The sequence below is a fragment of the Citrus sinensis genome, chromosome 7 (genome assembly GCF_022201045.2).
Source record: "Citrus sinensis cultivar Valencia sweet orange chromosome 7, DVS_A1.0, whole genome shotgun sequence".
NCBI classification, from domain to species: Eukaryota; Viridiplantae; Streptophyta; class Magnoliopsida; order Sapindales; family Rutaceae; genus Citrus; species Citrus sinensis.
Genome location: NC_068562.1, coordinates 21,744,986 through 21,817,074, shown reverse-complemented (window position 1 = coordinate 21,817,074; position 72,089 = coordinate 21,744,986). Strand labels below are relative to the sequence as shown.

Here is a 72,089-nt window from a genome sequence, read left to right as displayed (position 1 = left end):
GCTTGCTGCTCCCTCTTGTTCAGTAAATTCCTTTTGATGTCAATGACAATTCACCTACCTGACATTTTGGGTATGTTTTATAACCTTTTCTACCCTTAACATGGTGAAATCTCCATGCCATTTTGATATGTAGAGAACTTGGTATAAGCTAACCTCCTCCCGGTCACTTTTCAATTATTAAGTATTATTGAGACATGGAATTCTCCTATTTGCCTTCTATTTCTTCTTTAAACAAAATCCCCTTAGTTTCTTTATAACGAAAATATTTTAGGCATAAAAAACTCTCGGGGGAGCTATAAGTGACTTCTAGTAATACATGATTGTTTTTCTGTTAACGATTGATAACAAAATAGGGGTACCTCACTTATTCTTTTCCTGAGACAACCGTTTAAGCTTTTATGCTTGAAAAACTTGTCCCTATTTATTTGTATTGTGGGTAGTAACTATCTTAGCTTTTTGACTAACGGGCCTTTGGAAGTAGGATATACATGTGGGCCATTATTTGGCACACATCTCTCTCTTTCTCTTTTTTTTTTTTAATTGCGATTGTTGCCTGCGTGGTTTTATGGGCATTAATCTTTTTAGAAGAGATAAAGTGGGGTAACTATCCACACGCTCCTTTAATTTCTCTCTTTTTTATTTTAAGGGGGATATTATCATTTTTTCACCAAAGTTATTTTAACATATCACGTCAGTACCACAGTTTGGTAAAAGCAGCATTTTATTACTAAACGTTTAAATTGTTAGAATTTTCCCACCAATCCATTAAAACTCAGTTAATATTTAACGAAAAATGCATAAAAAGTTAATTTTACCCTTAGAGCGTAAAAGACGATTTTATCCTTTAAAAAAAAGACGAAACAACAAAAGACGATTTAATTATAAAATTACCCCCACAAAGTAGTCGTTACATTCAAGTAACAAATACTTTTGTGCTTATAAAAGTTGGCTACTATGACCTTTTTAAGCCATTTTAACACTACTGCACCAGCAACCCCAATTCAAAGATTAGCAACCCCATTTGAGCACCAGCAACCCCAGCTGAAAAAGAAAGAAAATGGCAACCCAACAACTCAAATTTTAACGCACAACTACAAGCCATTATAAACATTTCAATACCACAACACTAGCAAGCCCAAGCCATTTTTAAACACCAAGAAGCTCATTTTAACACTAGCTTCAAGCCATTTCAACAGTGGCAACCCCATTTCAAAGAAGTCAGAAAATGACACGCCCAGTTCAAAGATAGCAAAACCAAACATACTTTATCATTCAAAGACAACAGCAATAAGCCATTGTGAACACTACATTTCATCCAAGCTAAAAAAATCTAGCTATTCTCAATCTTCGTTCAAAACCAAACATACTTTCAGCCTTCATACACATAAATTCAAACAAAACAATGGCCTCCAGTAGTAACTTAAGTGTTAATACCAGGGATCGAGCATGTTGAAGTTACCTGCTACCCTAAATACTGCAATTGTGGAGTGCAGGCATGTGCGATGGTATGTACTACCTCGGAAATGGGCAGCAAAAGAAGATATGGAAATGCGTAACACTACATTCGGTCATGGCATGAACCTAAATGAAGATGTAGTGAAGATGAATGAACGGCTACGATGCATTGAAGCGATGCTAAAATTGGTCATAGTTTTTATTTGTGGCCTTGTGATAGGCTTATTTATGAGGAAGTAATGTAATAAACATGAAAAAATATTGTAGCAATCAATCATTGTAGTTGAAGATGTAATGAAGCATTATAGTTTAAGATGTAATGAAAATCGAAAGTAATCAAAACAGTTTGTTCATTCAAAATACATAATAGAACAATAGTGAATACACCAAAAACATTTTGTGGATTCTAAAAACATAACAACAACTTAATGCACTAATATAAAGTCTGTGCATCCAAAATACATAATAGCACCCTAATGCTAATATTTCACAAAGCATCTAATATCTGTGAAGCTTGTGAGTCTTGAGTTGGATTCGAAGAAACATTATCAGCTTTATATTGGCTTGGACAAAAATATTATTACCTTATTATCTAAGACAGCAATAGCTATTTGCAGACATCAATCATTAATTTGAAACAATAACATTATCTCTTGTACCTCTAGTTGTCATTCCTCTATTACCTCCTCTTACTCCATCACCTCTTCCTCTTGCTCTATTACCCCTTTAGCCCCTTCGGCCTCTATTCCCTCATCTTCCTCTATTACCAGTACCTCATTTTCCTCTATTAGCAATAAAGCTCTCTTGTGAACCATCAGCAGCCTATTTAAATTGAAATATATAAATAATCGAATTATCAATATTTGCAACAAACTAAAAATTATTCAATGAATAACAATAAACGAATTACCATTTTCTTTGTCCTTTTCGAAGTACTTGCTACATTAGAACTTTCTCCCAGCCCACTAACTTCCTATTTAAAATTACATAGATAACAACAAAAAATTAAGTTCAATACACGTAAAAGCAATTAAAACAATATGTTCAATATACTATTACCTGATTCTGGACTCTTTATTCTCTTGCTATCGATGGCCTTGATGCGCATTTCCTGACATTGTGGTTTGTCCCACCATAGAAGAAACAATAGATATAAAATGATCTTTTTTTTTTATTGGCTACCATTTTCCTTGACTTTTTTGGCCTTTCAATCTTCTTGGTAATCTCAGTTGGAGAGAGTTTGAGCTTATCACAAGGGTCCCATGTAACCTTGTTAGGAATTGGCTTGAACATCACTGCATATGTGTTCAAGTATGCCTCTTTGGTGAAATATTTTGGTAGTTACTCTGTTGCCATGTGTCTTGCATGACTAATTGCAGCCATAGTATGAGTACATGGGATTCCAACTAGCTCCCAATAACCACAATCATAGGATCTGCTCATGAGATCAACAATGAACCTCTTTGCTGGATAATAACCCTTGTCTTTAACCTAAAAAAATTGAATAATGATTATAAGAAGCACATACAGGAAAAAATTAATTATAAGGAAAATGAGTTAGAATTATACTTGAAAGTGAAGATTCCCAGAAGCCATTGCATTCATCTTGCTTCCAGCTTCATATGCAGTATCCAATTTTTTGTGCTTTTTTTTTTCCTTTCTGTGAATAGTGTCATAAACATGCACCTAATTTCTTCAAAGCATGGTCAAGCAAGACTTCTCTCTATAGGGTAATATCCAACTATTGAAACACTCTAAAGTGATGTTAGTTGTACAGTCCACTTTGCAATTCTTGTCATACTTATGTCTTGACCAAGTAAACCCAGCAAGCTCAATCTCCAGCAACTGCCATGCCTCTAATTTCTCTTTTTTCAGCTTTTCCATTGTAATCATGTAATCATACTTGTTAGTGTTACTGACAGCCCTCCAAAACAGATTTCTCAAACTAACACCAGGATGTTCTTTGCAGAAGTTAGCATATACGTGTCTAGCACATGGTCTATGATATGCAGTAGGACATGTCATCTCAATGGCCCCCAACAAACCCTTTTCCATATTCGTGCAAAATATAATTTGGTCTAATCCATTATCAAAATATGAATGCAGAATTTCTAAAAACCACGTCTAGGTTTCAGTATTCTCTATCTACACACTACTAATGCTAATGGGACCATTCCATTATTAGCATCCATACCCACATTGGTTAATAGAACTCCACCATATATGGCCTATAGCCATTGCTAAGGGCATTTTTTGAGCTGGAAATGCCATAAAGAATCTCTAAAAGAGAACTTTCTCAAGCCTAGTCACAACGTCACAAAGCACTTTACAAATTGCACCAGGATCATATTTGTGAATCATTGCAGTATATTGAAATAAATCTTCATATCCCCTCGCATGATCTCCATTAATGTCTATTCTTGCCCTCTCCCTAGCCCTATATAGTTTCATGCATCCTACTAGATTAGGGTCACCATCATGCATAGTGTTTCCTCCTGATGCATCACGTTTTAATTTCAAACCTAGTATCATTCAACTTCTTCCTACTTTTCATAGTTTTGAGTCTGAAAATTCATATTTGCATTTAAGGGAATTTGAGAAAGTCTGTAACATGTGTGCTGATCAAAATTGTAGCATGAATATAATTAGGCTTAAGTTTTTCCTTTCTCACTAAAGGATAAAGTTAAAACTTGGCTACAAAATCTTAGGTCAGGATCTATTAGAACTTTGGATGAAATGCAAGCACAATTTTTAAAATAATTCTTCCCACCTCTTAGAATAAATTCTTTCAAAAGACAAATCACACTAAAAAACTAGGAGAAACCCTCTACAAATGTTGGGATAGGTTTAAAGAACTACTTAACATTTGCCCATACCACGGTTTTGAAACATAGAGATTAGTGTCTTATTTCTACGAGGGATTAACATCCCAAGGCAGACAAGTCGTTGAAATGATGTGTGATGGTGAGTTTAGGGATAAAAGTCCTGAAGATGCATTAGATTATCTTGACTATATAGCAGAGAATGCACAACACTAGGATACAGTTGGGTCTTACGAGTCATCAAGTAAACCCCAGTCATCTTCATCTAATGGAGGCATGCACAACCTTAGGGAAGACCATGACTTTCAAGCCAAATTTGCATCCGTAGCTGGAAAAGTCGAAGCATTAGAGTAAAAAAAGAATGATCATGTAAAATCTGTTCAAAATATTTCATGTTATGTTTGTGATTCTACTGACCATTCTACACAGGACTTTCCAACTTTGCCAGCTCTGAGAGAAAGTTTGCATGAACAAGTAAATGTCGTTGATAATTTCAAAAGGAAAAATCCCAATCCATACTCCCAAACTTACAACTCTGGTTGGAGAAATTACCCAAATTTTAGTTGGAGAAATGACAATCATGCACAACCTTCACAACCAGTTCCTTCACGTCAAAATTTCCAAAACCCCAAGAGTTACCGACCATATGTCCCACCACCAAGAAAAACTCTGGAAGACACATTGCATTCGTTTATTGAAAAACAAGAGTCGATCAATAACCAAACGATACAAATCTTAACCAATTTGACAGAAACTATCTCCAAACTTACATATGCTTTTACAATACATGAAAAATAAAAGTTTAGCTCAACCCGAACTAAACCCCAAGACTCAATAACATCCTCAAATGGGAAATTCAGGAAACCAAAATATAAGTCAAGTCAAATCGGTTATAACCCTTCGTGGTGGTAAAGTTATCGAAAAACATATTTTGGACCCTCGTGAAACTAGTAAAGATTTAATTTTAGAAAATAGGGAAGAGTCTGTCGAACCTTTAACCCATGAAGAAATAACCAACTCTCCTCCTGTACCCCTATTTCCTCAAACACTAATCAATCCAAAGAAATCAAACCACAGTCCAAAAATTTATGAAGTTTTTAAACAAGTGAAGGTAAATATTCCTCAGCTGGACGCCATTAAACAAATACTTTCTTATACTAAATTTCTGAAAGATTTGTGCACGGTGAAAAGGAAACATAAGGTGGAAAAGAAAGCTTTTCTAGTAGAACAGGTAAGTTTCATTCTCTCAACCAATAATGCTTTAAAATATAAGGATCCTGGTTGTCCAACTATTTCTTGCATTATTGGGGATCATAAAATTGGACATGCTCTACTTGATCTTGGTGCCAGTGTTAATTTGCTTCCGTACTTAGTGTACCAACAACTCAATCTCGGTGAGTTAAAACTAACGTCTACCACTCTTTTACTTGCTGATAGATCAATTAAGGTTCCAAAAGGAATAATTGAAAATGTATTAGTCTGAGTTGATAAATTCATATACCCTGTGGATTTTATTATTTTGGAAACAGAACAAATTGCTAATGAATGCAAACAAATTCCTGTTATATTGGGTTGAACATTTTTAGCTATTGCTAATGCTTTAATTAATTGCAAGAATTGAGTAATGAATTTATCTTTCGGCAATATGACATTGGAACTCAATGTGTTCAACATGTGTAAATAACCTCACCACTACGAAGATGATGATAATGAGAATGAGGAGATTGATCTAATTGAGCTAATTATTAAAGAACACATTTAGGATCAGAATTTTACTAACTCTGTGGAAATTTGTTTTGCTGGTTCTTTTGAATCAAGTAAAGAATTAAATTGTGATACTGCTAACATATGCTCTACACTTGATTCTATGCAGGTACCTATAGGTGATTAGGGTGGGCAAACCCAATCCAACCCAATTGACCTAACCCAACCCAATCTAACCGAATTGAATTTTGACGGGTTGAGTGGATTATTATGGATTCATTGGATCAATTTTTCAAACCCAATCAACAATTGGGTTGGGTTGGGTTAATTATGATGAACCCATGTAACCCAACCCAACCCACATAAATAATAATAATAGGAATAAGATAAGTCTCAATTGTAAAATCCTAAAAATTGAAACGGCTAATCAAATTTTTATCCTCTTTTTATTCTTTTATAAAAGAGATTATTTTGTTCATGTATCTATTACTCTAGACTCTAACTCCAAAACTGAAATCACTCTCCTAAATCTCAATTCTCAATCAACTAAGGTACTTTTCTGATGTATTCCTTCTATAGTCTTTTAGTTTTCTTTATCAAATACTAAAAAATGAATAACATTTTCATAATAAAATATTTTTATATTTATTTCAATAAGTTTTATTTCAACATTCGTATCTTTTTCTTTATTTAATTTTTAATTTGAATTTGATTTCAAATCTTCAACCCAATCAACCCAACCCAACAATTTAAGGGCTGGGTTGGATTGGGTTGAACATATTTATTTAATTAGGTTGGGTTGAGTTGATCTCAACCCATTCAATAATGGGTTGGGTTGGGTTTTCACAAACCCTATCCAACCCAACCCATGCCCACCCCTATAGGTGATGATGACCAATCGAACTTTGAAGATATGGTACAACCTGAAGATCCAAACGAATAGGAAGTACCAGAGCTCGAATTAAAGCATTTACCGGAAGAATTGAAGCATGCCTATCTTGGAAAGCAGCATACATATCTGGTGGTAATTTCTTCCTAACTCATGCATGATCAAGAAAGTAAGTTGCTCTCAACACCAAAAAGACATAAAACTGCATTTGGTTGGACTTTAAAAGACATAAAAGGCATTAATCCTTTAATTTGCACACACCGAATAGACTTAGAGGAAAATGCCAAAACAACCTGTCAACTACAAAGAAAATTAAACCCTCATATGAAAGAAGTGGTAAAGAATGAGGTCCTTAAACTACTAGATGTAAGAATTATCTATCCTATCTCTGATAGTAAATGGTTAAGTCCAACACAAGTAGTACCAAAGAAATCTGGAATAACTGTTGTAAAAATGAAAAAGGTGAACCAATCCCAACACGAATTCCATCTAGTTGGCGCATGTGCATTGATTATAGAAAATTAAGTGATGCCACTAGAAATGACCATTTTCCCCTTCCATTCGTAGACCAATTTCTCGAGAAAGTAGCTGAACACCCCTACTACTACTTTATTGATGACTACTTTGGCTATTATCAAATCCTTATAGCCTTAGAAAACTAGGAAAAGACCACATTCACATGCCCATTTGGAACATTTGCATTTAGGAGAATGTTTTTTGGACTTTGTAATGCTCCTGCAACATTTTAAAGGTGCATGCTAAGCATTTTTAGTGACATGATTGAAAATTGTCTAGAGATTTTTATGGATGATTTAATAGTATTTGGTAATTCTTTTGATACATGTCTTGATAATCTAGAAAGAGTTTTGAAAACGTGCAAACAAAAAGGAATAGTTTTAAATTGGGAAAATTTTCATGACCACTTTTGGTATTGTCTTGGGCCTTGTTGTGTCTCAAAAGGAATTGAGGTTGACAAAGTCAAAGTTGAAATCATTTCAAAATTACCCTCACGAAAGACAATTAGAGAAATATGTTCCTTTTTATGACATGCAAGATTTTATAGGAAGTTTATACAATACTTTAGTGTCATATCTAGACCACTTTGCAACCTCCTAATAAAAGACACACCTTTTGAATGGACTAAAGATTGTCAACAAGCTTTTGAAAAATAACTACTCTTTTGACATCAGCCCCAATAATGCAACCCCTTGATTGGTCTTTACCTTTTGAGCTAATGTGTAATGCTATTGATTATGCCATTGGTGTTGTTTTGGGACAAAGAAATAAAAGTAAGCCCTTTGTCATCTATTATGCAAGTAAAACTTTGAATAGTGCGCAAATGAATTACACCACAACTGAAAAAGAACTACTTGCTGTAATATTTGCACTGGATAAATTTTTTTCATATTTAATTGGTTCATCTACTATTGTTTATTCTGATCATGCCAAGGTTGATACGATGGATTTTGCTACTTCAAAAATTTAACTTGATAATCAAGGACAAAAAGGGCGCAAAAAATGTTGTTGTAGATCATATTTCCAAGACTTGCAAATGAGTATTCAATTGAAACAACACCCATCAATAATTTTTTCTCTGATGAATTTTTGTTTTCTATAAACAAAATGCCTTGGTATGCTAATATTGTTAATTATCTTGCAACATGTGAAATGCCATGTGACTAGAGTTCCCAAGACAAGAATAAATCCTTAACTGAAGTGAAAAGCTTTTACTGGGATGATCCATACCTGTTCAAGTACTGCTTGAAATGCAAGTTATGCAACCCAAGAGGGGGGTGAATTGGAATTTTAAAATTTATGCAATACAATTCGCACAACAATTTAATCTATTGTCTTAATCAAATAAAAAACAATAAATTCAATCAAGCACAATATTAAAAGAGTAAGGGAAGAGAAAACAAACACAAGAATTTTTACGTGGTTCGGCTATTCCCGCCTACGTCCACGCCTCCAAGCTCACCCGGCTTGAGGATTTCATTATCCAAGCCTCCCAAGGTTTCAAATGTTTACAATTGACTTCCAAGGTGCCAATGGACCTTTACAACAAGAGATTATCTCCTTAATCTCTTCACCCCAATTGTTTCTCACAATTTGATGAGAAATGAAAATCACAACAATGAAACTCTCTTTAAGAGTGGATAACAAATTATAGCTCAATAATGATTCAATAAATGATGATTTGCGAAATGAAAGCTCAATATATGTTATATGATCTTATTTTTGCTTGCATTGATTCTTAAAATAAAGTTGGTGTTGAGTTTTTATAGTTAAAGCCCGAAAACTAGCCGTTATAGCCAAATTCCAACGCCCAAGCGGTTAGCCGCTTGATTTATCCGGCTAGCCACTTGTAACAGTGATATTACCGTTATTTTTGAATTTTGCGTCAGTAATATTGTGCACTAAAATTACACTTTAGTCCAAAACTTTTTATAATTCGACTATGACCCAAAATGTCATAAAACTTAACAAATAGGTCCAATTTCAGAATTTCCAAATAATAATTGTCTTATCAAAACTTTTTAAAATTATGCTATGGCCCCAAATATATTATTATTTCTCAAAGAGGTCTTTTTTTTCAAAATTTAACATAATACCCATATTTTTCAAAGTTCTCCAACCTTTCACTTTAGTCCACAATGTTCACAAATTATAGTATGGCCTAAAACATTTCACATATTTGCAAAAAGGTCCAACTCCGGAATTCAAGATAATACTTATTAAAAACAAAGATTGTAAAACTTTCCATTTAAGTCCAAAATACTCAAAAACACAAAGTACTTTATCTTATAAAAATAAAATCTTTTAGTTTATGAAAAGTAATTAATTAAATTAATCTATTGAGCTTCTCAAATGCTAAATCACGTATCAATTAAATCATACCGGCTTTACAAGAATTTATGGTACTAATTCGTCTCTTGAGCTCTAAACTTTATTCTTGATTTCGCCGTTGTCCATTGAGTATCTTGAACTTGATTTCACTTGATTCACTTGCATAAATATTATCCTTAAAAAAGTAGTGAAAATGTGAAATACAATATTTATTAAATTTACTTAAGACACATGTTTGTTATCATCAAAATTACAATATGTGTAACCCTTTAGGCTAACAATCTCTCCCTTTTTGATGATGACAAACATCTCATGTATTTTGATTTATATGCCCCCCCTTAATACATGGCATACATAATTAAACATATAAATCCAATTTAAGATAAAATTCCCCCTGAAAATATGGTCTATAACAATTTGTAAGCTTCCCTTTAATATTTCAAAACCATGCACAAATACTTTAAGATCAAAATATGTATTATATGTCTCCATATTCAAAATACATGATCTCTCCCCCTTCATCATCAAAATTACTATAAATTCATGCTAAGACCGATAATATGTCAATGGTTAATTAAGAAACATATAATAACCAAACATCCAATTAACCATAAAATGATCATGAACCATCGTTCCATCAATTGCCAAATCAACAACTCATAATATAAAATCATCATATAAAAACCATGTAATCGAATCATCATTATATCTCAAAATCATCACTATAATCACACATCAACCATCAAAAGAATACTCAAAGTGTATATTATTCTCCTCCTTTTGACAACATCGAAATGATATATTATTTTGTCTCCCCCTTTAGACAACAAAAAGTTTCAAAACGCATATTATCCAAAATCATATTGTATGCTCCCCCTAAATATATGGCCAATTTAAAATTGTAACCAAAATGATTTTATCTAAAAACATATCATATTTATATCCCCTTTCATAAAAAAATAGATAGATGCAATCGAAACAAGAGCATAAAAAATAATTCGATAAAGATATTACCAATTTTGTGCGAGCAAGAATTTCGGCAAAATCTCCCCTTAAAATGAACAAATCCTCAAATACACAACATGGTTAAAAACACTTCCATATAAGCTGAAACAATTATAACAGACCATCAACTCCATCAATTCATCAAGCAACACACATATAATCATCAATCATCAAAAGTACTATAAATCCATACTTATACCAAAAAGAATATCTCAATGATTAATAAAGAAACATATAAAAATTAAGCATGCAGTTAACTAAAGAGTTATAACATAACAATTATCATCCTCAATCTATAAATAAAAACAACAATGCATATGAAAAATGTAGTGCATAATAAAACTAAGAACTGAAATCAAGATGAATATGGTGGATGTGGAAAATGAGTTAATATGAACTTTGGATTGTCTCTATGATGTTCCTCGTACCTTTTGGCTATTTGTTTTCCTTTGGATTTTTCATAACCAACTATTACGGAAAACAAGAATACGCTTAAATACCCAAATTCGGATGTTCAAGATTTTGTGTGAAATGGAAGTGCTTGAGCCAATAAAATTTAATTGTAGAGATTTTTAATGCAATATATGATATTAATTTGATCAAGATGAGCTAAAAATAGCTTGAAATGTAGGAGAAAGAAATGAGCAAGCTTAGATTTTGATTTTGAGATTTGGAGAAACAAGTGATGATTTGATGATTTGAAAGTTAGAAATAATTTGAATGAGTACTTTTGGCATAAAAATGGGTGAGCAATGAAGAAAATTTGAATGGAAATGGAGAAAAGGCCGTGGGTAGAGAGAAAGAGTGATGAAAGGTTGAAGAAAGCATGAGAAAGGGGAAGAAAAAAACCCTTAAACCCGTGACCAAACGGCTAACCGCTTGCTCTCGGGTTTGGGACAGCTCCCAAGCGGCTAGCTGCTTGGGGCAGGCGGCTAGTCGGCTCATGGCTGCCCTTCTGCACCATGTTCACTTTCTGGCTTATTTGATTAATCCCGAGGTCATTTCGTGATTCCGAAACATCTCAAAAGCCATTTTAATGCATGAATCATAATTATAAACATTCAAAATATGATTAATTCAAACATATAATTCATCCATCATGCATGTATTTTACACAATCATTAAACATATATGCATTCAAAGATTAATAAGCATATCACTCATCTATCATGCTTAGGCATTACATAATCATTAAAATCAAACAAATCCATCATGATGAGTTGACAAGCTATCATCATATATATATAACCATGCATCATGATAAAGCACTCAATGTTAAACACAATGATAATTCAATCATGTAAACATACAAGTATACTTTCACAAATTCAAGCTACTATCCATTTTTCATGATCCACTCAACATGATACCAAATGAATTATTAAATACTTACTAAGCTTAAAAGACCATCACTTATAATCAATAAGGAAATAATTGTTACCAAAACAATTAAATCATATTGTCTCATCATTTTTGCTTACACCATGATCAAGTGATTATTCTCATAAGCTTTTATCAAGGACCTCTCCGCCATTCCTTGATTGTGGTGCCTACAAAAAATATTCACGTTGTGTGCTTTGGTACCCAAATATTCTTGGGTCCTTGAGTGTTAGCAATGGTTCCTTTTGGAACCTAAATACATGTTACTCCATAATATGCATTTCTTTTAACCGGACATCTAAGCTTCACGTGACCATTTTGATTGCAATAATGGCATACAATTTGATCATTAATGGAGGTAGTTTTAACAAAATAACTCTTATAATATTTTTGTTTCAAATTTGGCTTATAACCAATACCTCATTTATCAAACACACATTTTTGTGAATTAAGCAAGTTATCCAACATCTTTTGCCCATTTGTGAATTTTAACACTATTTGATTTAGCTCATTGCTCTTCTTCTTAAGCACCTAATTTCTTTCATTAATTCATCAACATGTGATTTCTCATGCTCATATGAAGTACTTTGTTTGCATTTAAATGATGCAATTTTATCATGCAACACTTTATTATCTAACTCTAGTCCTTTAATCTTTTCATTTAATGAATCATTGCATTTTTGTAAAGCATCCTTTTCATTTTTCAAGTCATCTACGTATGATTCTAGATACTCATGTGAAGTGCTAGGTTTCTCATTTGATAATGCAACTCTATCATGCAATGTTTTATTCTCTAATTCTAAGCATGTAATCTTTGCATTTAGAGATTCATTCTCATTTGTGAGCTTTACTATTTTTTTTAAGACATACATTCTTTTTACCAATTTTAATCCAATTATCATACAATTCTTTAAAAGTATCATATAATTCATCATAAGTAGAAAGATCATTTACCTCATCAAGTTCATCATCCGATTAATCTCCAATTGCCATGAGAGCTAGATTTGTCATTTTTTGATGCTCTTCATCATCACTTGTTTCCTCATCGCTATCATCCCATGTGGCTACCATTGCTTTCTTCTTGAGCTTGTTGAGAAGAGGGCATTCCGTTCTTATATGGCCAGGCTTCTTGCACTCATAACATTTAATTACTTCATTCTTCTCTTTTCGGTTCTTGAGGTCTCTAAATTTTCTTCGCTCACCGGATTTCTTAAAACGTTTTCTAAACCTCCTAGCCAGCATATCCATCTCCTCCTCATCCAGCTCGCTTTCCTCATCACTTTCATGTTTCGAGACTTTGAGAGCAATGCTTTTCTTCTTCTCCTCATTGCCTCTTTCGGCTGCCAAGTCTTCCTCATAAGAAATAAGAAAACCAATTAAATCATCAATAGGTAAAATATTTAAATCTTTGGCTTCCTCAATGGTAGTCTTTTTTTGTCTCCATTCCTTAGGTAGCGACCTAATGATTTTCTTAACTTTCTCGCTATTTGAAAAGGTCTTTCCTAGGGCTCCTAGAGTGTTCATTATGTCCGTAAATCTAATATACATAGAATACACACTCTCATTTTGTTCCATTTGAAACAATTCATATTGTCGAGTGTACCTACTAATTTTAGACTCTTTTACTTGATTCGTGCCTTCATAAACAACTTCAAGTTTGTGCCAGATTTCATTTGCACTTTCACAATTAGATACTCTATGAAACTCTTTCTTATCTAGTGCATAAAATAAGACATTCATAGCTTTGGAATTTAGAGAAGCTTTTCTCTTTTCCAATTCATTCCATTCCCGTGAAGGTTTTGGAATATCTTCTCCGACTTCATTTTTAGTCAGAGGCATAAATTGGCAATCACAAACAACTTCCCAAATTTCATAATCTAGTGCTTGTAAATAAATTTTCATCCTAGTTTTCCAATATAGGTAGTCATTACCGTCAAAGAACGGTGGTCTAATTGTGGACTGTCTTTCCCTAAAGGTTGAGTTATTATGGGTTGCCATTGATCTTTAACTCTAGACGGTTAAGTCTACACAAGAGCACCTCGCTCTAATACCAAATGAAATGCAAGTTATGCAACCCAAGATTTGGGGGGGGGTGAATTGAGATTTTAAAAATTATGCAATACAATTCGCACAACAATTTAATCTATTGTCTTAATCAAATAAAAAATAATAAATTCAATCAAGCACAATATTAAAAGAGTAAGGGAAGAGAAAACAAACACAATGATTTTTACGTGGTTCGGCTATCCTCGCCTACGTCCATGCCTCCAAGCTCACCCGGCTTGAGGATTTCACTATCCAAACCTCCCAAGGTTTCAAATGTTTACAATTGACTTCTAAGGTGTCAATGGACCTTTACAACAAGAGATTATCTTCCTAATCTCTTCACCCTAATTGTTTTTCATACTTGTACACTCACAATTTGATGAGAAATGAAAATCACAACAATGAAGCTCTCTTTAAGAGTGGATAACAAATTATAGCTCAATAATGATTTAATAAATGATGATTTGCGAAATGGAAGCTCAATATATGTTATATGATCTTAATTTTGCTTGCATTGATTCTTAAAATGAAGTTGGTGTTGAGTTTTTATAGTTAAAGCCCCAAAACTAGCCGTTATAGCCAAAGTTCTCACAACTTTTCACTTTAGTCCACAATGTTCATAAATTATAGTATGGCCTAAAACATTTCACATATTTACAAAAAGGTCCAACTCCGGAATTCAAGATAATACTTATTAAAAACAAAGATTGCAAAACTTTTCATTTGAGTCCAAAATACTAAAAAATACAAAGTACTTTATGTTATAAAAATAAAATCTTTTAGTTTATGAAAAATAATTAATTAAATTAATCTATTGAGCTTCTCAAATGCTAAATCATGCATCAATTAAATCATACTAGCTTTACAAGAATTTATCGCACTAATTCGTCCGTTGAGCTCTAAACTTTATTCTTGATTTCGCCGTTGTCCGTTGAGTGTCTTGAAAATGATTTCATTTGATTCACTTGCATAAATATTATCCTTAAAAAACTAGTGAAAATTTGAAATACAATATTTATTAAATTTACTTAAGACACATGTTTGTTATCATGAAAATTACAATATGTGTAGCCCTTTAGGCTAACACTGCTCTGATTAAATTTTTCGAAGATGCATACCAGATGATGAGGTAAGTAGGGTCATTCAATTTTGTCAGTCTGAAGCATGCGATGACCATTTTTCTTCAAAAAAGACAACTGTAGAAATATTGAAGTTTGGATTTTATTGGCCTACATTATTCAAAGATTCACGTATATTCTGCAAGGTGTGTAAGAATTGTCCAATTGTAGGGTTTATTTCAAAGCGAAACATGATGCCTTTAAACCTCATCCTTGTCATTGAAATATTTGATTGTTAGGGAACTAATTTTATGGGCCCTTTTCCATCATCATTTGGATTTGTATACATTTTGGTTACTGTTGATTAGTTTTAAAATGGATCGAGGCGATTCCTTGTCGGCACAATGATCACATGATTGTGATCCGCTTTTTAAAAGAAAATCTTTTGAGCAAATTTGGAAGACCTCGGGCCATTATCAGTGATGGAGATAAACACTTTTTTAATAAGTCATTTGAGTCCTTAATGAAGAAATATAGAATTACACATAAAGTTGCTACCCCTTATCATCCTCAAACAAGTGGTCAAGTTGAATTAGCAAATAGGAAGATAAAACAAATTTTAGAAAAGACAATTAATCCAAACCGTAAATATTGGTCTCTTGGACTAACTGATGCACTTTGGGTATATCGTACTGCTTTTAAAACATCTTTAGGAATGTCACCCTACCGGATTGTTTATGGAAAATCTTGCCACTTACCGGTTGAACTTGAACATATATCATTTTGGGTCATTAAAGCTTTTAATTCAAATTTTGATGATGCTGGTAATGTGCGAAAATTGCAATTGAATGAACTTGAGGAATTAAGGAATAAGGCATATGAGAATTCCAAAATTATTAAGGCAAGAACCAAATTTTTTCATGATAAAAGAATTTTTCGGAAACCATTTGAAATTAGTCAAAAATTGTTGCTTTATAATTCTCGTCTCCATTTGTTTCCAGGGAAGTTAAAGTTAAAGTGGAATGGTCTATTTATTGTAAAAAAATGTGTATCCATATGGAGCCGTAGAAATTGAGAATCCAAAGGATGGTGTCACATTTAAAGTTAATGATCAAAGATTGAAATCATATCTGGAATACTAACCACATGAAGTAGACACCAAAATCAATTTGAGCGACCCCCAAATCTTGATTAAGCCTTTTTGTTTTAACTTTTTATGAATTTATTTTACTGTTACTTTATCATTTGAATTGTTTGATTTTTTTTTTCTTCTCCCTATGTCTTGAATGAAGTGCATTACATTATCTCTTGTTTAAGTGTGTTGTTTGACAATTGTGCTTTAGCTCACTAAATTTTGATGCTTGTCATGAGTACTTCCATGAGAAGTATTCTTTTCAAACATTTTAAAGAACTTTCACATGTAAAATTTCACTTAAGGAAATTGCTCCGATTTTGTAAATCACATCCTATTTGGGATCTACAACCACTAGAGTTAGTATCCTAAGTTAAAGATCTAGAAAGACAACTCAAAGAAATAGATGATGGTATTTATGAATTGCAATTGGAACTGGAGGTAAATTAAATAAAAGGACGAAGGTGAGTTATATTCCTTATGCGTTTTTTTTTTATTTTGTTGTTCTTCTTCACTTTTGATTTGATTTTGCAGATTTGATTCATTTTTTTTATTCACTTTCCTGTATAAATAGCGGATAACGGTACTCTATGACTTTTTAAGTCGGTATTCTCAATTTCCCACAATAACTGAAACCTCAAAGTCAAGCATGGAAGAAATACAACATAAATTGCATCAATGTTTTCCTTCTCTCTCTCAAAATGCTCTTAAGAAGATTTACAAAGCTCGTTGTGAACGATTGCTTTTGTTGATGATCAATGGGATTTCTAGTGACTTTCGCTGGTTAATTGAAACAAAGGTTCAACTGGCAAGTGAGTTTTCTAATCCATTTGTTTCCTACATGTCTGGTTTTAGTAAAAGTATATTTGCTAAGAAAAGAAGAGTTAAACGACTTGGCTCTAAATGTCCTAACTGTGTAAGATTTACTTGCAACAAATCACGTTGTAAAACTTTAGGAATGATTTCTATAAATCATGCAAATAAAATTAAATTAGTTAAGGATGTGGCATGAGTAACGAATCGTTGGATGATATCTTATGATCTCTTAAGACGCATCCATGTAGATATATTCAATGTGAAATTCACATTTTATGGAAGTTGTTCCAAAAGGAAAGTACACGGTTTAGTTTTTGAAATCTAACTCTAAAAGACCCTGTTTGCCAGTTTACAAGAAAATTAGATGGGAAACCTATCCTTGACCCATAGAGGGCGTTCAAGCCGTTACTGGACGTAAAACAAGAGGAGGATGTGAGCCACCATCACAACTACCAGTAAATATCTTTTTATTTTATCTTTTGAATTATTATTATTATTTTTGTCTTTTGTGTGATTTTATATCTAATCACTGTTTTCTTTTTCTTTTCATTGTTTGCCTTTGAATTATCGAGCCAAAAGCTTCTATGTTATTTGACAAACACACCACCCCATTTACAAATATGTATCACTGTGTCTGTCACCAAGATCCTTAAATAGAAGCTCCTTTTCAAGCACTCACAAATTGTTTCTTTTTAGAATTGTTCTAATGGCAGCAACTTCAAACAGACAACTCAAGAACAGTTGTGTGCTTTCTAGATTTCACTATGGAAAGTATAAGAAGTTCATTCAGGCAACCATAGATCTTGGTCGTGTTGGGGCAAAAGAATCTTTGGTGAAAAACTATCACCTATAAACCCAGGAACATTCATGTTGTATCACCAAGAACCAATAACAGAATTGTGCGAAAGCGTACCTGAATTCATAATGCTTAATTCCTCTCTAGAGTAGTGTGGTTGGCCTTCCATATCTACAGGTACTCCTAGAGAGTCCTTTAGTTCTCTCTGCGCTCTCTTTTTGATGATGGGATATCAGAAAAGAATGGAAAGAACACGTGTGACTTGGGGACCATAACCACTTATGTAGACAATCTTTTCCTGTTGTCACTCGGTATTCCTAATTTTGTCCATTATAGAATTAGAATACTATTGGTCTCTACACATTGAAGACCCACACCCTTCTGTATACATTAAAGCCCATAATATTGAAAATCTAAATAGATTTCTTTTAATTGGCCTTAACCTTATATGACAGTCTGCAATACATAATTATTCACTAAGCCCAACGTTGGATTAAGGATCCAACAATATTGAATTAAAAATCCAACAATCTCCCACTTGGGCTATATGTGTAACCTTATAATTATACCTTGCAAAAATATTCGAATGAGCTCAACCTTACTGTCATTACTAAAATGTACATACAACCAATCTGGTCCATCAATCATACCAACATAGGATCAAAGCCGCCTTCGTTATAATTATTGTAACTCGACCCATCAATGGTCACTATGCCAATACAACTGAATGACATGGATCATGATATGGATGTGTAACATAGAAATTTCATGCAATGTGATCTTAACATGCCTATTTCCAACTAGTCCACTTAAAACCTTAATGAGATCAAACAATACTAAAAACAGAGTGTAAATAAACCAAAACTTTATATCTACAGAAAATAACCCAAAATATCCATAAACTGAAATAATTGAAAAATGTCTATATTACAAGAGCATCTAAAATCACAAACTCCCACTAAAAATGAATATTTTTAAATAACATGACACCCATACGAGCAGTGTGCTCATAAAATGTTTTGGGTGGCAATCCTTTAGTAAGCGGATTCGCAATCATGGAGTTTGTACCGTTATGCTCTATAGACAACTGTCCACTTTGAACTCTTTCTTTAACAACTAGAAACTTGATGTCTATATACTTAGACTTCGTCGAGCTCCTGTTGTTATTAGAATACAACACTACTGACTTATTATCACAAAATAACTTGAGTGATCTATCAACACCATCTACTATACGCAGCCTCGTGATAAAATTCCGTAGCCATATTCCATGATTGAATACCTCATAACATGCTATGAACTCTGCTGCCATCGTAGAAAAGGCTATAAGAGATTGTTTAGCACTCTTACAAGAGACAACACCTTCAGCTAGTAGATAGATGTAACCCGAAGTGGATTTCATACTATCTTGACATCCAGCAAAATCAGAGTCAGTATACCCAATGATCTCAAGCTTATCCGACCTCTGATATGTGAGCATGTAGTCTTTTGTTCTCTGTAAGTACCGCAAGACCCGTTTGGCTGCTTTCCAATGGTCTACTCTTGGATTACTTAAATATTTGCCTAACATCCCAGTAACATACGCAATATCTGGTTGCGTACACACCTGAGCATACATTAGACTTCTTACTGCTGATGCATAAGGTATCTTTTGCATTTCTTTTTCCTCAAAATCATTCTTAGGGCATTGATCAAGACTAAACTTGTCTCCCTTAGCCACGGGGGTATCACCTGGCTTACAATTTTGCATGCCATATCTCTTGAGAACTATTTCGATATAGCTTTTTCGTTCAAGCAACGCATATTTGTCTCCGACATCCACATGTAGAGTAGCAAACATAATGTAACATCACTTAAGACCAAAGATAATACAAATACTAAAATTTAAAATTAATCATGTCATCTAATGTTAAAACAAATCACATAATTTTTTTTTTTAAACAACATTCTCCCCCCAACCTATTCTAAACATGAAAGGAAAATATGTATGCAGAGATATGAAAATAATGCATAAAAACTAATTAGAAAAGTTACACTTAAAATGATAGAAAACGAAAAATGGTTTTTTTTTTTTTTTTTTTTACTAAAAAGATGCGTTTCTAGAGGCACTACACTCCATATTCAGCCATCTTCGACTCAAAAGTTGGAAAATGTATATTCATAGAGGAGAAATTAAAAAGAAGAAAAATAAACATCAAAACTTAATAAAGAAAAAGAAAATGTCTAATTTTTTTTTTTGAATTTTTTTTGAATTTTTTTTTTCAAACAATGAAGATGCATTTCTAGAGTAACTACACTCCATATTCAGCCATCTTCAACACAAAAAGTTAGCAACAGTTAGTTTCTACAACAAAAAATTAGTAAAAACTTAACCAAAATTCCACAATTGTCGACTATTCCCTCCCCCCAACCAGAACGAAACATTGTCCTCAATGTTTGAAATGAAAGAAGTAGAGTTTAGAAGACATCACCTGGGTGGTGCAACACAGAAGAAAATATTTACAGGCGGAGAGTTAAATCTAATTTGTACTTCTTACTGCGGCTACTGTTACCATCATTATTTGGTCGCTCCAACACAAAGGTCCAGGGGTCTGGCTCCGGTTTATAAGCTTGTAACATATCAAGTAGCTCAGTAGCAGAGTGAGCACAAATAAAGAGTTTTTTCACATTAAAAGGAATGAAATAGTTTTTTATTGCATGGTTAAGAAATGCGATAAAGCCATCATAAAAGTTATTGACATTTAACAAACCGATGGGTTTCTGGTGAATGTGTAGATGGGCCCAAGATGCTAGTGTCATAAGTGCCTCTAGTGTTGCAAGATCTCCTAGAAGGAAAATAAAAGCATCAGCATAATTAAGCATTTCAGTTATTCTTTCTTGCATACCTGAGACGACTAACTCTTCTCCAGTTGATGAGTCAGACGAACTGCCCAATAGTTTTAGGACTCTTGGGATGATGCCTAACACTTGACTTCCTCTGATAAAAGCTGCTTCTGAGACCATTTTTGATAACCCTCGATTACCTCCTCCATACACCAAGTGTAATTTTCTCGCTGCTATGCTTCGACCAAGATCGATGGCTGCCTCAACGAACTCTTTATGTTTGCCATAGGTAAATCCAGAAAGCACACAAATGTTCTTCAATTGTCTATTTGTAGTAGCTGCCATTGTGATACTTCTCGAAAACAATTTGTGAGTGCTTGACAAAAAAGAAATCACATTTAAGAGTCTTGGTGATAGTGGGTCATGGTTGTGTATGAGGTAATATGTCAGTGTCAAATAACGCGTAAAGCACGTGGCTCGCAAGTCAAAAAGAAAACAGTAAAAAGGAAAAAGTAAACAGTAATAAAATTATTAAAGACAATAATGCAAACAATAAGACAATAGTGAAATAAAATAACAATAAAGTAAAAGGATATTTACAGGTAGTTGCGACTGTGGCTCACATCTTCCTCTGATTTTACGTCCAGAAACGGCTTGAACGCCCTCTATGGGTCGAGGATAGGCTTCCTATCCAGCTTTTTTATAAACTGGCAAACAGGGTCGTTTATAGTCAGATTCCCAAGACTATATCGTGCATGCTCTTTCTGGAATAATGGCCATAACTGGAGAATCGCTCCTTGCACATATCCACTGGGATGCGTTTCAAGAGACAAAAGGATATCATCCAATGACTCCTTATTCAAGCCATCCCTAATGAATTGAATCTTATCTTCCCTGTTATCAGACACCATTCCTAAAGAACATGGGTTTTTATTGCAACTCATTCTGGCACACTTATGACAAGCAACAGAAATTCTTCGAGCTCGTCGTTTTCTTGCATAATTTCCTTTACCACAACCAGGCATGTATGCAATAAATTTTGGAGGTAACTCACCTGCCGATCGTACTTTAGCCTCGATTAACCAACGGATGTCAGCAGGTATGTTAATCCTCATGAGTAATCGCATGCGTTCGGACCGAGCTTTATAGATCGTAAGGAGGGCATTCTGAGGAAGTGAAGGGAATAGCTTGTGAAGCTTCGCTAGAATCTCATTTCTGTCCATACCTTCGCCTCAGAATATCAGTTATTATGGGAAACTGAAGTAACCGACTTGATTGTCACGGAGTACCGTTATCCGCCACTTCACCGGGGTAACAAACTAAAGCACACAAATAGAAAAACAAATTAAAACACACAAAGAAAATTAAAATCGTCCTCTTATTGAATTTACCTCAAGCTCCAACTGGATGTCGTAAACACTTCTCTCAATGTCTCTGAGTTGGCGTTCTAAACCCTCAACATAGGCTACTAACTCTGGTGGTTGTAGAGCCCAAATGCGTTGTGTTTTACAAAATTGAATCTGCCTTTTGAGATGAGTTTTGACACGTTGAAGTGGTTTAAGAATGTTCAGGAGGAACGGTCTAAGTATGAGACTCATGATTAAAAATGATAAGAGAAAACTTAATGGTAAAATAAACACACTTATGCAAAAACAATTTCAATTAGCAAAAGAATAATAAAAAGAAAGAAAGAAAAATCAAATCAACGAAAAGAAAAAAAATCAATTCAAATTTGGTGGGTCACTCAAATTTATTTCGGTGTCTTCTCCATGTGATTGGGATTCTAGATATGGCTTTAATCTTTGACCATTAACTTTAAACATGACACCGTTCTTTGGGTCCTTAATTTCAATTGCCCCATGTGGAAAAACAGTATGAACAATAAAGGGACCAGACCAACGAGAGCGTAACTTACCTGGGAATATGTGCAAGCGAGAATTGAATAAAAGCACTTTCTGACCTGGAGTGAACGATTTTCTCATAATTTGCTTATCATGGAAGACTTTCATTCGTTGCTTGTAAATCTTGGCATTTTCGTATGCATCATTGCGAATTTCTTCAAGTTCTGCCAGCTGTAATCTTCTTTCTGAGCTGGCTTGCTGCATGTCAAAATTGAATTTCTTGATGGCCCAATACGCACGATGCTCGAGTTCCACAGGTAGGTGGCAAGCTTTTCCATACACTAGCCTGTAGGGTGACATCCCAATCGGGGTCTTGAAAGCCGTTCTATATGCCCATAATGCATCATCAAGTCTTAATGACCAATCTTTCCTATCTGGCCTCACCGTTTTTTCTAATATGTGCTTTATTTCTCAATTGGATATCTCAACTTGGCCACTGGTTTGCGGATGATACGGAGTTGCCACTTTGTGTGTGATTGAATACTTTGTCAAAAGAGCTTTGAATGCTTTGTTACAAAAGTGGGCACCACCATCACTGATTATCGCTCGTGGGAATCCAAAGCGTGAAACAATGTTATTTTTTAAAAATGCTATCACCACCTTGTGATCATTGGTCCTACATGGAATTGCTTCTACCCATTTCGATACGTAGTCAACAGCAACCAATATGTATTGATGGCCAAAAGACGGGGGAAAGGGTCCCATGAAGTCGATACCCCATACGTCAAAAATCTCAACCACTAAAATTGGATTTAGTGGCATTATGTTCCTTCGTGTAATGCTCCCCATTCGTTGACACCTATCACATGAAGAACAGAAAGTGTAAGCGTCTCGAAATATAGATGGCCAATAGAAACCACATTGTAAAACTTTAGTCGCTGTTTTCTTAGCACTGAAATGGCCTTCACAAGCTTGTTCATGGCAGAATGAAAGAATATTCTGAATTTCATTTTCTGGGACACATCGTCTAACAATTTGATCAGCACAATACTTGAACAAATACGGGTCATCCCAAAAGAAATTCTTTATCTCTGCAAAGAATTTAGCCTTGTCTTGCTTGGTCCAATGCTCTGGAAGTTTACCTGTAACAAGATAATTAATTATATCAGCATACCAAGGTAATACTTCCACACTCATTAATTGTTCATCTGGAAATGACTCATTTAATGGTAATTGTTCTATAATTGTGTCAAAATGGAGACGAGAGAGATGGTCCGCCATAACATTTTCTATCCCTTTCTTATCTTTGAATTCCAAGTCAAATTCCTGCAAAAGTAACACCCAACGAATTAGTCTAGCTTTTGCTTCTTTCTTTGTGAGAAGATATTTAAGAGCAGCATGATCCGTGAATATAATTATTTTACAACCAATGAGATATGATCGAAATTTTTCCAATGCAAACACTACTGCTAGCATTTCTTTTTCAGTAGTTGAATAGTTCAACTGTGCATCATTTAATGTCATACTAGCATAGTAAATAACGTGGGGAATTCGATCAACTCTTTGTCCTAATACTGCTCCTACTGCATAGTCAGATGCATCACACATGAGCTCAAATGGTAAGCTCCAGTTTGGGGGCTGAATGATGGGTGATGATGTCAACAAATGCTTTAATTTTTCAAATGCCACAAGACATGAATCATTAAAGACAAAAGGTGCATCCTTAGCAAGTAAATTGCATAAGGGTCTAGAAACTTTGCTAAAATCTTTAATGAAACGTCTATAGAAACCAGCATGCCCAAGGAAAGATCTTACTTCTCTGACTGTTTTAGGTGGAGGAAGATTAGAAATGAGATCCACCTTGGCTTTGTCAACCTCAATACCTTTGCTCGAAATGATGTGACCGAGAACAATACCTTGTTTTACCATAAAATGGCATTTCTCCCAATTTAAGACCAAGTTTTTCTCGATACATCTCTGCAGAACTAGTGTTAGATGATGTAAACATTGATCAAATGAATCACCAAAGACAGAAAAGTCATCCATAAAGACTTCAAGGAATCGTTCAACCATATCAGAAAAAATGCTTAACATGCATCGTTGAAATGTAGCAGGTGCATTACATAATCCAAATGGCATTCTCCTATATGCAAATGTGCCAAAAGGGCAAGTGAAAGTAGTTTTCTCTTGATCTTTTGGTACTATGGGAATCTGATTATATCCTGAGTAGCCATCTAGAAAGCAATAAAATTCATGGCCTGCTAATCTATCAAGCATTTGATCGATAAATAGCAAAGGAAAATGGTCTTTACGTGTGACAGAATTCAACTTTCTATAATCAATGCATACACGCCATCCTGTAGTTACTCTAGTGGGTATCAATTCATTATCAGCATTGGTAACTACTGTGACTCCTGACTTTTTGGGGACAACTTGTACAGGACTAACCCATGAACTATCAGAAATGGGGTAAATGATACCAGCATCTAATAGCTTAAGGACTTCAGTTCTAACAACTTCTTTCATGTTAGGATTTAACCGACGTTGCATTTCCCTAGTAGATTTAGCATTTTCATCAAGGTGAATGTAATGCATGCAGTCTACTAGGTTTATACCTTTTATGTCTGCTATGGTCCATCCTAATGCCCATTTGTGCTCTTTCAAAACATCCAACAACTTACCTTTTTGTTCGTCATTTAGGGATGATGAGATGATTACCGGCAGAGTACTTTCTTCTCCCAAAAATGCATATTCCAATGTGTTGGGTAATGGTTTGAGCTCGAGTTTCGATGGTGATTCTGATGATGGGATGAGTTTATTCTCTGATGGTGCTAGTTGTTCAACTCTTGACTTCCATTTATTAGTGTCCATAGATGGTGTTGAGTCAAGCAGGGCGTTGACCTCATCAACTGATCTGTCAATATCAAAATCAAAACCAAAGTGAGTTAAACATGTTTGTAAAGGATCATCACTAAGGTTTGAAACAAAAGTATCATCAACTAATGCTTCAATTAAATCCACATCAACAATTCCATCATCTGCACTGTGAGGTTGTTTGGCAATGTTGAAGATGTTCAGCTCCATAGTCATGTTGCCGAAAGACAACTGCATATTTCCAGTCCTGCATTGAATGTGAGCATCCGCAGTTGCCAAGAAAGGTCGGCCTAGAATAATGGGGATGTGCTTCCTTGAATCCTGTATTGGTTCAGTGTCAATTACAATGAAGTCAACAGGAAAATAAAATTTGTCTACCTGGATAAGCACGTCCTCCACAATACCACGAGGTATTTTCGTGGACCGATCTGCAAGCTGTAACACCACTGGAGTTGGGTGTAATTCTCCCAGTCCAAGTTTCACGAATACAGAGTAAGGCAAAAGATTTACACTAGCTCCTAAATCCAACAAAGCATTCTCAATTGTGTAGTTCCCTATACTACATGAGATAGTGGGGGAGCCTGGGTCTTTGCATTTTAAAGGAATTTTATGTTGGAGTATAGAACTAACGTTTTCTGTTAAAAATGCCTTCTTTTGAACATGCATATTTCTCTTTTTAGTACAAAGGTCTTTAAGAAACTTGGCATAGGATGGAACTTGTTTAATAGCATCAAGCAAAGGGATGTTAACACTTACCTGTTTGAAGATTTCGAGAATCTCACCTGTGGATTTTCCCTTCTTGCCTTTAGCTAACCTCTGGGGAAATGGAGCTTTCGGAACGTATTCTCGTGGGTTGGTTTCTTCTTTCTCCTCCGGTGATGATTCCTCAACATTCACAGGTACAATTTGATTTTCTTTTGTCACCGGCATCTCCACTTTGTTGTCGACTTCTTTTCCTTTTCGCAATGTCATTACTGCTTTGACTTCTCCATGCTACTGTGGTGAACTGGTACTTGCTTCATGTACTCCTTTAGGATTAGGCACTGGTTGACTTGGAAACTTGCCTTTCTCAACAGTCATTGCCAAGGTCTGAACTGAAGAAGCAAGTTGTCCCACCATCTTCTCGAGGCTTGAAACTGATTGGGCTTGTGAATTGAAGCCTGCTCTCAACTCATTTCGTAGTCCATCAATGGTGCGGTTTTGTTGCTCAATCGTGGAGTGAGTAAGATTCTTAAGATTCTGGAATGAATCCTCCCATGGTCTGGGCTGAGAGTAATTCTGGTTCTGATTGTATGGTCTAAATGGTGGCTGAGAGGCTTGAGAAATTTGAGGAATTTGTTGCATTGGTGGAGCTGGAGCTGCTGGTCCATTCTGTTGGAGTCCTTGAGACCATGAAAAATTGGGGTGGTCTCTCCATCCAGGGTTATATGTGTTGGAGTATGGGTTGTAATTTGATGGCTTTCTCATTACACCTATGGCATTGGCTTGATCTGAGTATGAGTCATGGTCATGTGGTTCTGTTGATTTAGCAGTCGATAACGATGCTATTTGTCGAGCAAGACCTTCAACCATCTCCTTGACTTCTTTGATTCCCGAAGTTGACTCGCCAATTTGAACCTCATTTACTCCTTTAATTCTTCTAGTATTCCTGAGTGATCGACTCCGTTGTTGGGAATTATCCGCTTGTCGCTGAAAGAATTCCCAAATCTCGGATGCACTTTTTGACATTAGCTCTCCTCCACTTGTCGCCATTAGCCATTCTTGCACATTCGGCAATAATCCCTCCAAAAAGTATTGGCATTGGTGCCATTTCTCGTACCCATGATGTGGACACTTCAAGAGTAGCCCATTGAATCGCTCCCAAGTTTCGAAAAATTGCTCGTCTTCTCTCTGGGTAAACTCTGAGATTTCCCTGCGAATAGCATTGGTTTTATGCACTGGGAAATATTTATTCAAAAATTTTGTAACCATTTGTTCCCATGATGCAATGCTATTAGCAGGCAATGTATTAAGCCATGAACGAGCTCTATCCTTTAAAGAAAATGGGAATAGTCTAAGTTTAACATCATCGTCTGAAAAATTTTCATATTTAAAAGTTTGACAAATAGCATGAAAATCATTCAGATGATTATATGGGTCCTCATTTTCTAAGCCATAGAATGTGGGGAGACAATTTAGCACACTAGGTTTTAGTTCAAAGCTCCTAGCAGCTACATTTGGGTATCTTATGCATGATGTGCTCAAATTAGCTAAGGGACTGAAGTAATCCTTAAATGGCCTCTCCTGTGGTTGCAAATCCATTTTATTTTTAATTTGTTTGTGTGTGCGAAGTGTTCTTTCTAGTTCAAGTTCTATAGGTTCAAGATTAGGTAATAATGACCTACGACCATGCATGCAAAACAAATAAAATAAAAATAAAGATAGGAACAAAACAAGTAAAAATAAAGAAGAGGGAGAAATTACAATACTAACCTTATTGCGCTATTATAACCTTACTAAAAAAAATACACAAAAACAAATACGTGAAATAAATTAACTAAAAATTAATTAATAAGATAAAAAAATTACAAAGAAAAATAAATTGAAAATTAAATTACAGAATTTTAAAGAAGAGAAAAAGAAAAGAAATACTAACCTTTAAATGTAGATTCACTTTTTTTTTTCTTCTTTTTTTTTTAAAAAAAAATATAAGAAAACAATTAAAAGAAATTATTCACAAAAAAATTAATTCTATGAATTAAAATTACTTACCTCCCCGGCAACGGCGCCAAAAACTTGTTGTGCAAATTTTAATGTACTCGCAAGCGCACGAATCTATTATAGTATAGATCAATGGTGACGAGTGTCGATCCCACGAGGAGGTGGATTTTAATTGTGTAGAATTAATTTTGTAAATGGTTGATTGGATTTGTGGTGGAAATGATTTGGAATATGCTACAACTTAAATTAAAATGGCGAGAATAAATTCTAAAATTGGTATTGAAATGGCGAGAAGAAATTGAAGAGAATTCTATTGAAATAACGTACTTGGGTATCTCGATCCGTATCAACATATATCATGGGCTAAATATTCCTTATTAATACCAATTAAATCATGAGGGGGGAATCCACACCTCATGAACCACGCTCTAATCAATATGGTGCTAAGGGCTTATCGTGCCAAATAATAATAATCTTATACTAGAGGGCCGGTGAAACCAAGGGGGTACTAGACAAGATTAGTATTATTTGTCGACGAGAAGTCAAAACATCCACAAAAACTAGAGGGGATGAGAAAATAAATTTACCAAATAAAGCCCATGACACATGTTGAGACTTCACCTTCAACCCAAGCTTGAAAGAAAATTAGCCACTCATAATTGAACTAGGGGCAAAATGGGAATTTATTAAAATACAAAGAAAATACAAGATGGAGAAGGAATTACAGAAAATGGATCCCAAAAATGGATTCAGAGATATCAAATTAGGGGGAGAGGCCCCCTTTTTATAGATACATGGAGTAAATCATGGCCATCGGATTAAAAACAGTTTGGACGCTCAGGATTGCGCCACGTCATCAGTCAACAGTCCACGGTTTGACCACGCGGATGAACAGTAACACAGTTTGACCCGACTTTGAATAGTAACGCGGTTTGACCCGGATGAACAGTAACGCGGTTTGGTTGAAAATAATCCTGTGTGATGCATGCACCGTATGCGAGATTTTTCGTCCACTGATATGCTGCCACGTCACCATCAACAGTACATAAGAATTTTAGTCCAACAGGATCGTGACACCTCATCAGTCAATGCCACATCATCGGTCAATGCCACGTCATCGATCCGTCTATGTGAACAGTGCCGTGAACAGTAACGTATACAATCCCGTATATGTGAATAGTACCGTACATGTGAATAGTGTCATTTTTCCTTTTATGCTCTTCCTAAGGTTTTCGACCGTCCTGAGTTCAAAAGTGATGTCCGTTTTGCCGTCTGATCTCTCCTTTATGTGAAATGACTATAATGCCCCTAAAATACATAAATTACTTAATTAAAATAAAACACACGTAATTAAATCACAAGAATGTTAAATACATAAAAGTAAGGGTTGTTAGTAAGACTTGAAATGTAAAATGACGGTTTTCTCCTTTATAAATATGCATTTTCTAACACTCAACATGGACCACTACTGAGTTATGGTCCTAATATGTTATAAAGGCTATGGGCCTCAACATCATCTAGATTGTTGTAGAAGTCTCTACCATCATCATCATCATCTTCTTCTAATTATTCTTCTATGAGAGATTTGTAAGCTTTAAGATCTTCTTCATATTGCCCTCGACAGAAAAGTTGATTATTTGTGGTTTTTGAGATAAAAGATACTTTAGGTAAATTCTTTCTAAAATATAAATTCTTTCTAAAATATACTTTCTTATTAAAGTCCTGATCGATCAGTTTTGGATGATGAATTAATTCTCTAATCTCAAATTCCTTTTTTATTATTCTACTTCTTCAATGTCTAATCTATTTGGTTAAGCAATTTGTAGTGCAGATCGAAGGTGTATTTGAATTCTCTAAGTTATCAATTTCTTTAATGGTGTTAGATCCCTTGAGTGGGCTTGAAACTCATAATATACATCTTTCTCGAATCTCTATTTGGGAGCTTTTGATTGGAAATAAGCCATTATGACTAGGGTTGATGCGAACTTTCTTCCAAATGCATCTGTTTGGTCTAGGTCTCAAACAATAACTTGATTAAGAAAACCAAAATCTAATGGTAACTGTGGAAGTTAATACCAGTGGCTAATCTCTGACTTTTAGTTCTATTGGTTTATATAATCCCAAATTAATGCTGACTCTTAAAATACTGTAGGTGAGATAACACTTACAATCTGTATATTTCAGTGGTATTTCTTGACAGAATAGATTAACTCTAGGGAAAACTTTCTAATTATTACTATAATAAGTCTCACATAAGATGAGAAATCCAGGTGTTTGGTAGGCAAACTCTAAGGTTGCATAGTTGTGTTTGGCATAGTCTCAGAGAAGACTCTGATTGGAATCCATTTTGTCGTTTTGCATTTGGCAAGATATTCTTTAATGATAAGTTGGTTATAGTGGGTTAGCATGGAAAGTTCAATATGTATAAAGAAAAAGTTCTATTTTCTCTCATTTCTAGCTCACATCAGTTCAATTGTTTTTGCACTCAACGTCTACATTAACCAATGGGGTTAAAAGTTTTTTACCTTTATCTACCAGTGGGGTTGATCAAGTCTTAGACTTAGCTTTTACAGATTCTCGTACTTTATACAAATCTTGACACCTATCATTTAATATTTAAATTTTTTTACCATTGTTTCGCAATGATCGCAAAAAGATAAAGTGTTAGTGGAAGATGAAGCAACTCCACTACCTTCTGTATTTTGAACACATGGTGATGCGTGCTGGAATAAAGTTTGTAAACTGCTAGTTGTATTTCTTGCTCAAGGACTTAAGAAAAAGTTCAGGCCAATTCACTATTTTGCAGCATCATGGGCTGATTTGAAATTATAATTCCTTGATAATTAGGCTTATAAAAATTTGCAATTTCTCTTAAAACATTAGGCTAAGTATGGTAGATACTTATTGTAAATTCTTCAAAAACTACATAAAAATTGAAATTCTTGCTCAAAGGTTTACTTTGAATTTTTAAAAAATAAAAATATTAATGCATTTAAAGCTCCTAAGATCTTTCTACTATCATCCTTTACATTCTAGATATTGTCGTGAAGGCATTATTATGATTCATCTATTTGACTACCAAGTAATGACGAGATAGACAAATTAGTTCCCTTTTGGAATGTTGATAGACTAATTTGTCCTAATATCATTTTCTTACTTTCTATCTGCAAAATCATAAAGTATGTTACAATAAATTACTCTGGATAAGTAGCCAGTTATTCTATTTTCAACTCCTTTGATATGTTCATATTAATTTATAACTATTTCTTGCTATTGTATTAGCAAAATTTAACTATCTTTTACTACTCAACTTCTTTTCCTTAATTTTATTATAAAATCTTACTATTGCTTCACAATATGTTCTTACTGTGAAAGGCTAAATAAGAAATAATTTAAAATTATTCAAAACATTAACGACCCCTTGGATTTTGTAATCTAAGCTGATTAAACTATTTTTAGATTCTTTGTAGAGACTTGATGAGCATCTACAAATTTTCTCAATACTCTTATTATTATATTTACTTGGTTTAGAAAATAATGTCACTCCCTATCTGTGCTCACTAGCATCTGTTTCTATAACCTTATACTCATTTTCTAGTGCTAGAGCTAATTTTGGTAATTTTTTCAAATTATTTTTATATTTTTAACTAATTCTATATCACATGAACTGAAGAAATTTTTGTTGGGAAAATATGCTCTTTAAAATCATATGTGTTTATTTAATTATAATAAATAATTTTTCTTATTAATAAAATAAATGAGGTATTTTATTCAAATGTCTTAATTGTATTAATATTTTGATTAAAGTCCATTTAATCATATTATATGTATTTATGTAATCACCATGTGGATTCACAGAAGACATAAATACAAGTTATCTTATGATTAAATAAATTTAGTTCACAATTAATAAATAAAGTTAGGCACTTTATTTAGGTATAAACTGTAATGAATTCATTAAATGATTTGTCTTAATCATGTATGAATTTATTGACATAGTACGACTCATTGAACAGGATCACATATGAGATTTAATTAACTTTGTAATAACTGTCAGACTTATTAAATCTCATAGGCATTGATTTTACTGTAATCTTAATCTTGAGTTAATTATGATTTCATGATTGTAATCGTTATTCCATTTGAATTACCAATGGGTACGACACATACTTGTAGTCAAGATTATCCGGTATCTTGGTGGGAGCAATTATGAGTATTGAAGTTATAGATTAACAATTTATAATTTGTACAACACATCTCTTAATGGGTTTTTGGTACTTGATCATAGAATTCTCTGGCCATAGTGTGTCAACATATTTAGTATACTGAAAATGATCATTAGAGAAAACCAATAAGAATTAAGGAACAAAATATAATTAAATTGATTAGACAATTGAGATATCGATTTAATTAATGATGTGGTACAAAGGATTGTGCAGTAAAGAAATCAATGTGGCTTGGGACGAATTATTATTCGAACATACAATTATGGAGGTCAGTATCTTTTAGTGAAGTAGATTTGGAATTAAATAATTGGGCTAGTTTAATTACAGGCCTAATTATTGTAGCCACTATTGTATCTTCCCAAATGATTCCCGGGTTAGCTCATTTAATTGATTGTGCCGCTACTGGATTAATAAGAAGCATAACTAGCTATTTAGGTTAAAAGTCGAAATATATTATTTAGTGAGAGGCTCCATGTAATATACTTATGTGTAAGGGGCCTTGCGTTATTTTATGGTGGGCCCTTATGACACAAGAATAAGTAACATTGTCTTTGTTTTTTATTTTTTTAATTTAAAATCAAATTTAATTTAAGAGAATTAAAAAAATAGAAAATATGGAGCCTAGGGTTTCCACTAGATATAGATATAAAAAGGCTCATTTTCTCTCAAAAGAGAGAGAAGACACATTTATACAGATGAGAGAAATTGATTTTTTTCTCTAATCTTGAGAGAAAAATTTTCTCCTACTAGTTGCTATTGATAGTGATAAAGGCGTTTGTTGGTTAATTTTATAATCAAATGCTACTAATGCCAATGTGCAAATATACACAACAAGTAATAAAGTGATGAATATTCAAGATCGTCTCCACATGGATTGATGTCACTTGAAATGCTATAGCAATCACAATAGTGCAAATTAACTTAAGTCCGAAGTTAACAAATGTAGAGTGGGTTCTATCGTAATTGATGATTGTGAGAGAATAAAGTAAAACAATACCGTAATGAATTAAACTAAATTAAATGTGTCTAAGATTCAATTGAGACTATGGTAGTTGAATGATCAAATTCTCCTTATGGGCTGACTGCTTTTCATCAAGTTCACACCAGTTGTTACGACAAGTGCTGCAGCACTGGACAGAATTAATCTACATCCTCAGCTATCGCATATTGGAACTCTCATACCCTTAAATCTATTAACAATGACTAGTTGCTAATCTACTTATGATATGGCATTATGACCCTTTAGTCTCACCACCCTACAAAGTGAGCACATATGTCTAGTGTGTCACAAATCTTAACTTTAAGTATAGCCCTTATGGGACTCAAGATAACTTAATCCAGGAAACTTAAATTAAGATCAAGTAATACTATAATAATATCCGCTAAGACATGCCTTTTTGCGGCTCTATCTTAACTCGAACTATTAAATGGGTGATCAACCGAAATAACAGTTATATTAATAATAACTACTAGAGTAAAATGCTACAGCAATGACATAACAACACATAAGAATAGTCAAGAACCCATTAGATTGTTTGTCACTCAACTAGAAATAAATCTAGTTCATATTTTGAATGAGAAAAACAAACATAAATATATTGTTCACGGGATACATCAGAACAATCAAAGAAAGAAGAGAAGTATAAGTTAAGAACGGTAAAAGACAAATCCAAATAATTCTGCAAGATTCCTCAATGCTACTGAAACCGCACTCTTTAATTCTGATCTTCTTCTCCTTTCCTCTCTAATGATTTTAATGATAATTCCCTTGCCGCCTTTCTATGTGGTGCACGCCCCTCTTTTATACTACAAACTAGGGTAAACAAAAGTATGTGGGCGTACATGAGTTAAATTAGGAAACATGCAGATCGCGATTCTGCAGCTGACCCGTGCCTAAGTTTTCTCCCTCATTGCTCCCAGATTGCTACAACACTGGTTGCTCTAATAATAGCTACAACACTGCACTGTTCCCGATTGTGTTTTACTTCTTTTGCGGCCATCTTTTTTCCTCATCTTGCTAATCTAATGTCTCAGCATCCCTTTATGAATTAAGACTTTCTGAAAACCTACAATTATGTACCTGTTTTGAGCACAAATTACTTTGATTCAAGCAAAACTTATTAAGACTGAACGAAAATGAATGTTTATGCAAAATATAACCAAAATGTAATAAAAACACCTTATTTGTTCTCTAAGTGATCTTGATTTAAGTCTAGAATTGATGTAATAACTCTCATTTCATAGAGTTATCACACCCCCAAACTTAAACCATTACTTGTCCTCAAGTAATGACAACATGCTAACACTTCACGCCAACAACCATGCAACACAACTTTAGCTCTTTTATCAAATTTGCAAGGATTCTTCCACCTTCATATCACAATCCCAATCATTCAAAGTGACCATAGTAAATCAGTTCTAGACTTAAGCTTCTTTTTGTCCATAGTGTGTGTGTGCTACTTTGATTGAATTCTAGAGATGCTATAACATCACCAAGAGATTGCATGTAATTCAGCAGTAACAAAATTTCATTTATATATGGGGTAGCATAAATTTCACATACTCAAACTGTGATGGTTTAAAGATTGAAAACTTGAGAGTATTCAACCTCCTCACTGCAACATTTATTTTTCATGTGAATGTTAATCAATTGTAATTATGACACCCAATTACTCAAACCATGCACAGATCAGAGTTGTTGTAGCAATATCTGTAATATAATCTTATCTAGAGATATCTTTTACTCAAGGCTGAACATGGGGCTCATGACCAGACCTGGCTACTCAATGCCTTAGAGAGAGGATTTTTTTTTTTATATAAAATGCTAGGGTAAAAGCTCGTTTAGTCCCTATATTTTGAAGTTAGTACTCGTTTAGTCCCTATATTTTTAAAAATACCTCAAACTATCCCTACCATTAAATTATTGACACTTTTGCCATTATCTTTTGTTCCTTTTAACTTATTTTTATAATATTTCCCTATTATAATAATTTTTTAGACATTATTAAAAAGAAAAAAATAACCATGTTATAATAATTTTTTTAGACATTATTAAAAAGAAAAAAATAAATTACCAGTTTAACAACAAAAAATAAAATAAAATAAAATAATATATATTAATTTTTGTGGAACACACTCTTGAGTTAAAATATTAATTTTTCTAAAAAAATTGATAATGTAATTTTTTACGATATTAATTTTTTAGACATATGTGAGCTTCCACAAAAATTAATATATACCTTTTTTTTTTGAGTTTAATTTGATAATTTAATTTTTTATTAATATCCAAAAAAGAAACATTATTGTAAAAATGTAATATTGTAAAAGCAAGTTAAAAATAAAAAAAAATAATGGCATAAGTGTCAATATTTAGTAGCAGGGACGTTTTGAGGTGTTTTTAAAAATACAGGGACTAAATGGACACTAACCTCATAATATAGGGACTAAACAAGCTTTTACCCTAAAATGCTATAGCATTGCTCATAATTCTTGCTACCTTTGAACATAATTTTGCATATGGAGTACATACTCAGATCTGGTTACTCAGCAACTTAAGCCATTGGAATAGAGTTTATTTAATAGATATCATAGTCAATCAAACTTGCTTTTCCCCCCAACCTTAAGATCTTTTTTATTCTTTTGGCTCTGTTCTAGCAGTCTCATACAATTCAACCAAAGTCTAAGTGTCGGGACATAATTTCAATCTCTATCTATAACTATCTCTACTTGGCATTCTCATAAATATTGAATAACACTCAATTTATCTTCATTAGGTTTTCAAATCCATACACAAATATTAGATAACAGAGCTTCATACAACACACAAATATAAACACATGCACTCATAAACACAACCCCCCCAAACTTGAGAGTTGTTGTGTCCTCACAAGCATACATAACAAAGTCACACAAGTTGACAAGGACATGAAATACCTTAGAAAATACCACGTAATGAAAGAAATTTTTTTTTTAAACATGAAATAAATTGACTAGCAAGGAGGGAATACTTCCCTGTGACTGGTACTGCTGCAACATGACGGGCGAACATCAGCGCTTCTTGGATGCACTGCGCAGCTTATCCTTTGGTGAAACTTGTGGGGAAGTAGCTGACAACGTCTTTGCCTTTTTCTTCACTGGGCTGGTGAGAGGAGTTGTGGCTGGGGTAGCTTGTGTAGTTGCCACCGGTCTGATCTATTTTGGTTGTGTCGAGGCTGCTGCAACAGTGCCTCTAGACTTACTGCCCTTTCTTTTGCTGGATTGTCGCGGACTGGTATGAACAGGTTGGCTAGGAGTTTGCTGTGGAGGAGTTGGAGTTGATACATCAGCTACCTGGCCCTCAGCTGTGATGGCAGCAATAATTCAAGTAGCTGCTTGGTTTCTGCAGGTGTAGGCGTAACTCTAGTTGCTGCAGCAGCCAGCTCTGCATCGACTTGCTCCATTTCATCTTCAGATGCTGGAGGTGTTGCTATTTTTGCCTTGCCCTTGCCCTTGCCCGAAAGGAATGGAATGGATGGTTCCTCTTCAGGGTCCTCCTCTTCTTCTTCTTGAATAATGTGCCTTTTCCTCATTTTGGAATGGGTCTGGATTGAGGGTTCCTCACGTTCTTTCTCAGAGTCGTCATTTGCCTCTGTGGGTAGAACTGTCAGTCGCAGACTTGTCACATTCTTCTTCAGGTTGATCAGATGGTTCAACATCTTCTGATTCTACCTCTGCTTGTGGTTCGGCTGTAGCTTCTGCTTTTGGTTCATCTGTGGCAGTGGCTTCTTCACTGGTTTCTGCTGAAGCACCTGTGGTGTTGGTGTCAAAATTGTACTGTTAGAGCAATGAATCAGGGAAGTTCCGGTTAGTGCGTTTCCCTCTACTGAGCCTCAGCACATTGAGTTATACTGGTGCTTAGCACCTGAATTGTCTGTTCTAAACCAATAACTCGTCGTGCTCCTGTTACAGCAGTTGGTTCAGTTGTTGTTCCAGCACTCTCACCAGCAACTCTCTCAATGGTACGTGTCGTAAAGGCACCATCATTCTTGACATGTTCATCTTTCGCGTCAAGACGAACACCGGATACTACACAGATGCTGGTGATGAGTGAAGGAAATAGCAAGACAACAGTTTTGTGATTCTTTACTGCACAATCTCTGATTTCTTTTTCGATGATGCTACCCACATCTATGGGAAGCCCTCACACAATGACATATAACAAAACCAACCTTTCTTGTGAAATCGTAGTAGTGTGAGTGGTTGGCATAAGCCTAGATTTCAGAAATTTCACCCACACCTTAGCAATAGGTTTCAAATCTATCTTATTAACTGGACGCCCTTCCTCATTAGCCCATGATGTCCCCTCTATTGTAAGAGTTGTGAAGATGGTGTTCTATTTTTTCGGGGTCAATTTATCAAGCAACTTGGCATACTCACAATTAATTTCCGCAGGTAAATTATGAAAAGCATTTATAACACGGGAGTCTAATGGAACAAGTGTGTTTCTTACCCAAATGTTGTGCTGATCAGGGCTTACCAAATTGGCTTAGAATTCATTGACTGAGGGTAGCACAGGATCTCGAGGGTGGTTGCAAAACTCTAACCATCCACGCTTTGCTGCAACATTGCGTATTATTTGCACAATTCCGGTGAGTTGGTCTGGAAATTGAAACCCTTTTTCTTCTAGAATCTTTCGCGGCTCAATGAATTCTTCATATTTGTCTTCAGCGTGGTAACTCTGGAAACATGAAGGATGTTTTCTTATACCTTGGCATGGCTATAGTAGTAACAAAGTGAGGATAATGTCCCTGAGAGTAAAATGATAAGATGAGGGTAAGAATTATTAGAGTTGTGCTTGAGAAGGAGAGGGGGAATAATGCTATAGATCACTACTCACAGTGATTCCCTTTTATAGTTGAATTTAAATGAAGATAAATCCTATAAATAAAGATAAATTAGGGAAGAGAATATTTTGAATATAATGAGTATATCCCAAAAACATAGGCCAGCGAAATTAATGCATTAATTTCGGAGATTTTTTCTCAATTGCTATCCAAATCCATGCAGCCATCTATCATGATTTATCTCTAATGGTAAGTGAGAGGCTCTAATTTTTAATTTACTGTAACGGTAATATTGGTTGCTGTAGCACCCATTTACTTGCTCTAGCAACAATTACATACTCCACTCCAATACCCTCTAACACGTGGCTTGCCTCTGCACTCTGTCACCAATCAACCCCACTTGTCAAAATGGAAATCAATTGCCACACATACTTACCACAAAAACTAAAACCAATTCTAAAAATAATTAAAAATAAAGAGATCAAATGATAGCAAAAGTAAAGAGTGCAATAATGTGAAAAGATAAAACTATAGAACTTGAATTAAAGAACAAAATTAAATAAAATGGAAGAGAGGGAGAACCGTCAACAAAACCAAAAAGGATCAAACTTGGTTTGAGGTGGCTGTCTCCACAATGGGTTTCCTCCCATTAAGCGCTTGATTTAAGGTCTTTCAGCCTGACCTTCTTTCATTGCTCAATAGATTGGTTCTTTAAGGAGTAAAGCCTCCTTTGAACAATCTGCCGCTGGGTGTATGTAATGCTTAACCCTGTGTCCATTAACTTTAAATTCGTGACCTGTTTGTTCATCTAGAAGATCAACAACTCCATGAGGATAAAATTTCAACAGCTTAAAAGGTTCAGACTATCGTGATTTTAGCTTTCCCAAAAATAATCTTAGTCTTGTATTATGGAGCAGCACTAATTGACCAGGACTGAATTGCCTGTTTTGAATATGATTGTCGTGCCAGTGCTTTGTCCTCTCTTTATAGATTCTTGCATTTTCATATGAAAATAACCATAATTCATCAAGCTCACAAAGTTAAAGCTTCATTTGCTCTACTGCAGCATGAAAATCCAAATTTAATTTCTTTAGTGCCCAGTGTGCTTTATGCTCTAGCTCTAGTGGCAAGTGGCAAGCCTTCCCATAAACAATTCGGTAAGGAGACATGCAATGTGGAGTTGTATGCTGTTCTGTAGGCCAATAGAGAGTCATGTAACTACAAAGACCAATCCTTCCTTGTTGGGTTCACCACTTTTTCTAAGATCTTTCTAATTTCTTTGTTGGACACTTCAGCTTGACCATTGGATTGTGGGTGATATGCTGCGGCTACCTTGTGTTTGACTTCATATTTTACCATAGCTGCAGTAAAGACTTTGTTGCAAAAATGAGTACCCTCATCACTAATAATTGCTCTAGGAGTGCCAAACCTAGAAAAAATATTTTTTCTGAAGAAGAGCCACCACTGTTTTAGCATCATTGGTAGGTAATGCTGTAGCTTCTACCCACTTGAAGACATAATCCACAGCAACAAGGATATATAAGTTCCCAAAGGATGGTGGAAAAGGGCCCATGAAATCTATTCCCCAGACATCAAAAACTTCCACTTTCAGAATGTTGGTCAATGGCATTTCATATCTTTTAGTGATGTTCCCTATCCTTTGACACCTGTCACAACATTTAACAAATTCATAAGCATCTTTAAAAATAGAAGGCTAGTAATAACTTGATTGTAGAACTTTAGCAGTTGTTCTGTGACCACCAAAATATCCTTCATATGCTGCAGCATGATATGACTCCAGTATGTGGGGAATTTCTCCTTTTGAAGCACATTTTTGTATTACTTGATCTGAGTATAGCTTATATAAATGTGGGTCATCCCACTGATAACTTCTAATATCATGAAGAAATTTCTTTTTCTCCTGAAACTTCATCTCAGGTGATAGCATCCCACTTACTAAGTAGTTAGCAAAATCTGCATACCATGGGATCCTGACACCTGCAGCATATGTGCTTGCTGTACTACCAACAGCTGTTCATCAGGAAAAGTTTCAGTGATGTCCCTCCTTGTCAATGTACTTGTGTCTGCTTCCAGCCGCGACAGGTGGTCTGGTACTTGATTTTCAGTCCCCTTTCTATCTTTAATTTCTAGATCAAATTCCTGAAGCAATAAGATTCATCTTATTAATCTTGGTTTAGCCTTCTTTGAAATTAAGTATTTGATGGTTGCATGGTCTTAGTACCCACCAAGTAAGCTCTGAATTTATCAAAAGCAAATACTATGACTAGCAACTCTTTCTCTGTAGTGGTGTAATTGATTTGAGTTTGAGTAAGAGTTTTGCTTGCATAGTATATGGAGTGAAAAACCTTATCCTTTCTTTGCCCTAATACTGCTCCCATATAATGGTCACTAGCATCACACATCAGTTCAAATGGCAGAGTCCAGTTTGGAGATATAACCACTGGTGCAGTGATCAGAACTTTCTTTAATTCTCCAAATGCTTGGAGACAGTCTTTGTCAAAGTGAAAAGGCTTGTCATGTTCCAACAATGAGCATAATGGTTTAGCTACCTTGGAAAAATCCTTAATGAATCTTCTGTAAAATCCAGCATGACCCAAAAAACTCCTAATACCCTTTATTGAAGTGGGAGGTGGCAGTTTATCTATTACCTCTATCTTGGATTTGTTTACCTCAATGCCATTCTTTGACACTTTATGACCCAACATTATTCATTCTTGCACCATGAAATGACACTTTTCCCAATTGAGTACTAAGTTAGTCATCTCACATCTTTTAAGAACTTCTTCCAAGTTGTGTAAACAATCATTGTATGTCTCTCCAAAAACTGAGAAGTCATCCATGAAAACTTCTAAAGTCTGCTTTACCATATCAGAAAAAATAGACATCATGCATCTCTGAAAAGTTGCTGGAGCATTGCACAAATGAAAGGGCATTCTTCTGAAGGCAAATGTTCCATAAGGACAGGTAAATGTAGTCTTCTCGTGATCCTCTGAAGCTATAGCAATCTGGTTGTAGCCTGAATACCCATCTAGGAAACAATAGTACTGTTTTCCAACAAGTCTGTCCAACATCTGATCTATGAATGGGAGTGGGAAGTGATATTTTCTTGTGGCTTTGTTGAGCTTCCTGTAATCTATACATACTCTCCATCCAGTCACTGTCCTTGTAGGAATAAGTACATCCCTCTCATTAGCTATCACTGTTATCCCTTCCTTCTTTGGAACACATTGAACTGGGCTTACCCACGAACTGTCTGATATTGGGTATATGATTCCAACATCCAACCATTTGATGATTTCCTTCTTCACCACTTCTTTCATAATAGGGTTCAACCTTCTCTGGTGCTCCACCGAATTGCTGTAGCAATCTTCTAACAGGATTTTATGCATGCATATTGATGGGCTTATCCCCTTGATGTCTGCCATGGTCCATCCAATTGCTCTTCTGTATCTTTCAAGCAAATCTACTAGACTCTGTTCTTGACCTGCATTCAAGGTAGAGGAAATGATTACAATGAGTGTGTTGTTCTGACCAAGATAAACATATTTCAAATGTGAATGTAACAATTTTAATTCAAGACTATGAGGTGATTTAATAGATGGTAAAGTTGTTTTTACTTCCCTGTCTGAAAAATTCAGATGCTCAATAAACCTGTTGTGCCTATCAGATTGCTTTTCTTCCATCTAATTTATCTGGTTTACTGCAACATCTTCCTCTTCTAAATCTTCAAAGGTGGTGACTTTGTTGATTTTATTACTGCAGCATCTGTCCATCCTATCTGCTACAATAAAATCCACGACACTTAGGAAATTGCAATCTTCTACTTCATCAGGGTTCTTCATAACCTCTAGTACATTAAATGTGACTTGCTGATCATTCATTCCCATGGTGAGCTCTCTTTTCTGCACATCTATCAGAGTCTTTCCAGTTGCTAGGAAAGGTCTTCCAAGCATAATAGGTACCTTTTTATCAGCTTCAAAGCCTAATACAATGAAGTCTACTGGAAAGATGAATTTGTCCACCTTCACTAATACATCCTCAAATTTTCCTTTAGGATATACATGAGATCTGTTAGCTAATTACAGAATGACTACTGTTGGTCTGCATTCCCCTACTCCCAGCTGCTTAAATACAGACAATGGCATCAAATTAATACTAGCTCCCCAAGTCACAAAGTGCTCTGTCAGTGTACCTAGTTCTTATAGAGCAGGGTATTGTAAAACTTCCTAGATCCTTCACTTTTGTAGGAATCTTACTTTGGAGCATATGACTGCTCTCTTGTGTTAAAGCAACAGTTTCAAATTCTTGCAGCCTTATCTTTCGTGCCAAAATATCTTTTAGAAATTTCACATAGTTAGGCATTTGCTCCAAAGCTTCCACAAAGGGTATATTGATGTGTAATTGCTTCAGCACTTTCAGGAATTTGCTGAACTGCTTGTCTTGATTTTGCTTCTAGAATCTCTATGGGAAAGGTGGTGGATGTCTAAATTGCTGGGTAGCTTTAGGAGGTACCAAACTCTGCTTGGTTGGTTTGGTGTAGGTCGTGGCTACTAGTGTTGCAGCTTCTTTTTCAGCATGTTCTGGTTGAGTTCCCTCTGAAGTTGTTGTAGCTTGGCCCCCTGTAACCAGTGTCTTGATGGTTGGGTTGTTGTAACATGCTTCCAACTTGAAGTAGTTTTTGTGAGGAATTAAATTCCATCCCCTTTTTAGTCACATCTACTGGGACATCAACATTCTTTCCAGATATCAAATTAATTACTTTGCAGTGTTCTTTGCCCTCTCTCCTAGGGTCTTTTATGTTGCTAGGTAAGCTTCATTGAGTCCTGCTACTCATTGTTGTGGCAAGTTATCCCATTTGGTTTTCCAGGTTCCTCAAGGATACAGCTTGACTTTGCACAATTGCTTCATTCTTTGCAATGTATTCCTTAATCAGTGCTTCCAGTAAAGTGATTGGATCCTGATTGATATGTTTTTGCCCTTGACTCTGCTGATGAAAACCAGGTGGTTGAGTGTTCCTATTTTGTCCATTTAATGCTGGAGCATTTCGATTCTGACTGCTCCATGAAAAATTTGGATGTTATTTCCAGCCAGGGTTGTAAGTATTTGAATATGGGTTGTTCTGAAGCTGTTAATTGAAATTACCCACATAGTTTACTGAAACTGGATTTCCAAGACAATTATCAAAGTCATGTTCTTCACCACAGTATATGTTGTGCAAATTTTATTGAACTCGCAAGTGCACAAATCTATTGTAGTATATATCAATGGTGACGAGTGTCAATCCCACGAGAAGGTGGATTTTAATTGTGTGTAGAATTAATTTTCTAAATGGGTGGTTGGATTTGTGGTGAAAATGATTTGGATTATCATAAAATTCAAATTAAAATAGCAAGAATAAATTGAAGTGAAAATCTATTAAATTGACGTACTTGGGTATCTGGATCCGCATCAAATGCACAATGGGCTAAATATTTCTTATTAATGCCAATTAAATCATGAGAGAGGAATCCACACCTCATGAACCACACTCTAATCAATATGGTACTAAGGGCTTATCATGTCAAATAATAATAACCTTGTACTAGGGAGCCGGTGAAACCAGGGCAGTATCTATACAAGATTATTATTATTTGTCGACGAGAAGTCAAAACATCCACAAAAACTAGAGGGGAAGAGAAAATAAATTTACTAAATAAAGCTCATGGCACATGTTGAGACTTCACCTTCAACCCAAGTTTGAAAGAAAACTGGCTACTCATAATTGAATTAGGGGTAAAATAGAAATTTATTAAAATATGTAGAAAATACAAGATGGAGAAGGAATTACAAGAAATGGAGTCTCAAAATGGATTCAAAGATGCCGAATTAAAGGGGGAGGCTCCCTTTTTATAGATACATTGAGTAAATCATAGCCATCGGATTAAAAACAGTTTGGACGCTCAGGATTGTGCCACGTCATCAGTCAACAGTACGCGGTTTGAACAGTAACACAGTTTGACCACGTGTTTGAATAGTGACACGGTTTAAACAGTGAGGCGGTTTGGTTGAAAATAATCCTGTGTATATGCATGTACCGTACGCGCAATTTTTGGTCCACTAACATGCTGCCACGTCACCGATCAACAGTACATAAGAATTTTCTTCAATGGAATCGTGACACCTCATCAGTCAATTCCACATCATCGGTCAATGCCACATCATCGATCCGTCTATGTGAACAGTGTCGTGAACAGTAACGTAGATAATACTATACATGTGAATAGTACCGTACATGTGAACAATGACATTTTTTCTTTTATGCTCCTCCTAAGGTTTTCGACTGTCCTGAGTTCAAAAGTGATGTCTGTTTTGCTGTTTAATTTCTCGTTCATTGTGAAATGACCATGATGCCCTTAAAATACTTAATTAAAATAAAACACATGTAATTAAATCACAAGAAGCTTAAATACATAAAAGTAAGGGTGTTAGTAAGATTTGAAATGTAAAATGACGATTTTCTCCTTTATAAATATACATTTTCTAACACTCAACAATATACACAAGAAAGTTCAGCAACTTGCTTTACTACTGCTGGAGCAGATGTCATGGTTTTTACCATGTTAGTCAATGAGGTTACTTGTGCTGATAAGGCTGTAATTGCATCTATGTTATGTACCCCTGTTGTTCCTCTTGCTACTGGTTGCCTAGTTGATGGCCACTGATAATTATTATTGGCAATTCTCTCCAGAATTTCATAAGCTTCAGTGTAAGATTTAGATAATAGGGCTCCATTTGCTGAAGTATCCACCAGTAATCTAGTACTTGGATTCAACTCATTGTAGAAAGTTTCCAATTGAATGCAACAAGGAATGCCATGATGAGGACACCTTCTGAGCAATTCTTTGAATCTTTCCCAAGCCTCATACAAACTCTCATCTTCAAGTTGATGGAAATAAGTAATCTCATTCCGCAATTTTGCATTTTTTGTCAGTGGGAAATATTTTATTAAGAATTTATCAGCCAACTCATTCCATGTAGTGATGGAATCAGATGGTAACGAATTTAACCATGCTCTTGCTCGATCTCTTAAGGAATAAGGAAAAAGTCTCAGTCTTAAAGCATCTTGTGTTGCTCCAACAATCTTGAAAGCATCACTCACTTCCAAGAACAACTTAAGATGGAAATGAGGATCTTCATTTGGCAACCCATTGAATTGCCCAACTGTTTGCAACATTTGAAACATCACTGGCTTCAACTCAAAGTTTGCAGCTTCTACTTCAAATCTGACTATCCCAGGTTGTACAACTTGAAGAGTTAACACAACATAATCTCTAATAGCTCTGTCTCTGTCATCAGTCATGTAAATAATATTGTTATTGCCTGGCTGTCTCTCGTTAGCATGTTCATTCTGTTCTTCTTGAATGTTGACTGGTTGTAAAGGCCCGTGAGGGTCCAAATTTCCCACATCCCGCAAATTATTCATGCCAAAAACAATTTTTGAATTCCTTTGTTCTCTTCACAGTCTCCTGAAAGTCCTTTCAATCTCAGGATCGAATTGGAATACCACAAATCCGTCTTTGCGCATGCACGTACTAATCTGCCAATAAATAAAATGAATCAAATCAAGTTGGCGCTATCAAGAGTTACTTCACACTTCAAAAATAAACAATCAATCCCCGGCAACGGCGCCAAAAACTTGTTGGTTAATTTTATAATCAAATGCTACTAATGTCAATGTGCAAGTATACACAACAAGTAATAAAGTGATGAATATTCAAGATCGTCTCCACAGGGATTGATGTCACTTGAAATGCTATAACAATCACAATAGTACAAATTAACTTAAGTCCGAAGTTAACAAATGTAAAGTGGGTTCTATCGCAATTGATGATTGTGAGAGAATAGTGTAAAACAATACCATAATGAATTAAACTAAATTAAATGTGTCTAAGATTCAATTGAGACTATGGTAGTTGAATGATCAAACTCTCCTTATGGGCTGACTGCTTTTCATCAAGTTAACACCAGTTGTTACGGCAAGTGCTGCAGCACTGGACAGAATTAATCTGCATCCTCAGCTATCGCATATTGGAACTCTCATACCCTTAAATCTATTAACAATGACCAGTTGCTAATCTACTTATGATATGGCATTATGACCCTTTAGTCTCTCCACCCAACAAGGTGAGCACCTATGTCTAGTGTGTCACAAATCTTAACTTTAAGTATAACCCTTATGAGACTCAAGATAACTTAATCGAGGAAACTTAAATTAAGATCAAGTAATACTATAATAATATCCGCTAAGACATGCCCTTTTGCGGCTCTATCTTAACTTGAACTATTAAATGGGTGGTCAACCGAAATAACAGTTATATTAATAATAACTACTAGAGTAAAATGTTAAAACAATGACATAACAACACATAAGAACAGTCAAGAACCCATTAGATTATTTGTCACTCAACTACAAACAAATCTAGTTCATATTCTAAATGAAAAAATCAAACATAAATATATTGTTCACGGGATACATCAGAACAATCAAAGAAAGAAGAGAGGTATAAGTTGAGAACGGTAAAAGACAAATCCAAATAATTCTACAAGATTCCTCAATGCTGCTGAAACCGCACTCTTTAATTATGATTTTCTTCTCCTTTCCTCTCTAATGATTTTAATGATAATTCCCTTGTCGCCTTTCTATGTGGTGCACGCCCCCTTTTTATACTGTAAACTAGGGTAAACAAAAGTATATGGGCGTGCATGAGTTAAATTAGGAAACATGCAGATCGCGATTTTGCAGCTGGCCCGCACCTAAGTTTTCTCCCTCATTGCTCCTAGATTGTTACAGCACTGGTTGCTCTAACAACAGCTACAACACTACACTGTTCCCGATTGTGCTTTACTTCTTTTGCGGCCATCTTCTTTCCTCCTCTTGCTAATCTAATGTCTCAGCATCCCTTCATGAATTAAGACTTTCTGAAAACCTATAATTATGCACCTGTTTTGAGCACAAATTACTTTAATTCAAGCAAAACTTATTAAGACTCAACTAAAATGAATGTTTATGCAACATATAACCAAAATGTAATAAAAACACCTTATTTGTTCTTTAAGTGATCTTAATTTAAGTCTAGAATTGATGTAATAACTCTCATTTCATAGAGTTATCAACACCCGCATGTCAAGTACAAATTAAACCTGAGTCATAACCTAGAAGATCATTGGTGACAATTCGTGATCTAATAAGCGTGGTGGTGACAGATTGTGATCTAACAAGCATGGTGGTGACAGATCGTGATCTAACAGGCATGATGGTGACGGATCATGATCTGGGAGCCTAGTTTCACTTCAGCGGAAAAAGTAAAGATTGTTCATCTTCTCAGATTTTCAAGGTACAATTTCTAGATTACGAATTCTTATATATTGTATGAGATCGACCCTAAAAAGTTTTTTTTAATTTAAAAAACTGATTTTTCTCCAACAATTTTGACCTCCTGGTTTAGCTCTACTATCTTATTAAATATATATATTCTAGCATAATTCAATATTCCTAAAAAGGCTATATATTTTTAGTATCTTCTACTTTATTTGGAAAATTTAATATCTTTTTTACTATATGTTCCTATAATTTTATCTTTCCTTTTCTTACTTTCATTCCTAAAAATTCTATGTACTCTTTACAAAGTTCTTTTTTCTTCTTACTAATTATCAGTCTATTATTGACGAGTTCATTAAAAACTATAAGTAGATGATTATAATGATCTTCTAAATTTTAACTAAAAACTAATATGTCATCTATATATAGTAAAACCAATTTACTATATTTTTTAAATATTAAATCCATCTTACGTTGAAAGATAGAAAGCGTATTTTTCAGTTAAATGGTATAATTATCCATTCGAAATGTCGTGTAGGTAGCTAAAGGCAATCCATGGAATGGAATCATCATCCATCTTAGCTTGCTAAAATCCTGATTTATGATCAAACTTACTAGATATATTTGCATTTTGGTTGCAATTAAATAACTAATCTTTTTCAAGAATTTTATACTATTCTTCATATGTATTATCATTCAAACGTTTATAGTTTATGACTATTTGTGCTTTTCTTCTTTTAATTTCTGCATGATTTCTTACCATAAATGCAGTACTTTAATGTCTACTGTTACTATGCCTAATTACTCTTGACTTTAATAATTTTGCTATTTGAATGTTAAATTCTTCCATATCTTGTGGATTATAGTTTCTTTTAGGCATTTTAATAGTAAAATTTGTGTTTTTTTATGTCTAAATGGCCTTCAACTTGGTTTCTATCCTAATATTTGATTGGGTCTTCTCCTAAGACTTGTTTAGTTTATGCTAATTTAATTATTTCTTATAAATCTTGTTTTTAGATTTTTAAAATCTAGGTTTTTTGGTCTATATATCTATATTTTTTAATATAAAATTAACATTACAAAAATCTTCTAAACCTAAATCACAAAAGTCTATTTCTTTATTGATGTATGGTCTTCCTAAATCTTCTAAAAAGCTATCTATATTTTCTTCATTAATTGGATTTTCGATTTTTGGATCATGCAGAAAATTGAAATAACTACTACTGAGTGGCGGATCTCGAAAAATAATTTATCGGGGTTAAATTAAATAACAACAAGATATAAAAACTCAAAACTTAAATATATAAACTTGAAACATTTTTGGTTCAACGCAATCTCTAGTTATGAATTATAAATATTTTGGGATGTGGGCTTTGATTTTAAGTCAAAGTATAACTTTTGCAATTAATAAAATAATAATTTAAATTTAAAGGATGTGGCTATTTTGACAGGGGTTATTTAAAAATATGTTAATTTTTCTTTATCAAATAGAGGTATTTTCTTTTTCCAATGGGGGCTTGAGCCCCCACTTGTCCTATAGTGAATCTGCCACTGCTACTACTAGTTTATGTTTCTAGATTATGCGCAAAATAAAAAAATAAAAACTACTACTAGTTCCACCACGCTCTGCATGCAACTCTAGTTAAACATGTTAACGTTGTAGATTTCGAGAAAGACAAAAGTCAATTTGGTGACAACTGTTCTTTTAAAGAATATGATATAGTTACCATTGAGTAACTTACTACCTTACTACTTTGTATAAATTTTTGATTTATTGGACTAACTCATACTTGTTGTAAGGGATAATATTCATCAAATTCATTTTTTATTGTGTAGAAACTTTATTTGTGTATCTCTAGTACATTTATCATACCTTAATTTAGTTTCATCCATTTGTTCAGTGAATATTGGTTGTGACAATATTTGCAAACAATCTATTGGGACTAAACTAATGTCTATATGAGACCTGCTAATCTCTGTATCGATCATGGCTAATAATTCTACGGTATTACAATTTTTTAAATTTAATATTACTAATAATACTAAGTAAGGTTGTCTGAGGTATAAAAGGTGAGGATTGAGCAAAAGGATGTTTTGATTTATCATCCAATGTCTTAGAGTGTTGATCTAGACACTCATCTAGATATGCATTATTTGCCTCAATAATTTGTTTATCCTTTTGCCTATTTTGTGTCTATTATCTATGTAAATTCAAATCCTTATTTTTCTAATTGAAATTTTAATCTTTCTGTTTCTAAGTTTAATCTTTTTCAAATTTTGGGCTTCTAGTTTTGCTTAGACCTTGTATTTCTATCAGTTGCTTTTCATAAGTTTTGATTGAACAAAATGTACAAATTTCTACCTTACAATTCCTACACTTATATCTAAATTCTATACTAAGAAAAAGTTTACATATGTTACATATGATATTATTACTAAATCCTTGTCTATGTATGAACTTATGTTGGCATTCTATTTTTTCATCTAATTGTTCAAGGTCTAGTCCTTCTAATTCTATATTCATAAAAATGTATTCTTCATCATCAGAATCGGTGGATTCTTTAGAGTCAGATTCTAAACTCAAATCTTCTAATTTTAGAATTTCATATTCATTAATTATACTCTTCACAATCATCACTATTTTTACTTGCACCTTCTAAATTATGAAGATTGACACATTCTTTAAAATGGTCATTTCTTTTGTTAGGACAACTACCTGTGAGATATTTTGGATTTCCACAAAGAAGCACAATTTTTTTTTTTGTTAGTGTTGCGTAAATCAGCAAGTGTATTAGTCGGCACAAGTAATGTAATGTAGAGTAGGGTATCGTAGTCGGCACAAGTAACGTAATGTAGAGTAGGGTATCGTGTCACAGAGATTGTATTTCCTATTAGTTACCGAAATTATTCTAATCCTAATTTATTTAAACAATCGAATAAGTGAATTTAGATTATAAATAAATAAAATACCTAAAAATTAAATAAAGATGCAAGCAGTAATAAAAATCATCAAGAGATTAAGACACTAGGACATCCGACTTTACCATAACTAATCCAATTTAATCCTCTGTTTATGCTATTAAAGATTATTTTCCATGTTGACAGTGAATTTTCATAATCTATTCAATATCCTCTCTCGAGAAATATTAATAATATACTCTCATACTAGCCCGCTATATCTAGATCTATGTGAATTTAAATATGCAAAAATCCATTAAGTTCTATGAAAATTCTTAGATAAACTGCATGAATTATGTTGGTCCAGCTCTGTCTTTCGTTCAGTTCATGACATCCACTACACAGAGTAAAAACACATAAATCTCCTCTTAATCTCATTATGTATCCTCACATCATTCAAATATTGACCAAATATTTAAAAGCATTAAGTGCAATAATAAACACTCAATTATGGAATAAATAAATTAAAAATAATATAGATTTATTGAATTAAATCTTTATAATTGGGCTACATTATAGCTGTAACAAAATAAATTAATTCATGAAAATATAAAGAGAATTTATAAATTTAATTAAAAACATTCAAGCAAGACAATAAAAAAAAAGAAAGAGAAAGATTAAACTCATGAAATTTTGCCTTTCCAGTCTTTGCAAATGACTTCTCCAAATTGCTGCTCCTCCTGTTTGTGGCAGCAGCTTCTTTTTTTTTTTTTTTTTTTAATTATCTAATTCTCTCGGCTTCTTATGTCAATTAGTGCCGCTGCCCTCTAATTCTTCAATTGATGGCCTTTTTATATGAATAATGCTAGCTGCCCTTTTTAACTCCTAAGCCAACAAGAATTTTTAAAGCCCAAAGCCCATCACGTGCTTGCCATGTATATTTATACAAGTGTTATCCACGTGAATGCATGCATGATGGTTAACTTAATTAAATTTTCCTTAATTTATTTCAATTAAATTTCTTTATTACTTTCTCTTTCTGATTTATTCAAGCAGATTTCTTCCTAAATATTTCGATTTAATTCCTCTTTAATTTTACTTACTTGAATAATTCTCAACTATACTTACAATAATAAAATATAAAAATTAAGATAAAAATTTACATGATAAAATATAATTTAACATAAAATTAAGTAGGAAAATATTAAGATATTGTATAAATTCTAAGCACATAAGCTAGGTTTCTTAACATACTTATAGTCCCTTTTTTCTTGTCTTATATGTTTGACTTTTTCTAATCATTTTTCTCTTATTACTATATAGGGCTTAAAATTTTTTCTATACTTTTCTTTCTGTATTTTTGGTCTTTATATTGTTGTGGATCATAAATAACCTTTTTACAAAAATCATAAATCTGCTTTTTAACTGTCTTCTGAATATTAGCTTGTACACATTTTTCTTTAACTATACTATAAGTAAATACTATTTTTGGTCCTAGTCGTAAACCCCTTTTTAAAGTTTTTATTTTTCCAATGATTTCAATTTCTTTTCCTAATATTCATGGTAATTTTCTAAAATATTTATCTCTTATTATTCATCAAATGACCTAGCAATTTTGCTGGCAATTGATGCATAATCATTACTAAATTCTCTAATATATTTCCAACTTAAAAATTGAAGTTGGTCAAGGTTTGCTAAGGCTACATCTTGTATGGAGGTGTTGCCTCTACCTGGGTCCAATCCTACACATATTTTTCTAATAAGACTTGTAAAATTATATGGGTTATTTCCTAGTTCTTTGGTTTCTAAAACCTTATTAGCAAAGCCTCTTTTATAAGTATGTGGATCCCAAGCCGCTAAATTTAATATAGTACCAGATTGACTTGTTGTTGACAATGTCCTAAATTCATCTACAAGTTGTCTTTTACTATAGGTTTTATAATCTTTGTTACTTCCACTATGACTTCCCTTAGCTATAGGGTATCTTTCTCATAAGTTATATGTTGTATCTCTTGGTTATGATTCGCTAAAACTTATTTTTCCCTGTTTATGTGGATTAGTAATGCCGCTCCTAGCTTCTTTCGCAATATTATCCATTTTGATGGACTTTTGTGTTTTAAATATCATACTCGCTTTTAACTTGCCTTCTATTATATCATCAATATATATAATATTATATTCTCTATCTAAAACTTCTACTGCTTGATCATTACTCATTTCTAACATTAATTCATCATATTGAGAATCAATAATTTTGTTCATTTCTTTCCATGTGAATTCTTCTTTTATAGCCATCAAACTACTTGCATCATCATGATTGTTGGTTGTGCTAGCTTGATAATTATAATTTTGAAATCTTAAATCTATTGAACCATCACTATTACGATAAAATTACACTATCTTCTGGTACTAAAATTGATTTTTCTATAAAAGTTTCTTACTTCCAATCAAATCTTGCATTAGTTTTTGCTAAGAATTTTTTTGCTTCAATTGCCTTAATACATTAAGTTCCTAAAATGTTTATTATCTGATTATCATTTAACTTATATTTAGTTGTGTATTTTCACTAAGTCTTCCCATAAATCATGTACAAACTAATAAGTTATCATCATTTCTTTTTATGTGGTAAACTCTAATTTTTATTCCTATTCTTAAATCTTTACAAAAAAATGTTAGCTTTTACTAAATGGGGTAAAATATATTATTCCTACTTAATTATTCATATCTAGTTCTATACTTCCTAAAAGTCTTGTTCTATATTTGTAAACCAGTTATCATATCGACAAACGAGGGTTTTGGCACCTAAATTTTCTCTATACCTATTATACCTATTATAATAGATCCTAAGTGACCCTGTTTGAGGTCTTTATCACTAATTTAATTACAAGAATATTTATCTATTAAATTAAATTTAATCATTTGGTCTTCATGAGTACAAGATACATATTCTTCACTGTAATTTTGATATAACAAATGTTTATTAAATAAATTTTCCTTTTTGTATACTATATTCGGATTCAGTAAATCTAATTTATTTTGCCTAAACCTTTCTATTTATTCATCTAATTCTATGAGATTTTTGATTTTAACATCCTCATCTTCCTTTTTTTTTTAAAACTAAATATCCTTTTTAACTATTACCTTCTAATTTACTAGTACTAGTACTGACTATTTGTTTTCCTTTATCCATTAATAATATTTATAGCTCTTAGTTTTCTTAGGTTCAAGGTTTCTTATATCTGTGTTTTTCAAATCTTCCTATCAAATTTTCTCATTCTGAAGCTGGTATTACTTCTAAACTCTTAGTATTATCTAATTGTTTTAATTTTAATCGTTCTTCCTCTATTCTTGAGATTTTATCTAATTATTTTGATCTTTTACAAAATCTAATTTTTCTTTTAAATTTTAAAAGTTAGCTCTATTTTCTCTTAAACCATCTAAAACTTGTTAACATAAATATTTCTTTATTATTGATTTTGATGATAACAAACTTGATTAAGATTGATTAATCTTTTAAAAGCTCAAAATAATTTTCATATACTTTTAAATCATCATTCTCACTTTATAAATGAAAATGATTTTGATTATTCTCTTGTAAATGGTTTTAATTGAAAAAGCTATGAGAACCTTGTTTCATAAATATTGTTTCAAGTCCTATAAAATGGATCTATTTGACAAGTTTTATAAAGTGTTGGTTTTGGGGTGCAAAATAGTTCACAGTAGTAGTTTTTAAAGAAAACGGCGATCCGACATGTTGATAACGGCTCGCCGACATCATACAGAACAGAAGATTAGCCTCTGGACCTAAACGACGATCCGACATTTTGATAACGGTTCGCCGATATCGAATAGAACTGAAAATTAGCCTCTGGACCTAAACGACGATCCGACAATTTTGATAAACGGCATGCCGAAATCGAACAGAACTGAAGATTAGCCTCTGGACCTAAACGGTGATCTGACATCTAGATAACGGCGATCCGACAATTTGAAAATCTAGCCCAACGGTCATATTGACCAGTCAAACGACGATCTGACATCTAGTTAACAGCAATCCGACAGTGTGCAGAAAGTCAATAACGGCTAGTTTTCAGTTCCAACTATAAATAAGCTCATTCAAATTCAAACAAGATTGATCACAACACGACCATTGAGCTTATATTCGAGAATACAATTTTCATATAGCTTTAAACACATTCTTACTTCATCTATTCACACATTGGACATTGATTTGTAATCTTAAATATTGTGTGAGAGAAAAACAATTTGTGATCTTTTACTTTGAGTGATTGTAAGTGTTGGGATACGATAATCTCTTGTTGTAAAAGTTCATTGACATCTTGGAAGTTAAGTGTAAGCATTTAAAGCCTTGAAGGCTTGCTTAGTGAAATCCTTAAGCCTGGAAAGTTTGGAGGCGTGGACGTAGGCGAGGTTGGCCGAACCACGTAAAAATTTTTGTGTTTGAATCTCTCTTCCCTTATCTTTTTATATTGTGATTGATTTAATTGTTATTACTTTAAATTCATTTTAGATTTGCATGATATTTTGTTTTAAAATTGAATAATTTTTAGAATCCCAATTCACCACTCCTCTTGGGTTGTATAACTAGAATTTCAAATTCTTATTCGTTCTATCAAATTCTGACTTGAAATTTCTACCTAAATTAATTAATAATTCTATTAAACTATTTAACTATGAATTTTCTTTATGTAAATCGTGTTTAAAGTTTCTCTCTATATTGTACTTTATATTATATCTATTTAAAGTTACCTTCTAACTATGAAAAGTACCAATTTCTAAATTTAAATATTCTACTCCCTTCGTAACCATACTATGATACTAGTTCGTGTGAAGGCAAGGAGAAAATTAAATAACTTAATAGGCTGGGGGTGTAAATGAATAATGAGTTAAGGACTTAAAAATTTTTGTAATTCGGTGCCTTCGTTTTCCAACTACTCCTCGGGGCTTTTATAATTTCGCTGTCCTATTTAGCAGACTCCATTTGCTTTGCTCTTCCCAGTTAGCATGAGTAACTTGTCAAAAGTAACCACATAGACTCTTATAAATCAAGTGATCTATATTTAAAGGCGTATCTCAGATTTTTACCCGCACTTTATTTACAATGCTAACTCTATTGTCTGCAACGTTCTATTTTTATTTTTTACTTTTTAATTTTTTTAAAAGGATAGGTAAATTAAATTAAACTCTTGCATGACCTATATTTTTTTAAAAGAATTTTATTTTAAAGTTTTGAAAGACTGAATTTCAGTAAAATCACAAAATGCCTCACTGAGTCTGAAATTATCCCAACCATACCACCGATCCATAATACTCTAAAACCTCTCAAAAACGAAGTGACGACCGAGTAATCTATCTCGACAGTGAAATGATGTATGAACCACCGCACCGGAGAACCTCGAGCTCCAACTCAGTGAGCAAATTTTCTTCTTCTTCTTCTTCTTCTTCATCATCATCATCCTCCTCAGTAGTAACCCTAGACTCTGACATGACGACGAAGCTCTCTTTCTCTTCAAAATCCCTCCCCAATTTCTCCAACTCCAACTCCAATACCACGTGCCGCCGGAGCTACGCTTCTCACCCCGTACCCCAACCCGTTTTCAATAATTGGAAACCATCAGACCGCGTTCTCCGCTTCAATCCTGAACAGGTGCCTCATTCATTTTTGTCTTTTTTTTTATTGGTTTAATAGATTAATAACTGAAGCGCTTTTAAGTTAATTAAAAAAAGAAATTAAATATTATGATTTAATCTGTTTAGCCAACATTGGTACCTTTTGTTTTGAAACTGCATGTGATGAGAGTATTATTTTTATCTTACAGATTGAGGAGGTTCGTTTGCGTCTTAACGTGGATGTTACTGTTGCTTCAGGCTCTGTTCCAGCCCCTGCACCTATTGAATCTTTTACTGACATGGTATTGTCTTTGAATTTATACCATTGGATAACCCATTACTCGGCATTTGATTCGTGACTTTCAATGGTTGTCGGCAGCTTATAAAATGTTTGGACTTTGTATATTTTTAGTGTTTACACCCGAGTATCATGAAGGATATTGAGTTTCATGAATATACGAGGCCAACTTCTATTCAGGCTCAGGCTATGCCTGTTGCTCTCAGTGGAAGGGATCTATTGGGTTGTGCTGAAACTGGCAGTGGCAAAACTGCAGCATTCACCATTCCTATGATTCAGGTGGATAAGCGAGTCCCTTTTGTAATCGACTATTTTCTCCTTTTGGCTGTATGGATGTTCTGACTCTTTATTTCCTACTTATGATGGTAATTTTCCTTTCATGTTTGTATTTTCTAATATATGCATGTAGCACTGTGTGGCTCAAACACCTGTTGGACGTGGTGATGGACCCTTGGCATTGGTGTTGGCTCCTACCAGAGAGCTTGCCCAACAAATAGAAAAAGAGGTAGGAATCAGCTACTGTGTTCATGAACGTACTTATGAAATTGTTTTGGAAATAGCTGGTTTGTTACACTGTTAAATTTTACCTGCATTAATTTCTTCTCTGCCGAAGGAGCCTATTAACAGTTGAGGGTTCTTTGGACCATTTTGGAATCAAATTTGTAAGGAAATCTGTATGAATAATATATATTTTTCTCTCTCTACTGTTTAGCTAGGAGTTCCATATGTTTAACCGTGTGATGTTTTGTTTACTTTAAACTGGTTACAGTTTATTCTGCTGTCAACTACTTTCAAGTATCTTTTGCTACTGTCATACTTGACTTGCTTCTTTCCTCAGCTTGAGCACATATTTCCGTACCTCTTTTTGGATTTTAAATCTCTGCATATTCTATCTAAGAACTATTTATGCTGCTTATAGGATTCTTCATATTACTGCTTGCATATTATATTTCTGTACCCTATGAGTAGTATCTTCTCATACTGAAGTTGCTGCTAATTCTTTAATGTGTTATCATCTTGATATGGTATCCATATACAGGTTAAAGCTCTTAGTCGATCTCTTGATTCCTTCAAAACTGCAATAGTAGTGGGTGGAACAAACATTGCTGAGCAGGTGACTACTTTTGGCATGATAATTTTGTCTTGATTTATTTATCTATTCATTTTTAAGCTTTAATGACTTGTTAAATTCTCAACAGAGCTGGTTAAGACCTTTCTTTGTAGCATAAATGTCAGGGGTATGAAACCCTGAGACTTCTCGCCATATTATGTTCTGTAAGTGTCCTGATTATGGAAGGCTGTAGGCTTATTTTAGTATTCCTTAGTTTAAAACTCGGTTGAACTTCTAAGAATGGTTGAGAACTTTCTAGGAGTCAGTAAAGGCAAATAAAAATAAATTCCATAGGTTTAGTGATAGGTTGGTTGACTTCTCCATGTCTGAAAGTGGTATATCTTTGGTTATAGGCATAGAAAAAAAGTACTACTGTTTATATTTGGTAAGCCTGGATTCCTGTCTGAACCTCTTTTTATTTTTATTTTTCCCCCCATTGTAAACCAGGAGTAAAGGTCTGAAGCTTTGATTTTATGTCAAGTGATTCAACAGTTTTTATTTGGTTATGCTAATGCTTACTAATTTCCTTTTGTTACTGGTGACTTTGACAGAGGTCTGAGCTACGAGGAGGAGTCTCCATAGTGGTTGCTACTCCTGGAAGATTTCTTGATCATTTGCAACAAGGAAACACTTCTCTTTCTAGAGTTTCATTTGTTGTTCTAGATGAAGCAGATAGAATGCTTGATATGGGGTTTGAACCACAGATAAGGGAGGTATATGGACTCCCCATCTTACTATTCTTGTTTGATGTGTGCACTCAGATTCACACTTGCAGTTGCAGGTTTGCTCACATACATTTGGGCTGGCATAGAGCATCTGTTTAAGTTCATATCGTTTGGCTCTTTGTATCCACTTCTCTTTTCTAAATGTTTAGCTCCCTTCTTTTGGCTCCATAACTTTTCTTTTTGGTGTAATTGTTCAAACAAGGAAAAGGGGTGGGGAAAGCCAACAACATATTTAAACAGAATGATTTATGTGAAACCTGTGAGGGAGATGTGAGCATAATCATCTATGTATTTCCGCTTCATCTTTTCATGCTTCTTTATGATGTATATCAACTCTTCAATTTTTGTGTAAAATTTCTTCATAAACTTATCTTTCATTGATGTGTTTGTTCTATAACTTTTTTGGTAAGGGTGACCATTAATATGGTGATAGCACAATATCATGATATCCTCTCCTTATGCATTCTTCATTTATGTTCTCTGACTTGAAATATTGCACTTTCTGATGCTGATTGCAGGTAATGCAGAATCTTCCAGATAAACATCAAACTTTGCTGTTTAGTGCGACCATGCCTGTGGAGATTGAAGCTTTAGCACAGGTTGGGTCTCCTATTAATTCCCCACATTCCTTTTATCCCGTAAGGAGGGAAAGTGGTATCATCTGAAAACATTTCTGGAAAGGCTATTCAAATTACCAATCATCTGTATACATTCCTAGTCCTTGAATTGTTACACTGTGTTTGATATGCGTCAATCAGTTTTTTAGTTTCATTAATGAGTAGGAAAAGACATGTAGACTAGTTTTGCTATCTGATTCACATATCATTTTAATGAGTTGATTATACTTTAGGCTCATAGGCTGCATGAAATCTGAAGGTAGTCTTTGAGCTAATATTTTGACCTTGTCCAGTGGTGGCTTGGAAATATTCTTTTGACAACTTGATCTTAGATTCCTTAAGATTCAGGTTGACTATATAATACTTATTCATTGTTCTAGGATAATAATTGTACCATAATTTTATTTAACTAATCTGTCATTACACTGAATTCTCTCTCTCTTATGTGTGTGTGTGTGTTGTGTGTGTGTACATATACATATATATATTATTTTTATTTTTCAATTGATACACTGGATATTTGATTTTCAAATGTCACTTGAATACTATGCTGAAATATAGTCTGGTGACAGTTAACCATTATTTTCGAGACCACCCAATGATTTAATCAGTTCATTTGGTATAATATCTTTCACTGTAGTTCTTATATGCTTTATTTTAGCTTGTTTAGAGTGGTGTTTGATAATGATAAATACTAATGAATATTAGGTGTACTTTATATATGCTAGCAATTGTATCTGTCCCTCCTATGTTGGGAAAATGACAGAGTATGGTTTCTGATCTAGAATTTATGGGTTTCAAATCTTTCTAGTGATCAAATAAACACCAAAGAATTCATGCTTCTGTCAGAGCTGAGAAATTCACTGTCTTAACTATGAATTGAAAGTTTGGGGTGTTTATTATCTATCGGTACTTAGTAAAAATCTGTAAAGGAATTAGAATTTTCTGGTAGAGGAACAAGGACTAAAACTCTTTGGAAATGTGTAGTGGCAGCACTGTTTTCGATAATATAGGAGCAAAGAAATGTTCGTATTTTTTAGGGAAAAGTGTAGATAATGCTGAAGAACTGTGGGATAGTGTTCTTCTTCTTGCTTCACTTTGGACTTCAGTTCTAAGGAGTTTCAAGATTCATCCTTTTCCTTCATACATCTAAACTGGGATGGGGTTTTGAGATAGGGAGTTATAACTGTTTCTAGTGTTGTATAGGGGTGTTTGGGTATACTTTCGTATAGCCCAAATAGTCCTAGTTCTTTTCTCTTAGTGGACAGCTGGTCCACTGTCTGTTTTAAATCTTCTTCATTGATACATTTTTGAGATTTTTATCAAAACAAGATTAGAATTTTTTTGTGATAGTCTCTGTTGTTTGTAATATCTTATCATAAATGATTATCACAAAGGATTATTACATATACTCTATTCTTGTTTTGGATTTCAGGAGTATCTAACTGATCCTGTGCAAGTTAAGGTGGGTAAAGTGAGCAGCCCAACAGCAAATGTTATTCAGATTTTGGAAAAGGTTTCTGAGAATGAAAAGGTATGTTATCTATGCACTGTGGTTTATCAAAAGTTTGGTGGTTTAAAAGTTGGTTGACGGGAAACTATTAGTGGCAAAAGCTTATGTTCGTAGATAATATTAGTATTTGACCTCATATAATATCTAATTTTTGGAAGTATACATGAAATCTATCATTATATCTTGGCTAGTACGGTATTTTCTTTTTTCCCTTTACGTTTTAGTGCATATGATCCTTTTATTGCTGGAATTGCTTGCTGTAATGAGAGATAGCATCTTATCTATTGCAGGTTGATCGGCTACTTGCTTTGCTTGTGGAGGAGGCTTTTCTTGCTGAAAAGTCTTGTCATCCCTTTCCTTTAACCATTGTTTTTGTGGAAAGGAAGGTACAATATGTTCTATATTCATCAGTATTATCAGTATGATTATTGTCATATTCATCATTTTAGGATTCCAAGTTGCAATATTTCATATGTCAAAGATTAATGGATTGCTCTGTTTTAAGCTTATTGGTATTTGACAAATATGTGCTAATTTTTTGCCAGATAGTAGAGCTTAATATTTTTGATAGGTTCCTAGCCATGCACATTTCAATTTCAAATAATTTATCTATATTTGTAATGGCCTCTCTATTTTAAACTTGTCTTGTAATGTTTGTAAATATTCTGAAACAGTTAAGATTCAGTATATGTGGTCAAAATCAAAACGAGATAGCTTATTAGGTTGGTTTTGCATTTGACTACAAGCATGACTGATATAGTTGAGGCATCAAGGAAAATTGGAAAAGAAACCTAGGAAATGATGTTGCATTTTTCTTTTCTTGTTTATGATATATCTGTTTTTATAATCTTATTTCATCTTGCAAGTCTTTATAGAAAGTTTTAATACTCAAATATGGATCTACATTGTAGACAAGGTGCGATGAGGTTTCTGAAGCATTGGTAGCAGAGGGTTTACATGCTGTTGCTCTTCACGGTGGCCGTAATCAGAGTGACAGGGAGTCTGCTCTACGTGATTTTAGAAATGGCTCTACTAATATTTTGGTATTCTCATATAAATTGCTGTGAACATTCTATGTTTGCTCTAAAACCATAATGATTGATCTTAATGTTTAATGCGTGATGTGTTATTGCCCTCTATCCACATTCTTAATTTACATAATAATATGTTTTTACTTTGGAAAATGTTATCTGATTATGTTGTGTTATTTGGAAAATTTTGAGATCCCTTTGGAAGTCCCATGGTATTTTTATGGCTGGGTTTTATTCTACATAATATTTGAAATTCTGCAACTCAAAGTAGCCTATTAAAGAATACCAAATGATTTAAATCTATCACCTCCACTGGAAATGAGAGGGATTCAATGTTTTTACTGTTGTTCATAAAGTATTTTGTGCTAATAAGTTTATCATCAATTGTTAATTGTGGTGTTTGGATGTCAAATAAAATAAGTTGAAGCTAATTGATTGTCTTTGGACACACTAATTCTTACAGTGTTTCAGTAACTTTTGAGGCATTCCATCTTAAATGTCATTTTTATTTATAACTGTCTATAAAGGCTGATATTGTTGTGAAATCGAATATTGTGGAGACATAGTGGTATTTTGTTAAGTAATAGTTTCCCAAGTATTATGCGTGGCTTATGATTTAACCTATACTGCACCCTTTTGTTTTCCCTATCCTGAAGTTCCACTTTCATGTTTTTTGTTTCTCTGGTTTCCCAAGTATTATGTGTGGCTTATGATTAAATATTTTTTAGCCTTCCTAGTTTTTTTTTTTTTTTTTGGCAGGTTGCCACAGATGTTGCATCTCGTGGTTTGGATGTCATGGGAGTTGCTCATGTTGTTAATCTGGATCTGCCAAAGGTACTTTTGGCTGCAAGTGAAAGCTTGTGCACAACCAGTTTTAATATCACCACTAATTTAGATGGTGATATGAAAAAATTAGAATTCTGTTTAATTTTAGCAATCACAGTTTTGTTGTTTGTGATCTTCCTGAGCATAATATCATGGATTTAGATTTTATCTTGTGGTTAGCCGTGACTAAGACCTTCCCTTGGGGTGGTCATGAAGTCTTTCTTTCTAATTTTATGCATCTCATTAGCCTCATCTTTTCATTTGATGTAAAATCTTTTGAGAAAAATCTGAAGCTTAAGTTGTGGCTGCCTCAATTATAGACCGTGGAGGATTATGTGCACCGGATTGGAAGGACCGGGCGTGGTGGATCAATGGGACAAGCTACTTCTTTTTACACAGATCGGGATATGGTACTGTTAATTCAAAATTTGACTTTCTGGACAATCCTAATTCTCTGTTAATTCAAAATTTGATTTTCTGGACAATCCTAATTCTCTCTTCAATGTGTATATATGACACTTTCAATTTTTTTTTATTGGTGTGACTATATGTTCTAGCTCCTTGTGGCACAAATAAAGAAAGCAATCGTAGATGCTGAATCTGGAAATGCTGTGGCATTTGCAACTGGGAAGGTACAGATTTTTAACTTGATAATAATTCTATAGATGAGCAAAATCTTTTTGCCTGCTGTTTTTGTTCAGTTTTTACCTTTACTCTTCTTTTGCCAAGTGAGGAATAAAGGAGGTCAATTGATTAAAAGATTTTATTTTGAAGGGTTTTTCACTTTCTTATTTCTTTCCATTTTCAGTAAGCTCGGTGCTATTTGCTTTCAGGTTGCCAGAAGGAAGGAGAGGGAAGCAGCAGCTGCACAGAAAGGAGCAACAGTTGCAACGTCCAAGCTCTCGATGATGGGACCGTCAGTAAACATTGAAGACAAGTACAGGTTCATGATTGCAGCTTCAAACATGAAAAGGGAGGGTGCGGCAGATAGTGCTTGGGATGACTGAAAGTTCCCTATGGTTTCACTAGAAAGTTGATAGTGATCTGTGTTTTAGGCTCCAAAATTCACAGGTTTGTGAAATTATTTTACATTTGTTTTTTATATTGGTGGTCTTCATAATTTCAGCAAATCTGTCTGAGAAGCTAGAATATTGAGGCATCTCTCTCTCTCTCTCTTTCTCTTGCAGTGTTTATGGATGTAAATTTTTAAGCATCTGGCTTTATGATTCATTCATAGTGTGCCATTGATGACAAGGTTCTTGTAAGTTGTTCACGTTGCATTATTGTTCCTTTACAACATCAATGTATTTAGTAGTAGGAAGAAACAAACTGGTTAATGCCATTGGTGTTTGTAGAATTGGCTCAGAGGTTATAGATTGTGTATTTTCAGAAGTCCTCGAGTAACCACATATTACTCGTATGAAATATTTGTGACAGATACTTTCCCACTCTGAGGTTATGTATAATAGATCCATTACAATTCACAGTTCTCTGTCAAGTTAGTTTGATTTTCATTTCGGTAATGATGTTGGCATGAAGCCTATCAAAGGTTTAACAATTCTCGCCCTCTCTGTGCTCGTATTACTTTTTTAATGGAAATTTTTTGGGCACTGATTTGTGGTGCAAAAGCATTTGATGAGCTCTTTGACACATGAAATCAACCTAGTCTCTCGGGTTATTTGGCATGGATTTAATGGTTGTCAAGTTTTCACCACTTCTTCCTGTTCATTTGAAACAATCTTTTGTAATAAAGAACTCTGAAATTGCAAAATTTAAAGGACAATTTATCCAATGTAGGGTACATAACAAATGGAGACTCTTGAATTCATGCATAGCAATGCAAGAGCAAGCTGATAAGAATTTTTAGGTAGATGAAATTCTTGTTTTGGGTGCTACACGTCCAGGTTGGCTACTCATATTTCGTTCTGAACTTAAATGACCCCATTTTCTGGCATAGATTTGCTTAGTCAACACATTGAAATTAATATTCCTGTCCATTAAAAGTTGACGTGGATTGAAAATTTTGCAGAAAACTTTTTCATGGAATGGTTACAATCTAGAGTTTATCCTAAAAATCAACTGATACCAGTCTGTAAATTATTTTTACCAAACACCGGGAAAATCCGCAATTTGTCCCACACTTTTTGTGGAAAAAAGAAAATAATCTTGTGAGAAATCGGAATGATGTCTTCAACTTTATTAAGGCACCAGCAGCCATTGGTAGGGACAAGCTCGCATAAATTTTTTTCCATCTTGATTTCATGATGAATTATTAGTGGCAAATTTGGATCTGTAACATTTCCAATTAAGAAATTTTGCAAAAAATAAATAAAGCTTGAATTTGAGTTCGTAAATTCAAATTTTGCACCAAATAGAACAAAAAAAAAAAAAATTGAACTTTTACTTTCCTTCCTGTTCATGCATTTATTTTCTCCAGTAAAACAGAACAAAGATCAAAAGACACAAGCCACAAAACAAAGATCAAAAGACGCAAGCCATATACTTACAAGCAAATTAGAGTTTGGCAACTAACAACCTAAATTATTAAAAAGGAAAAAGGGGCGACATCAACATGCATGCATTCAATCAATTAAACAATATCAACATGATGTCAAAACTGCAACTCCTTTGTGTCCTATGACCGCCTTTCGAAGGCTAATATAACCACTTCTATAATGCTCAAGTGAGAAACACAGCTGTCGTATGGCTTCTCGTTTCTCCTCTGCTCCTTCCAAGATCACAACTCTCTGTTTCTCAATCTCCTCCTCCAGCTCCTTAGCTTTCAATCTCAACTCCCCTACCATTCTATGAGCATCTTCGGCACCCTTAATTAGCTCCGTATGTTCCATATGTAGCTGCTGCAAATGCTTTTCCATTTGATCCATGCGATCGTCTCTGGAAATCACATCAGATTCAAGCCTGTCTCTCTCAGCCTTTAAACTATCTAGGCTTCTGTTTAGATTTTCTATATGTTTGTCTCTCTCTGCAATGCTTGCTTTTAACTGCTCAATTTCACCAACAATTCTTTCCTCCAACTCAGTTTTCTGAGTCTTGATTATTCGAAGCTCATCCTCCAGAGACCTTCCACATGATTCCCATTCTCTTAGCTGCTCCACCAAGCAAGCCTTTTCTTCATATAATCCCGATATTTCAGCCTTAATCTGTGCCTTTTCGGGAAAAATTTTCTGTTCTGCATCTGAAACTGCCATTTTCAAATCCCTCACTTCGTGATCACGGTCTGACAAACTAGTTTTTAAACTTTTAATTCTTTCTTGCAGCTTGGAAACCTCTTTTCTCTCCGAGTTCAGCTTAGATTTCCATGTTGTAATATCTTTCTGAGCCAATTGAAGTTGATTTTGCAAAGTTTGGATTTTCTCAGATCTATTGCTCTCAACTTCTTGTTTCAAACTAGCAATTTCTGCTTCTGAGAGCATAAGTTTCTCCTTTGTAATTCTTAGCTCTTCCATAAGGGCCTTTACCTTGTTATCCAGGTCTAAACTTGGCGTTTCCAACCCATTAATCCCTTCTTGAAGCTCCGCATCCCACATGTTGACATTTATCTCTGCTGGCGATCCAAAGTCAGCCTGTAAATAGTTATTTGTTTCTGATGAATTATATTTTTGAAGCTCAATCTTCAACCTCAAAATTTCTTCATTTGAAATATGTATCTTTTCATTAGCAAGTCTCAGCTTTTTCTCATATCCTACAATTCTAGCAAAAAGAGCTTCAGGATTCTCATTTTTTGCACCTTTCATAGATTCATCTGCAATCCTTTCCTCCTGCGAATGGAGTTTCTCTTTTGCTTCACGAAGCTCTGTCTCCAATTCATTGACTTTCCTCTGCAGCCCTTGATCACCACCATTCCCTGCAAAAGCTGAGTAATTGTTGACTGAGGAACTATCAGATTCTGACTCAGAGTCGGATATGGAAGATGATTCATCTCCTTCTTTCGGGTAAAATTCGGCACTGCTTCCAGCAGAACCAAGGAAGAAATCAAAACCAGCAGCTCTGGGGCCAGATTTTCGACGGCTTGGCCTTTGGTCAGGAGAGGGGCACATCGAAGGCAGTTCTGAGCTGATATCAGAAATGCCCGAGCCCTGGGATTGGAGGTCTGATGGAATATTTTTCCTCAATTCTCCTGTTACATGATCATAACGCTCAGCCAAAGACCTGTACATGCGGTAGAATTCTTCAACATGAGATATTAATTCTGGCCTCTTTTGATAATACATCTCAGCCTTTTTAGCAAATGAATCTCCATCCTCTTCAATCAGTTTCAGCATCCTTTTGACGCTCTGGTCCATCTCTGAAGATAGAAAACGCTTGGTCAGTTTCCTGTTCAGCATTTTGGTCATTCAAATGGCTACAGAGTCAACTCTTGTTAGGAAACTCTCAATTCTTCAACGTTTGGTCGTTCAAATGATTAATTGTTGGACAGTTTGGTGGTTCAAGTGATAGAGCACTAAACTCTTATAATTTCAAATTTAGAGCTTGGGAAATCCAATCATATCCAAATAGCTCGAGTATTGGAATTAGGCAATGCCAGTACAAGTATACAAAGGTTTTGTGGGGGGGGGGGGGGGGGGGGGGGGGGAGTGACTAAAATTATCCAATCGTGTACCAGCTTACAAATTTCAAGATGCCACCATTAGAATGTAAAATGAATATCCTTAAGCCGGTCAAATATAAGACAAAAAACATAAGATCCATTAGACAGATATTTCCCCAAATAGAAAACAAATCGATATCCCTAAACAAGACAGAGTTTTGTTTATAGGAGGAATCATTCAGTAAAAATCATGTAAAGGGCAGTAAAGCAAAAATAAAAAAAATACAATTTACGAAAAAAGAGATTAAAATCTACTCTAAATCACTTAGTAACTAAAATCTATTGCAAATCACTTAGTAATGAATAAGACCGTGAAGTAACTGCATACTCAAATAAATGCTTGCCTTCAAGATTCTCTGCAAGCCACTTAGAATTTTTGGGGCTGATGTGGCTATCCCACCACCAAGAATGTGACTTTCTTGACTCCATCCTCTTCATTTTTGAGTGACCCTGGAAAAAGGAACAGCCAGATAATACTAATATTAATTGATTTCAAATGGTAAGTTGACCAAAGTAAATAAAGCATTTGAAAAATTCACCAACAACTGTGTAAGTTGAAATTTTTAAATAAAATTCAAGTAAAGCCTTATCAGGATTTCCTGGTGCCTCTATTTAATATCAACAAGGCCCATATTGTTTCTTCTTTTTCTAAAAATTATAAACTATTAAAGCACTGCCAAGACCCCAGTTTAAAATAATAGAACATGATTAATGTTTGACTAAAAATATAGTAATATTTTAATCTTACTAAATATAACTTTATAAGCTAAACTGTCCTGATGCAGTCTTCAAAATTGAACCTTCTTAATAATGTCCACACATAAATTAAGGTTGTTCATTTGTAAATCTCATGAAAATAATAACTATAGTTCAATTATGTCATACTAATCCTTATATATATACTTTTTTTTTTAATTTTTTGAAAAATAAATGTATAAATTTTAATAATTTTGCATATTAAGAAGCAAGAAGAAAAAGATCTAAATGAAATATGGAAGTTATAAATTTTTACCATTTTAGCAATAAATATTAAAGGGCCCTAATTAAATTTGCCTAAAGCCTCTAATTCTCTCAAGCCAGCCCTAATCCAGGATTTCCAATGACCCACTGGCAATTCATCTGCCCCACTGTGTTTCAACGACCATCTATCTAATCGTGAGCACAATCAAAATTTCAAATATATAAGTCTGTACATAGATAAAATCTAGCTCATAATGCCCGCTATTCCGTGATTTATGTTCTAAAAATACATGCACATCCTCCATATAAAAGAAAAAGATAAAGATAAAAAGGCGAAGACAAAATGGAAGCATCCATCTTTCTAAACACAACCAGCTGCTAAGAATTCTTTACCAATAGAAATAGTTCCACATTTAATTAGGATAAATGATGCAGATTCAATTCTTACCAAAGATGCAGCCATCAAATGAGTTGGTGAAAATTGAGAGCTAATTCAATAAGGTCACCTTCATAAAAAGACCCCAAAAGATTATATATACAAATATCATACCCAAAATCAAGTTACATAAACCACTAAATTAGATTAACACAAAAAAGAAACTATAATTTGCAGGAATTGCTACGGTACCTGTACAACAAATAACAACCTATGAAACAGATTTTTCTAAATGCAACAAAACTCTTATTTCCACCAACATTATATCATTAACATTTGGTTATGCTACTGACTAGAAGCTATATGTTACAAATATTGTTAGTTCGTACCGGATAGCTAAATCCTGCCATTATCATTTACAGCAAAAGAAACTAAAACCAAGCCAAGGTAGAGATACCCTTTTGCCCAAATTAACCCCAAAGAGAAAATTAAAATAAAAAGGCCTGAATTAAACATGACCGCCTCCGAAGTTGGAAGGAGAAGCGTAGCATTCACGCGGAGCAAAAGCGCGTGGGACTTATGAGGCCTAGGTGAACTAAATGACATAAATAATCCCCGCGAAAATTGACTGTAGAGACAAAAAAAACTATACGAACGAGACGTCCAGCTACTTCCACGCGTTTCTTTAACGCTACTTTTATCTTATTTTACTTTATTTTTACTTCAAATTTCTATTCACAAAATAAAAATCCCAGATGAAGTAAAAACTGGGGCAATTTTCCCATGAATATATAGAGCCTTCAATTTCATCAGGGTTTAAAGAACTAGATTTAAAATTAAAAAAAAAATCACAGATCCAGACACGGAAGCTAAATTAAAATTTGCAGTGCCAGAGTTTGATTGAGAAAGCTTACAGATAGATGAAAAGAGAAGAGACAAGATCCTTGGCTTGGAGCTTCTTTATGTTATTGTTATTACAAATGATGAAGAGGATGTTGAAAGAAAATCAAATTCAGACAAAGAGAGAGATATTGTGTCTGTTGTGTTGGGGTGGTGGAGTGTGTGTTTGTTTGTTTACACAGAAGAGGAGTTTGATAAGGCTTCTTTATTCACATGGAATTATTCAAGAAAGTCAAAAGTTTTTCAGCAAATATTATATAATAATATTATAATTTTAATAAGCGCAATTAATAATTAATTGAATATTGAAATTGAAGTTTTGATAGATTGAAAAGATCTTAGCAAGTGTACCCACTAACAAGTCACTTTCGATTCCTGTTAACAATGAGTTTTGAGTCATTCCACTTCAGTATCGCCTGTTTATATGTATCATATCTTATGTGTGCCAGTTTCCAAATATGCCAATCTTTTTTTGTATTATTATTATTGATTATAGTTAAATTACCATTTTAACCTCCGTTTTTTTATTTTTCATCAACCAATCAATACACTCCTCTAAAACAATTAGATATATATATATATATATATTTGCCTTAAGGAGTGATGAGACTGAATTGAAACTTAATATGCTGAAAATCCATGCTTTGGTTTTGAATGCCTGAAATAATCCAAAAATATCTATGTTCTGCCGCTTCGTTTGTTGTTCACCAAATCAGCCACTTGTTTTTAGTTGGTTTCTATAATCGAAGATGCAAAGCCTGCTTCTTTTGCCAATTGTAATCCCCATTCCAATAATTCAGCTTCTGCAGAACTGTATCTGTCCACAGCTCAGAGTTTCTCACAGCAGCAGCTACAACCTTATCATTTAAGTCTCTAATTATTGCACCCAATCTAGCAAACTTTTTCTCTATATCAGTAGCTGCATCAACATTAATCGACAGCATTACTGGGTGAGGTCTCCATTTCAATTTCTTTCCATTTCTGATCTTGCCAACATATGCTTGACCAGGATCTTTGGTAGGCATCAACCACTGCTTCTGGCTTTGCCACTGATATCAAAGGATCTATCTTATTGTTCTCGAAACAAATCCGTTTCTTGCATTCCAAGCTAGCCAATAACACAGGTTCAAATGCTGCCTTGTTTAAATCCTTCGACAAATCATGAATCACACTTAACTCACCCACGTTTGCTCTAGTAATAGTGAGAGGAGCATGTCTCTGTAGTTTATAAGCCTGCTTACATTCCATGAGAGTATCGCATGTGATCTCCACTCCTCTCCTACAAAGCTAGCAAATTGGGCTCTACAATAGCTTTCTCTTCCACAAGTTCATTGCAGTTGACAAAAGGTTCTTAGCTGCTCTCCACATAAAACCCTTGACCTTATTTGGCAATTAGTAAATAGAACCGCACTTCGTGCGGCTTTAAAAAAAAATTTAGTATTATTTTTTTTATTACTTTACACTTGATAAAATTGATAAAAAATATGAATTAATTTTTTTTAAAGATGACGCAGCCTTACAAAACTAATGTTATTTATGAAAGTTAATTATTTTGTTGTTAACTTTAAAAATATATATTAATGTGTATAGTTAAGTGTACACAACCTTTTCATCAATAAAAATTATATTCACACTAATCAACTCTCTATTTTTTTTGGTATTAACAGACTCTCACATCTTACAAAGTCTAACACTTATCATCCAACTATCTTTATCATTGTTTAACTCATGAAGAAAAGAATACTCCATGAAGCACACAATACAAAAAATTTAAATAAGTCAAAAAATAAAAACACAAGAACATTTCTAAAGAGGATGTTAGTTAAATAATAAAAAAAATCCAAACATAACAAATCTTAAATACTTAATAATTATAGAGTTTGAAGAAGCCAAAAGACACTAAATAAAAGGTTGTAAATTAAATATGAGATTATGGCATTAAAATTAGGCCTTAGTGGCATTGGTGAGGAAAGATGAAGGAACCTTCCTTCCTATATTAATTAGTTGATGTATTTTAAACCACTAAAGTTTAGTTGTTGGCTTAATAAAATAAATGAATATTTCAAAACTATAATTAATTTATTATTAATGGTTACATATTGTTAAATTTAAATAAAAAGAAAAAGACACATGTAATCTTTTATAATCTACTAATTATTTTCTATTTTTAACATTTTGTAATGTAATTATTTTTTTAATATCAACCAATTTATTAGATAATAGAGAATACAAGAAGATGAGAAATAGTGATGCCACATCACCTCCTCTAGTCTCAACTTTATATATATATATAGTAGGAAATAGGATCGAAGGATGGATGTTTTCGTTGGAAATTAAAAATTAAGAACTCAAATAACACAATGGATTGGGTTGGCTTTGTCAAATTTTAAAAATAAATTACCATCTTTAAAAATAAATAGATTTGCTTTAGAACGCGGTTAGTCAGGTTTTATTAAAGGTACGTGGCTTTGTATCTAGATCGATGCAGAGCCAAGTCTGCCTTTAGAACCAGATCTGACTTAGAACAGATCAATGTCCCGCACGTTCTAGTTTCCAGCCGATATACCAAATATATTTACCAAATAATTATTAAGTTCTTTAAGCAAGCCTAGCAACAATCATACATCTAAAGGCTCATACACAGTACTAGATCTAGAACCCAGAAATGGTGCTCTGAAGGATTGGAGGGAGAAGAGAAGAATACAACTGAGGATTGAGATCTGGTCTCGTTGCCTCAGAGGAACGTAGCAGTTGTATGGTAGATCTGATATAGATCAGTCTGCAAAGTATGCATAAAATTTAAATGCTTAAAATAAATTGTGAAAATTAAAGTACAGAAATTTAAACATTCATGCAAAGCTTTAAATAAAATTTACAAATGCTTTAATGCTTCAAAATAAAACTAGAAAATGAAATGCTTACATCGATTGCTTTTTCTTTGTAGAGAAGAAAGGGAAATTAATCTTAAAGGTAAGGAACT

At 34.0% G+C, this 72,089-nt stretch overlaps 2 protein-coding genes and 1 non-coding gene across 7 annotated transcripts; 2 read left to right on the top strand and 1 right to left on the bottom strand.

Moving 5' to 3' along the window:
• The first annotated feature begins 45,105 nt into the window (after window positions 1-45,105).
• Window positions 45,106-45,212, top strand: LOC112496490 (small nucleolar RNA R71). Its single transcript, XR_003063051.1, has one exon. It is a non-coding gene; the product is annotated as a small nucleolar RNA R71 (small nucleolar RNA).
• A 10,480-nt stretch (window positions 45,213-55,692) lies between these two features.
• Window positions 55,693-63,748, top strand: LOC102622298 (ATP-dependent RNA helicase DBP2-like). 2 transcript variants are annotated; one of them, XR_008056385.1, is made up of 15 exons: window positions 55,698-56,181; window positions 56,354-56,446; window positions 56,557-56,721; window positions 56,852-56,947; window positions 57,482-57,556; window positions 58,105-58,266; window positions 58,797-58,877; window positions 60,331-60,429; window positions 60,699-60,794; window positions 61,320-61,451; window positions 62,199-62,273; window positions 62,585-62,674; window positions 62,822-62,896; window positions 63,098-63,335; window positions 63,452-63,748. XR_008056385.1 is itself a non-coding variant. In XM_006464891.4 (14 exons), the coding sequence occupies exons 1-14, from the start codon at window positions 55,900-55,902 to the stop codon at window positions 63,269-63,271; spliced, it is 1,695 nt and encodes a 564-aa protein (XP_006464954.1). In that variant the 5' UTR covers window positions 55,693-55,899; the 3' UTR covers window positions 63,272-63,748. The 2 variants fall into 2 exon arrangements, 1 of the variants encoding a protein (XP_006464954.1); XM_006464891.4 differs by having other exon boundaries at window positions 55,693-56,181; window positions 63,098-63,748.
• Window positions 63,749-64,644: 896 nt separating this feature from the next.
• On the bottom strand, window positions 64,645-69,370 carry LOC102621594 (protein NETWORKED 4B). Of its 4 annotated transcripts, none has more exons than XM_006464888.4 (4): window positions 69,124-69,370; window positions 68,282-68,339; window positions 67,218-67,323; window positions 64,645-66,570 (listed from the first exon to the last, which is right to left on the bottom strand). In XM_006464888.4, the coding sequence occupies exons 2-4, from the start codon at window positions 68,294-68,296 to the stop codon at window positions 64,865-64,867; spliced, it is 1,827 nt and encodes a 608-aa protein (XP_006464951.1). In that variant the 5' UTR covers window positions 68,297-68,339; window positions 69,124-69,370; the 3' UTR covers window positions 64,645-64,864. The 4 variants fall into 4 exon arrangements, with proteins under 4 accessions (XP_006464951.1, XP_006464952.1, XP_006464953.1 ...); XM_006464889.4 differs by lacking the exon at window positions 69,124-69,370 and adding an exon at window positions 68,599-69,103; XM_006464890.4 differs by lacking the exon at window positions 68,282-68,339.
• Window positions 69,371-72,089: the final 2,719 nt, after the last annotated feature.

Excerpts from the sequence above, each read along its gene's own strand:
- LOC102622298 (XM_006464891.4), top strand. The coding sequence starts at position 55,900 with ATGATGTATGAACCACCGCACCGGAGAACCTCGAGCTCCAACTCAGTG. Across the intron at positions 56,722-56,851 it reads TCACCATTCCTATGATTCAG|CACTGTGTGGCTCAAACACC; the intron begins GTGGATAAGCGA and ends ATATGCATGTAG. Across the intron at positions 57,557-58,104 it reads GAACAAACATTGCTGAGCAG|AGGTCTGAGCTACGAGGAGG; the intron begins GTGACTACTTTT and ends TGACTTTGACAG.
- LOC102621594 (XM_052444036.1), bottom strand. The coding sequence starts at position 68,625 with ATGATAATGGCAGGATTTAGCTATCCG. Across the intron at positions 67,324-68,598 it reads TGGCAGGATTTAGCTATCCG|GGTCACTCAAAAATGAAGAG; the intron begins GTACGAACTAAC and ends TCCTTTTTCCAG. Across the intron at positions 66,571-67,217 it reads GCTTGCAGAGAATCTTGAAG|AGATGGACCAGAGCGTCAAA; the intron begins GCAAGCATTTAT and ends TTCTATCTTCAG.